Raw genomic sequence first — 72,089 nt, 5'->3', positions numbered from 1 at the left:
CACACACACACACACACACACACACACACACACACACACACACAGGCCTTGGCTTGACTCACTTGAGCCACTTAAACACTTCATAATTCATCCACCTCTGTCCCCCAGGGGCCAATACTGTCTGTCTCTCTCTGTTTCTCTCACACTATAGACAGCCAGGCAGGCAGGCAGGCAGGCAGGCAGGCAGGCAGGCAGGCAGACAGACAGACAGACAGACAGACAGACAGACAGACAGACAGACAGACAGACAGACAGACAGACAGACAGACAGACAGACAGACAGACAGACAGACAGTGTTGCCATGTCTGTTTACCATAAGTGACTCTGGGCTTGCTTACTCTGTCTGAAGTTGCTTGTAGAGCAGTTGTGTGCTTGCTTCCTAACGCTGTTTAAACCAGTGGTTCTCAAATGAATATGTATTTGGCCACATACTCCCATCTGAACATGTTTTGTGTCGGTTTTGTTAAAAAAAACTTTTGTGCTCATGTGACATACGTTTGGGCTTGTTTTCGTATACCTTGGCGCTTGTTTCTCTTGCCAGATCTGGCAACACTGGTCACAGAGGGCTTGAGGGCTGCAGGGTGAATCTCACCCATGGTTAGTGATAGAGGGTCAAACAAATCCCATACTCCCACAATGGTCAGCTGATGTAATTACACTGTAACTTCACTGGACGAGACTCATGTGTCTCAGGAATGGGTGGACCAAAGGAAACGTTCCCAGCTCTAAAGGAATATTTATTTTACGATATCCACATTTTTCACTGATTTTGCTGCTTTTTTTATAGGGTTCCCCCATGATATCTTTGTTTTGTGAAATGTCATGTTGAAATACAGTATCAAAGAGGAGTAGATCAATTTGCCATGTATTGTTGTACTTTAATATATTTTGATGAGAAATAGGTTTTATGGAGTTCATTATATCGGGTAAAATATAACCATGGTTAGTGTTAGTGTGACTATTTTCATGGTTAGTGTTCTAGGCTTAAGTATGCAAATTAGACATGCAGCCTGGTTAGAATGTCAACAAACAGCAGAGCTTTCTCACTGTACTCAAAGAGAGACTGTGTGTGTGTGTGTGTGTGTGTGTGTGTGTGTGTGTGTGTGTGTGTGTGTGTGTGTGTGTGTGTGTTGTTGTCTGACACAGTTTGTAGTGGGAGGCGGGCTGTATTCCCCCCCCCCCCCCATGTCCCTGTACGCATGCAGCTACTACTCACAGTACTGACTCTCTCTAAATCAGGGGTTACCAACCTTTTCAAGCCCAAGAGCACATTTTATTTCAACTGGTAAGCCATGATCTACCACTAAAATATGTTTAAAAAAAGAACACTAAAGACACATAGTAGTTTAAACAAGAATAAACACTGGTAGTTATATAATCAATGCCTAAATATTAAGAAAAACGATTAGAAATGTAAATATTAGGACAAAAATACAAATTTGTACAATTTTTTTTTTTTTATATAAAACAAAACACAAAGGACATGACAAAGGCATTTTAACTGACAGCTGTTCAATGTCAATACTGAGGAAAAGGTTTGATACAAAAGCAGCTACTTGGCTCATTCATGCCTTGTACCTCGAAAAATCTACGGTCAAATTCAGATTTCAGTTTGTTCAATTGGGCACAAAATGGTTTGGGATGAAAAGCAGTTTTGTCTGTGAGGTTTTGTGAGACCTTCTCAAGATTAGCTTTTTGAAGTCAATTTCCCATTCACTTGTCCGGGCACTAAAGTCAACTAAAGTTGTCCGTGTAAAAAATAGCTCATATGGATGAGATGGAATACATTTAATCATAGAACCATTAGTTTGATTGGTTGTTTAACATACAGCACAAAAAAGAAAATAAAAACACTATAATGTGGCTGTTAAGTGTTTCTTTTATATATATTTTCTTATTTAGAGAGTAGGGCCATTTAATAACATATTAAGAGCTGACCAAAGTAGTTTGGAGCTTCGAAGCTTTGTTCGATGTCACAGGATTAAAAAAAAAAAAAAGACTATTAGTGTTTTTTTCACTATGTTTCATTTTAATCAAAATAGCCGATCTACAAGCCCACAACGCTTTGCAGCATGACATGTTGAGAGCTTGTAGATCTGCTCATCTTCAAAGCCATATGATCAGTGTTGCCACATTTTGTGAGAGGAATACGCAACCCAAAAGAAGCGACTATACTTTTTTTGATTATTTTTTAAACATTTCTTTGTTCCATTGCTGTCATCATGGCTGTGCCTCTGTTTCAGAGCTACATGCTTACGGCAAAACGTATAATCACTATGGGTCCATATTGAGATCAGTTATTTAGAACAAATATTTATTTATTCTGTAGAATTATTTATTTACTATTGTGTAGTAATACAAGACAATATCTCTCAAAATATTAGCATGCCATACAGTTGAATTATTGTAAATTAAAGACATTAATTACAAAAGTTAAAACAAATATGGAATAGCCTAACAAAAGGCAATATAATATCTGCAGTTACATTATGGCACATAGCCAAAATACATTAATAATATTAGGCCTGCCAGCTGCCATTCCTTCCTTCCAAGTCACTCTCAGTTTCATTTTAGCAAGACATGTGTGCGTGCACACACACACACACACACACACACACACACACACACACACACACACACACACACACACACACACACACACACACACACACACACACACACACACAATCAAAGAAAGAAGCGTTTACAGCTGGTGTTAATTATCTTGCACTGCGCATATATGGCTCTTAACTAGCCTGGTTAACCTACTCATGTTACACCCTCTGACATGGATTTCTAGTTTGGTTAATTCAAGATGACAACAGCAAAGCTTGGTTAAAAAGTTAGTATTCCTTCCTTCCTTCCTATGTAGCCTACTTGTTTGAGTTGAGACGCGGACTGTGGGAGAGAGGGGGGGGGGGTGAGGGGAGGAATGTCAGCTGCGCTCTCTACTGAGAGAGAAGCTCTCTACTCCTCCATTCAAACAATGTGTTACGAGAGGGACGCGGCTGCTCTACGTCTCCCCACACGACGGTGTTTTACCGATTGGATTGTGCTGTTTGTGTACGTCTGCTAAACATTCAGTAATATTTCTGTGTATTCATTGTGGATGGCTGCCCGTCTGCCACCCGGCCCACCCTGTGATCGACTTAAAAGGCTTTGATGATCTGCCAGTAGATCGTAATAATCGACTGGTTGGTTACCCCTGCTCTAAATACATGTCAGTTACATCAACATTGATGCGTTTGTGGTTGGAACATTTACTATATTGTTCTAAACACGTTGTCTGTCAGTCAGTCAGTCAGTCAGTCAGTCAGGCGCACACGCACACGCACGCACGCACGCACGCACGCACACGCACGCACACACACACACACACACACACACACACACACACACAGAGTGCTAGCAGGCAGGCAGGAGACTTTTAAACTGATAATTTATACAGTTATTTAGTTGTGATTTTGATTTATTGGAAAACTTTAGTTACTTTGTAGATTTTATTATTATTATTACAAAACATACATCAACCACTTCAGCCTTTTTTAAAGTTTGCCCATTTAAAAATAGTCGACTGCACACGGTCATGTAGTAGCATAGCCCAACCCCCCCCCCCCCCCTGACTTGAGCCACTTAAACGCTTCATACTTCATTCAACTCTGTCCCCCAGGGGCCAATACTGTCTGTCTCTCTCTGTTTCTCTCACACTATAGACAGACAGGCAGACAGACACAGACAGACAGACAGGCAGGCAGGCAGGCAGGCAGGCAGGCAGACAGACAGACAGAGTAGGCGTTTCTATAAAATGTCCTATTTCTAGAGTTGATTAATGTTCATCATCATATATTTTTCCTAGATTTATTGTGTGTTATAAAGCACCTCTTAGAGGCACCAACATTAATTGAACAATCTTTTGTAACATTCTTTCATTTTCAATTGAGATATATATAGATATAGCTATCTTGGACGCCATCTTGAAAACCGCGCGTCTTACTGGGAGGCATGCGTTAATCCGACAGACCTTTTCTCCGACTATGTGGCATCCGCGTGCGGTTAGGGTTAGGGTGCGGGTTTGGTTCGGGTTTAGTATTGGAAACGTCGGAGCGCTGCGCTGTCGGAGGAATGCGCTGTCGGACTAACGTACTGCACCCCTTACTTGTCATATAGCTATCTTGGACGCCATCTTTAAAACTAAGCCATTCCATGTTTCATTCTGTGAAAACAGATGGTGGACTAAAATATGTCATCATTGTTCTAGTTAACTAAACTAACACTGGTGACAAGATTAGTGGAGAGAGGAGAGTTTAGCGCACGCACGCACGCACGCACGCACGCACGCACGCACGCACGCACGCACGCACGCACGCACGCACGCACACACACACACACACACACACACACACACACACACACACACACACACACACACACACACACACACACACACACACAGGGGGTGGAGAAAAAGGGGAACAAAAGAGAGGTAACTGTTTGTAGATGTTATTATTGATAGGGTTAAAAAAAGAACCCTGAAAATAGGGCTGACCCCGAGAAAGAGGAAGAGATGGTTTCGTTCTAAGACCCCAAGATTTCACACAAGGCAGTACAAGTTTACACAAATCACACTGATGTTAAAATAACAGGCATAGTATTCATACACAGTTGGACGTCCGGACATTAGACATAAGGTGTATCCTAATGATTGGCTATAGGACCCTCAGACGTCAGATGGAGTTTGATGAGGTGTACAGGCGTCTGGCTGTCATAATAATAAGTTGTTGATCATCTTATTGTGTCCTTGTGTAAACTCTCGGTTTCCATAAACAAGTCATTCCTTTGATATCATAGGAACATGTGCCAGGTTTATCTGTGATAGGATGACAGTTGATAAAGTGAACTAGTGACAAATAATGCATGACATATCCCGGTCATACAGAGATAGATAGCAGTAGCACGCAGCAGACAGACAATAGAGCACGCACACACACACACACACACACACACACACACACACACACACACACACACACACACACACACACACACACACACACACACACACACACACACACACACACACACACACACACACACACACACACACAGATAGATAGCACACAGCAGACAGACAATAGAGCAGGTACCCTGATATCAGCTCCAACAACACGGCCCTGACTTATGGATAAAACATGTCAGGTTGACAGTGAGATGACACATATGTAGTTAACGCGTACATTTTCCATGGAAGTCTAGCAGAAGTGTACTGTTTTTGTGTCTGCACTTTAACGTACATTTTCCATCAATAGTCAGTGCATGTCCTCCATAGTCTGTGAGCTTGCGTGTAACTGGTTTCAGCGCCACGTCTTTGAACAGTGTCTGGAAGATGCTGACTGGAATGGTGTTGGCCTGTGCGCCGGTGTCCACCTTGAATCTGACCTTTTTGGGGGGAGAGCCAAGCTCGACATCTGCATAAGCTTTCTCACTGCCTTTCCCTTCATTTTCAATAGTGATGCTGTCTATGTAGAGGCCTGACTCCTCTTCATCGTCCTCTTCATATGCATCTGTGTTCTCTCTGACAGTGTGTACTGTTTTACGGTGAAAACCAGACTGTGCTGGGGGCTTGGATTTGCATGCTCTGGCGAAATGATTACACTTTTTGCATTTCATGCACTGCTTTCCTTTAGCTGGACAGACATCCTTATTGCTGTGTTGCCCTGCACAGTAGCTACAGGTTTTCTGTGTAGAATCATATTCTTTTGGCCTTGCAGCTTTCTGCTGTCTCTCCTGCCTGCATGGCTTTCTGCTCACAGCATTTACAGTATCATGATCTCCTCTGGTGCTTCCCATAGCCTTCAGCTGCTGCTTAGGTAGCTCATGGGACCTTGTAATGTCTGTGGCTTTCTCCAGTGTGAGATCTGCTCCATGATTGAGTAGTTTCTCACGGCCATGTGGTGAATTAGTTGCAAATACAATGCGGTCTCTGACCATTTCATCAGCAGATTTAGCTCAGTCGCGAACTTTTCAATAGATTCATGCTCTCTGTCTCTCTCTGTCTCTCTGTCTCTCTGTCTGTCTGTCTGTCTGTCTGTCTGTCTGTCTGTCTGTCTGTCTGTCTGTCTGTCTGTCTGTCTGTCCGTCTGTCTGTTTCTCTGTTTCTCTCATACTGTAGACTGTCAGATAGACAGACAGACAGACAGACAGACAGTATAGGCGTTTCTATAAAATGTCCTATATTTCTATAGTTGATTAATGTTCATCATCAAATTCATCAAACCCTTCCAGAAGGTATATTTCCCAGATTTATTGTGTGTTACTAGTAGGCACCTCCGAGAGGTACCAGAATCAATTGATTTATTTATTTCCAATTGAGATACAGGTATAGTGTCTCACACACACACACACACACACACACACACACACACACACACACACACACACACGCGCGCGCACGCACGCACGCACGCGCGCACACGCACACGCACACGCACACGCACACGCACACGCACACACACACACACACACCCACCCACCCACCCACACAAACAGGTTATGTCTGTTCATGCATACCTGGTTGCTGTGGCCATTCTGGCCACACCTCACCGTTGTTAAAAGCCAGTCACAATCTCAACTGAGAATGGGTCTTGTTGTGTTTCATTGACAGACAAGTGCTGTGTCCAGTCCTGTGAGAGCCACAGCATAAAGACGTCAGGTTGTCTCGTGTGGATCATTCATTGTGGATCATACGGGACCATAGCTGAGACAGTTCCTCTTCAGACTGCACCCACACACAGCACAGGTAAGATGTGGAGACACCTAATGGCTCATTACTTTTTGGGATTCATTGCCAGTGGTGGAAAAAGCACTCAAATGTTTTTACTTAAAGGGCAAGACCACTTTGGTAGAGGTTTGGGTTGTGTAGTTACCTTGCCATGATGTAACCCCAAAGGTGGGCAAGAAATCAAAAATGATTGCTCCATTGATTAGAAATTGATAATTTAAAATATGCTCCTCATTGACTTACATTGTACGGTAAAACAGCTCTCAAAGTCACTCTTTTAGCACATAAATGAACCCAAACATAGCTGATTCAGACAATATAGAACATCACCAAACCCAGTACTGTTTGTTTTTTTAATAAAAATGTCAACTTCCTGTTGATTTTACTATTTGAAGATCTAGGTTTTCTACTTATTAAAAATGACAAAATCAACAGGAAGCTGACATTTTTATTAAAAAAAAAAAACAGTACTGGGTTTGGTGATGTTCTATATTGTCTGAATCAACGTTGTTTGCGTTCGTTTATGTGCTAAAAGAGTGACTTTGAGAGCTGTTTTACCGTACAATGTAAGACAATGAGGAGCATATTTTGATTTATCAAATTCTAATCAATGGAGCAATTATTTTTTATTTCTTGTCCACCTTTGGAGTTACATCATGGCAAGGTAACTACACAACCCAAACCTCTACCAAAGTGGTCTTGCCCTTTAAGTAAAAGTATCAATACTGCAATGTAGAAGTACTCTGTTACAAGGAATAACAAAATGTACTTGATTAAAAGTACAAAAGTATTGTTATCAAAATGTACTTAAAGTACTAAAAGTGAAAGTACAAAAATGTTTGAAAATAGCAGATCTACAAGCTCACAAGAGCTTGTAGATCGGCTATTTTCAAATAGCCCGTGTATAAAATAGGGCTGAAGTGGTTAATATATGTTTTATAATATAATAATTCATATCTGCAAAGTAACTAGTAACTAAAGTTTTCAAATAATTGTAGTGGATTAAAAGTACAATATTGTGGAGTAGAAGTAAAAGTGTAGACAATTAGAAATACTCCAGTAAAGTAAAGGTACCTCAAATTTGTACTTAAGTACAGCACTTGAGTAAATGTACTTTACACCACTGTTCATTGCTGCTTCATTGCAGCGTTCTAGCTGTCCAATACATACAGAGAGACACGTGTTTTAAAAAGCCAGAGGACTTCCACACATGCTGTATGTGTGTGATACATACAGTAGCCATTGTAATGATTTGTTTGTCCAAATCCTTGCTAGTAGTGGACTGTGGACAGTAGCTGTATGGACTATACATTGACACTAATAGAGGTGAATACAGATTGTCTATAGACGAATCCACAGACGCGCTGCCTGTAGCTGCCTGTAGCTGCCTGTAGCTGGCCATTGCTGCGGTGTCGCGTCAGCGGAGCGTTGACACCACAGCAATGGCTGTGCGCAGGGCAGCGCTCCGTGGATTCGTGTATAGTGTAGATTGTTTACTACATTATAGTGTGAGCGGCAATAACGGTCCAAATGCTGGGGAAAAGTCACAGAACTAAGGACGATGTTAGCTCACCCAAAAAAAAAGACTTATTTTCTATCAATTACATTATATTATCACCCCATGAAGCCTTGAATTCATGGAGATGTTTGTTTTTGTTTTTGACGCCGCATTCCCGAGACGATAATTTGATGAGCGGGTGTATTTCTCCTATAATGTATCCGGTGGGAGACTCAAAGAGGCTCTTTTGAGTCTCCTACCGGATACGTTTAGCATCTTTCTGCAGGTCATCAGATTATTGTCTTAGGAATGTGATGAAACCCCCCCAATAACTCCTTGAATTCAATGCTTCATGTTGTGTGTGTGTGTGTGTGTGTGTGTGTGTGTGTGTGTGTGTGTGTGTGTGTGTGTGTGTGTGTGTGTGTGTGTGTGTGTGTGTGTGTGTGTGTGTGTGTGTTTTTTATTGTTGTATTGTGCTATCTGCTTTGGCAATGTAAACGTATGTTTTCTCATGCCAATAAAGCCCATTGAATTGAATTGAAATTGAATTGTGTGTGTGTGTGTGTGTGTGTGTGTGTGTGTGTGTGTGTGTGTGTGTGGGGGGGGGGGGGGGGGGTGGGGGGTGGAGTGTGTTGTCTTGTGCTGCTGCTAGTTCTCGGTTGGTGTTGGAGGCGGGGCTGTCCGCTGTGTGTGTGTGTGTCTGTCTGTCTGTCTGTCTGTCTGTCTGTCTGTCTGTCTGTCTGTCTGTCTGTGTGTGTGTGTGTGTGTGTGTGTGTGTGTGTGTGTGTGTGTGTGTGTGTGTGTGTGTGTGTGTGTGTGTGTGTGTGTGTGTGTGTGTGTGTGTGTGTGTGTGTGTGTGTGTGTGTGTGTGTGTGTGGCGGGCTGGGGGGGGGGTTGTGGGGGGGGCGAGTGTAATGGAGTGGAGTCAGGTGATTGACTGTAAGTGTTTTAGTTTCTTATGTATTTGGCTTTGCTCTTAGTTGTTCTCTATTGGGGCAGAGAGTTTGGAGAGTTTGTCTCCATTTTGGATGGGTAGCTCATCCTGGGTTCTTCAACAGGGGGTCCGGGACCCCTAGGGGGTCCTCAGAGTTACTACAGGGGGGCCGCCAACTCTTTAAGTCATTGGATGAATTGTTTTAACCACTTGAACCCTATTATCCATATTCTGAAGAGAACAAATAGCAGATCTACAAGCTCACTGCTATGCGTTGTGAGCTTGTAGATCTGCTACATACTGTATAAAATTGTATTTTCATAGATTTCATGGACCAACACCAAACCTCTTTGCCAAAATTAGCAAATCTACAAGCTCACAACGCCTCGCAGCGCGAGGCGTTGTGAGCTTGTAGATCTGCTATTTGTGGCTTAAGTTCTCTTCAGAATATGGATAATAGGGTTCAAGTGGTTAAAAAAATTCATCCAATCACTCAAAGATTTGGCGGCCCCCCTGTAGTAACTCTGAGGACCCCCTAGGGGTCCCGGACCCCCTGTTGAAGAACCCTGGTCTAGTCCTTAGGTCTTTGAGAGTGTGTGTAACACTCTCTAAGACTCCCTGTCCATTTGTGGGATGTGATTAGACTGAATTGTGGGCGTGCACTTCTGTTCATATATATATATATATATATATATATATATATATATATATATATATATATATATATATATATATATATATATATATATATACATATACATATACATATACATATATATATATATATATATATATATATATATATATATATATGTATATATATATATATATATATACATATACATATATATATATATATATATATATATATATATATATATATATATATATATATATATAAATAAAGGGGGCGTGTTTGGTAAAAAAAAAAGGCTCTGCAACGCGTCATGATTGGTTGCCATGTCTGCTTATTGTAAGCGAAATTGCCCTTGTTTTCCTGTGAAGGTGCTTGTAAAGACTGGTGGTTGCAGTTTGTCCCTGTTTCTAAAACGTTGTTGATATTTGGTATGAGTTATTGGTTGATATATTGATATATTTCACAAACACATTCACGTTGGATATGTTATCCAATGAATTCTTGTTACAGTCATTATCGTACCAATTGTCAGGGTTATCTTTGTTCCTCGTTTTCCTCTGAGAGGGCTTTAGGTTTGCTAATTTGCTAAGGTCAAAGGTCAGATATGTTATTGAGGCTTTCCACTTCCCTCTTTACACCAAGGGCCCAGCATCCTGCTTTGACATTGAGTCTATATAGGAAGTGACAGTTCATATGAATGGCCTGTAGTTTTGCTGTTTTACCCCTGCTGGTGTCAGAAATAAATTATCTCCATTCAATTGGGTGGGTTTTTGATGAACTTTAGTCTTGACTTAACTAACCTTAATAAACATTGTCATAAATACTATATGCTTCCAGTCGCTAGTTTAAAGTCTCCTTTTAATCACCATGATATGCGTTTAGGTAAATTATTGTCCCATTTATTTTAAAATTGACGATGAAGTAGGTTATGCGCTAGGAGGGGCGGGATGATTTGATTGACAAGCTACACAATAGGATTAATTTCCTGCCCCTGCTCTTGATTGACAAGCTACCCAACCAATAGCATCCATTTAGCGATTGATTTGCGGTTGCTTTTTTGTATTTCAACTTAAGAGACTTCACACCATAAGATGAATGCAATGATATTTATTGATAAATACAGATGATGACATGAATGCAGTAGTATGCACGTGTTAACAGACTCATGACTATCCTCATGGTAGCCGCAGTTGTAACATTGGCCAGTTGAAGTAGCATATAGCTGTAATGTCTGGCAGTCATGGAGACATGCTGAGTAAAAGTAGCATTAGCTGTAATGATTAGCAGTCATGTTAGCAGTAGCTGGAGTAGAAGTAGCATTAGCTGCCATTATTAGCAGTCATGGTGGTAGCAGTTGAAGCATAGCATTAGCATAATAACGATCAATTACGATAGTAGCAATTAAAGTAGCTTTAGCTGTAGTTGCAAAGCAGCCGGCAGTATTAGCAGGCTTGTGACTAACCTCAAGTTTGCAGCAGTTTTAGCAATAGCTGAGGCTGCAGTAGCAATGCAGTCAACAGTGTTAGCATACTAGCCTCATGTTTACAGCAGTTGTAGCATTAGCTGAAACTGTAGTAGCAAGTCGACAGTGTTAGCATCCTCAATGCTGACCTCATGTTTACAGCAGTTGTAGCATTAGCTGAAACTGTATTAGCAAGTCGATGGTTTTAGCATACTCAAGGCTAACCTCTGTTTGCAGCAGTTGTACCATTAGCTCAAACTGTAGTAGCAAGCAGTCAGCATAAGCAGGCTCATGACTAACCTTGTGGTATCAGCAGTTGAAGTCAAGTAGAATAGTTGTAATGTTTAGTCATTAAACAGCAGACTGAGTAAAAGTAGCATTATCTGAAGCTGTAGTAGCTATGCAGTTATCATTTTCTTACTCATTATAATTAACCTCAGGAGCAGCATTTGAAATTAAGTAGCATAGATGTAATGATTACATTCATCGTAGCAGCAGACTGAGTGAAAGTAGCTAGCTGAAGCTGTAGTAGCAACACAGTAACGTCATGGTAGCAGCAGTTAACACGCATAGTTGTCAAGTTAGCAGCAGTAACATTAGCTCATAGTTACAATGGAAGTAGCATTAGCTGAAGCAGAAGTAACAACAAGAGCAGCCATCATTTTTAGCAGAATTAATAGCATTCATGATAACAGTGGCACTATAACTGAAGGAAACAAGCTGGGAATATGGCAGCCATTAAGCTGCAGAACCAGGCTGGTGTTTGCTGAAGTGGCCTAGTAATCAAGAAAGGAGTGGTGTAAAATCCTTATTTGACAGAAGCACCAGTTCTTAACTTAACTCACCCTAACAATTATTGAGAAAAGCTATCGAGCTGCTGTTTGCGGGCTCTGTGTGTATGCCACGGAGCAGAGAGCACACCTGCTTGTTGCTTACTGAAGAGAAAAGTGTACTCTGAACACATGTGTTGTGTCTTTTTCATACCAATGAAAAAAGTGCTGATGTAGTTTTGTCGAGCTACATGGAGAAGCAATAATCTGAGATGTAGTGAGGCTACCAACAAGCTACTGGGACACACAGTTAAGCTGGTGGCTAAACTGGGGTGCTCCTTCCATTCCGACATCTCGCCACTCCGACTAGTGGCTTCCGCGTGCGGTTATGGTTAGGTATAGGGTTCGATAACGTCGGAAAGGCGACATGTCGGAAAGGCGAAATGCACCCGGCTAAACTTACCATAGCCTAGCATAGCCTAGTAGCACCAGGAGAAACAGCACTCGTAGCAAATTGCCAAGCATGAATTGAAGCAGTAGCGTTTAACAATCATGGAATTAGATGTAGCAAGTAACATTATAGAAATCATGATCAGCTGTAGCTGCTTTCCTGCATCCTACAAAAAAATATATTATTGAAGCCACCTTCCTTTCTGTGTTAGACTATGGGGATATTATTTATAGGAATGCTGCCCCTTCAACTTTAAAACACCTCGACACAGTATACCACTCTGCCTTAAGGTGGGTAACTGGTGACAGTTATGGTACACATCACTGTACTCTTTATGAGAACGCAGGCTTATCCTCACTCTCTGTGAGACGTGATAAGCACTGGTATCTGTTTATTTTTAAAGCTATCTCAGGAATGCTCCCCCCATATATTTGTAATATGTTGGATCAGAAGCCTAGTACCCACCAGACCAGTTCGAGTGACTTCCTGACGCTCAAGGTTCCATTTGCAAATTCAGAGCTAGGCAAGGCAGCATTCTCTGTTAGTGCACCATCTGCCTGGAATGAGCTTCAGAAGTCCCTAAAAATCAGACTACTGCCCTCATTGGGTCAATATAGAGCAATGGTTTCCAGCACCTTTGTACCAGGCTGTAACTGTTTTCTTTAATGTTCCTGTTCTTTCGTTGAAATACTGAGTATTTCTATTCTCTGATTATTAATTAATTGATGTATGTAAATGTATTCATATTGTTTATGCTGATCAAGTTGTATCTCGGCTACATTGAAAATGAGGGCTTGCCCTCAACTGTATGTTGAAATAAAGGTTATGATGATGTAATATTCTGATTAGTAAAAGCAGTAACAAGCAGTAGCACTGTATCTGTTGAAAGCATGCAGGGCCAAAACGCAGGCAAGGCAGCCATCGGTGAATCCAGAAGAAGTGAAGCTGCTAGTTGAACAACTGCAGGACCAGGCTTGTGCTGGTTGAAGCCTGGTCATGAAAAGATTGACTTTGAGCTTCTTTGAAAAAGCTAGTGAAATAGTGAGCTGAGCTGTGTGTGTGCCTGAACAGAGAGCATGAGAATGAGTGAGACAAGGAAGGAGGAGGAGTCCTTTTAAAGGGACTATCAATCAGCTCAGCAGATCTGACTGGAGCAGGACTAATGAGGTGATGGTGATGAATTACATTTAGCTCCGTCTCTCTGTTGAACTGTCGTTAATAAAAAACTCCTATATATTAAAGATGGTGCATTTGAAATCGTTGAAACATAGGCTTCGTTTACGGTCTGTAGAGTCTGGGGGCGTCACTTTGTCCATCTCTTTTATACAGTCTATGGTTTACACACGTGTCTTGTGTCTAGTAGTGACTGCACTTGTTTTGTGCAATTACACACATCACAGCGTTTTGGAATGCTTCTGCACTTTGCTCCTTCCATTTGTAACGTTGTCTCATAATGTGTAGCTTGTTTGGTTTTGACATTTCGTGGTTGGGTGTTGATTTGATTTAATTTATTTGATTTACTTATTAGATTATGTTGTATACATATACAGGACATGTTAGTTCTTTCCAAGGGAAAGTTTACAATTCAGTTGTTGTGCCGGTGAGGCAAGAAACCGTAGGCGGGCTTATGTGAGGGGGGGGGTCGAGTGTAATGGAGTGGAGTCAGGCTATTGACTCTAAGTGTTTTAGTTTCTTATGTATTTGCCTTTGCTCTTAGTTGTTCTCTATTGGGCCAGAGAGTTTGGAGAAGTGGTTTAGCCCTGTTTCTCCATTTTGGATGGGTAGCTCATCCTGGGTTCTTCAACAGGGGGTCCGGGACCCCTAGGGGGTCCTCAGAGTTACTACAGGGGGTCCGCCAAATCTTTCATTGATTGGATGATTTATTTTAACGACTTGAACCCTATTATCCATATTCTGAAGACAACTTAAGCCACAAATAGCAGATCTACAAGCTCCCAACGCCACAAATAGCTTGTAGATCTGCTATTTGTGGCTTAAGTTCTCTTGGATAATAGGGTTCAAGTGGTTAAAACAATTCATCTAATCACTCAAAGATTTGCCGGCCCCCCTGTAGTAACTCTGAGGACCCCCTTGGGGTCCCGGACGCCCTGTTGAAGAACCCTGGTCTAGTCCTTAGGTTTTTGAGAGTGTGTGTAACACTCTCTAAGACTCCCTGTCCATTTGTGGGATGTGATTAGACTGAATTGTGGGCGTGCACTTCTGTTCATATATATATATATATATATATATATATATATATATATATATATATATATATATATATATATATATATATGCGTCATTGCCCTTGTTTTCCTGTGAAGGTGCTTGTAAAGACTGGTGGTTCCGGTTTTTCACTGTTTCTAAAACGTTGATATTTGGATATGTTATCCAATTAATTCTTGTTACAGTCATTATCGTACCATTTGTCAGGGTTATCTTTGTTCCTCATTTTACTCTGAGAGGGCTTTAGGTTTGCTAATTTGCTAAGGTCAAAGGTCAGATATGTCATTGAAGCTTTCTACTGCCCTGTTTACACCAAGGGCCCAGCATCCTGCTTTGACATTGAGTCTATGTAGGAAGTGACAGTTCATATGAATGGCCTGTAGTTTTGCTGTTTTACCCCTGCTGGTGTCAGAAATAAATTATCTCCATTCAACTGGGTGGGTTTTTGATGAACTTTAGTCTTGACTTTCTTACCTTAATAAACATCGTCATGAATACTATACAGTATGCTTCCAGTCACTAGTTTAAAGTCTCCTTTCAATCATCATGATATGCGTTTTGGTAAATTATGATCCCATTTATTTTAAAATTGACGATAAAGTAGGTTATGCGCTAGGAGGGGCGGGATGATTTGATTGACAAGCTACACAACCAATAGCATTCATTCCCCGCCCCTGCTCTTGATTGTCAAGCTACCCAACCAATAGCATCCATTTAGAGATTGATTTCCGGTTGCTTTTTTGTATATATTAAAGATGGCAGATTTGAAATCGTTGAAACATAGGCTTCGTTTACGGTCTGTAGAGTCTGGGGGTGTCACTTTGTCCATCTCTTTTATACAGTCTATATGGTTTACACACGTGTCTTGTTCTTGTGTCTAGTAGTGACTGCACTTGTTTTTGCCTAACAGCGTTTTGGAATGCTTCTGCACTTTGCTCCTTCCATTTGTAACGTTGTCTCATAATGTGTAGCTTGTTTGGTTTTGACATTTCATGGTTGGGTGTTGATTTGATTTGATTTGATTTATTTGATTTACTTATTAGATTTGTTTGTATACATATACAGGACATGTTAGTTCTTTCCAAGGGAAAGTTTACAATTCAGTTGTTGTGCCGGTGAGGCAAGAAGCCGTAGGGGGGCTTATGTGAGAACCTCACCGTTTACATCACATATGATTTGAGTTATTTATTATTAAAAAAAGATCTGTTCAGGTAAGCTGTGATTTATGTTCCATGATGGTGTTATATTCCAGCATTGGCCTGGACCAGTGGTGGAAAAAGTACTCAAATGTTTTACTTAAGTAAAAGTATCAATACTGCAATGTAGAAGTGCTCTGTTACAAGTAAAAGTCCGGAATTCAAAATGTACTTGAGTAAAGTACAAAGGTATTGGTATCAAAATGTACTTAAAGTATCAAAAGTAAAAGTACTAAAATGTTTGAAAATAGCTGATCTACAAGCTCACAACGCGCCACGATGCGACGCTTTGTGAGCTTGTTGATCTGCTATTTTCAAATAGCCTAGGTATGAAATAGGGCTAAAGTGGATAATGTATGTTAATGTAATCATTTATATCTGCAAAGTAACTAGTAACTAACGTTTTCAAATAATTGTTGTGGAGTAAAAGTACAATATGTGCCTCTGAGATGTAGTCGAGTAGAAGTGAAAGTATAGACAATTTGAAATACTCCGCTAAAGTAAAAAGTACCTCAAAATAAGTACAGTACTTGAGTACATGCACTTATTTACTTTACACCACTGGCCTGCACCATGTGTGTGTTCACCTCACTGTCAATCTGGTGCAGGGGGCGTGGCTCCATCTCAGAGGCGAATATTGTACTTTTACGCACTACAATTAAAACTTTAGTTACTAGTTACTTTGTAGATTATTATCACAAAACATATTACCCACTCCAGCCCTATATACATTTCAGCCATTTGAAAATAGCCGATCTACAAGCTCACGATGCGTCGCGATGCGATGCATCGTGAGCTTGTAGATTGGCTATTTTCAAAAGACGTCCCACATGCTCTCCTGGTCCAGGTCTGGCTGCGTTTTGCTTCATTGCACAGACTCTGGAGATGTGAGCGTTGATTGTTTGGATGACCTCAGGTCCATTCTGTGTAGCAGTCATAGACTGTAAAAAACAATGGACACAGCATTCTGTGTAGCAGTCATAGACTGTAAAAAAACTATGGACAAAGCATTCTGTGTAGCAGTCATAGACTGTAAAAAAAACAATGGACAAAGCATTCTGTGTAGCAGTCATAGACTGTAAAAAAGAATGGACAAAGCGACGCCATTGTTTTCTACATAGCGTAAAGTAAGCCGATTGTTCAGGAATTTCAAATCCGCCAACTTTCTATATCGCGTCATTGATAGAAGATTTTTTAAATAAATTATGTTACTATTGGGTATGCTAAATAACATACAAAAAAAATAGGAAAATCGAACTTCTGGAAAGGTATCATTTTCAAGAAAGCACATATTCCCTCCCAGCTCCCATTTTAAGCTCCTGGCATTTTAAGCTCCAGCCATCTTGAAAATGATGCCTTTACAGGAGTTAGATTTTCCAAATGCTTTAGTATGTTATTTAGCATACCCAATAGTAACAGAATCCATTAAAAATACCCTTCAATCAATTATTTGGGGCTTACACCATATACTAACCTATCTAATATTGGATTAATTGCAAACCTTAAGCCTAACAGCATGCCACAAATCTAAAACTTGTCACCAAGTGAACAATTGTTATGACTTTTTTTTACATATTCCCTCCCCGCTTATAAGCATGTTAAGCTCCCGCCAGCCATCGTGGACGCCAACTTGACAATTATGCATTTCTAGAAGTTCGATCTAATTATTTTGTATGTTATTTAGCATACCCAATAGTAACTGAATCCATTGAAAGATCTCTTCCATCAATTTGACCACTAGGGGGCGAGCCCAACTTGCTTGCGATGTTTTTTGAAAACCTTATTATATGCCCATACCTAACACCATGCCAACATCTAGGTGTTAACTGGTTACACTGACTTTGATGCTAAACTAATTTAGCTGGGCACCCTCTGGAACCCCCTCAAGGACCCCCTGGGGTCACCGGACCCCAGTCGCTCTGCCCAGTTCCTTTTATGAGGAGGGGGAGGGACTAGGACAGGTGGGTGGTCTTGTAGGAGGAGGTGGAGGGACTGGTTCAGGAGTAGAAAAGCAGGTATACTTAATGAACTGGTGGATGTGTCCACTTCAACACATCACTTTAACACTTTCTGTACACTTTATGGAAAAACATTCTTCCTCCTTGTAATAATAATAATCTCTCAAGAACAGATTCTGCTCTCCGCTTGAACCTGTCGGGTGTTCGTCATAACGTGTATACGCACTGGCCTACAAGTGGGCGTGCCTTCAGATCAGGAAGCAGGCCACGCTTTACCTAATCAAATGTAGTGGGTGGGATTTACTGTCTGCTCTCGCTTCCCACTGAAAACGAACCAAAACTCATTTAACAATTAAATAGCGTCCTCGGAGCAGACAAAACCACGGAAAGATATTCACATTTTAACTTGCTCTTTCATCATAGAAACAAGTGGGCTTATAACCAAAACCATCCATGTTCTCTGGGAGAAGTGGTGTTAGTGTTCCCTGTAGAAACATTGTTAGTGGGAATGAAAACATAAGCACCCCGGAAGTGGAGCGCTGAAGGCAGACTAAAAACCCTGGTTTCCTTGCACACAGGTGCTCCATTTGGCTCCCCCCCCCCCCCCCCCCCTGAGTGGCGCCCTAGGCAAATGCCTACTCTGCCTAATGGGCGTGCCGGCCCTGCATGCGTGTGGGTGTGCATGTTTGAGGACAGGTGCAGCCTGGAGAGAAGACTCACACAGTAACTCCTCCTGTTTGCTGAATTGACTTCATGTTAATGAAGTTGCTCCGTCACAATTCAAGAAACTTTCATAATGACAAAGAAAAGTACATTTTGTAAGCATAACATTTTAGATCCCTTTGTACTACATCGACCCAATGAATTCATTCAAGTGGTTAATATTAAGATTCAATCTCTCTCTCTCTCTCTCTCTCTCTCTCTCTCTCTCTCTCTCTCTCTCTCTCTCTCTCTCTCTCTCTCTCTCTCTCTCTCTCAGGATGTTGCTGTTGAGGGGTTTCAGAGCCATGCAGCATTTTCCACTCAGTAAGAATATAAAACTATCTTCTACATTGTTTTTACATGAAACGTTCCATTACTGTGATCATTTAACTCAATTATCATGATCACCTCTCTCTCTCTCTCTCTCTCTCTCTCTCTCTCTCTCTCTCTCTCTCTCTCTCTCTCTCTCTCTCTCTCTCTCTCTCCTTTAAAGGTTGTTTGGTGTGAGGAGATCTTTGCTGTCCGTTGATGAGGAGTTTACACACAACATTTTGACTTAGTGAGTTCTGCATGCAATCCATGCAACTTTGTTTTATGTGTTATTTTATAGAAGATACTCTGATCATCTCAATCTCTCATTTAACCATTTATAATGCATCTCTCTCAGTATAAAGTATACTTTATATAAACACAGTCAGCATAAATGTCACTGTTGTTAACTTTGTTGTCACTTGTCAACAGAAGAAGCAACAAGGAAGACATAAAGATGGGGATCTGCCATCCCGGGTGCGGAAAGAGAGTCACAGAGACACAAGACATGGTATGTTTACCACTCTTTACCTGGGAAATACCACGGCTGTGAGCCGGAGCTGTTCTGGCTTTCTGTATGTTGTCATTCTATACCTGAGATAGCAATAGGTCGACTGACCGACGACAGCTCATTTTAAAACCGGGGCACAAGTATATTTAGTACTTAAACAATGTACTGTATGTATGTATGTATGTTTTGTTGTATGATTTTGTGTTGTATAATTCAGTGTGAACACAGCTTTAGAGAACGAAGCTGATATGTTAAAGGGATTGTAGGGAACATTAAGCCTACATTTAAAAAATATGTATATATATATATATATTTTGCATTTTCTCCCCTCTATCAGCCACTATATAATGATGCTGGGGTGTTTTCCTGCATTGAAACACAGTCCTCTGTCTGAAATCCGTATTTTCCCTACTGTTTATGTTTATGTTACGTTTGTCCGGGTCGTAAATTAACGCACGCATGTGCGCGTCCGTGCGCGTCCGTGCGCGTCCGTGCCCGTGTGAACCTTTTTACTTTCGGTTTTAAAACGCTCTCAAACTTATTTTTTGAGGCACAGAATTTACTTTTAAAAAATCGTTTGGATAGAATTTAGTTGTTTAACTTGTCTAACATATATGTGGTCAATTTATCATGAAAGAGCCTATTTAAAAATAAAAATTCAGAGAACCGTAGGGGCGGGCAGTTCCGCGAATTGTATCCGCATAAGGCAACCTATTTTGGGCATGGCCCATTTAAAAAGTCCCCCCTGCGTCACCCCCTGGTGGTCGGGGAAAAGAACTGCTGGAGGGGCGGTGTTTGACAACAGTTTTTTTCTTTGATTATGTCTGAACTCGCCTACAATCCCTTTAACATCCTCTGTTTGTACCAGGAACCAACCGCAGAGTTACTTGAGGAAATCATCTTGAAAACTCTGAAGAAGCTGACAGCCAAGGAGTTCGAGAATTTCAAGGTTCATTTGCAACACCCTGATATCATCGGAGGCCTCGTTCCAATCCCACAATTCCTTCTGGAGAAGAGGGACCGGAAGACCGTCGCTGGTCTGATCGCGTGGACCTATCCCAGTCATGCACGTCACATCGTGGTGAATGTCCTGAAGAAGATCCACAGGAATGATCTACTGGACAGGTTTACAGACATATCAAAAGGTAGAATCAAATAGAAGGTTTTAATCAGGATTAAAACCAGCTTTCTGTAAACATTTGTACTTGTGTACTCGCATGACCAACACATGTACATTCTTCTTGTGTTTGAATAAACTGTATCTTCATTCCAATTGTTAGAAGAACACCAGACATTAATATAGTTGTTTGAGACTTTCTAGTCATTTGAGTGGCTGGTTATCGTTCCTGCTGCAATAACAGTTAATTACCTTACTAAACACTAATGTAATCAATGTGATGTCAGGTTAATTACTGCCAGGTAATAGCAGGTTTCTTATACAAGTCTGTTGTCTTTTCTGACTCAATAGTTGTGACATATGAGGAGGTGAAGGTTGAGGTTTAGTTCCAAGGACCTTAAGCCACTCTCACCCCTGCCTGATGTCTGTAGATACACACAAAACACATTGAACTACTTATATGTCAATATACGTTATGAGATGATGGTCATCACTCAAACTTTAAAGTAGCACTAGGCAGAAATACTGATACCAGGTTATAGCATTTAATAATGATGCATATCAACAGGTTAAAATGTTATGACAGTGGTTCAGAAATATAAATTGTACCTCTAGGGATGGGCGCTGAGGCGTACCAAGGGGAACGGGGAACTAGCTAACGCTTTTATTCTACAAAAATACCTTGCTTTGAAATGGAAAATCCCACAATAGTCGCAGCTTCAACTTGCTGATGTGCTCAGGTGTTTTATTTCCCAGAGTTACTTCATTTAAAAGGATCCCTGGCTAATAAGCCAAATAATTATAATTGACCACTATAACTAAATTAAAACATGTAAAACACCTTCAATATTTTAGTTATTTTAGAAATAGTGTATCTTTTACTCAAGTGGGACAATGCCCATCGAAATGTATTTATTTATGTTTTTGATCACCAATGCACATAAGAGGCCATATACAGGGAAAACCAAGACAGAAAATTAAAGGAAAAAATAATACACATACACACATCTAGCCATACAAAATGAGATAAAAAAAATAAAACAAATAAAAAACCCGGTCAGACAAACATAAACTCACAAATAGCTAAATAAGTGAGATAAGTTATATAATAAACATGCGTACATGCATTAAATAAATACGTACATGCAACATAATATAGACACCTACACGAACAAAAAGCACAGGCAAGTACAGGATAAGTACAGGATAAGTACAGGATAAGTACAGGACAAGTACAGGACAAGTACAGGACAAGTACAGGACAACCCAGTACAAATTAAAATGAATTAACTGACTGAACTACATCCAAAGCTTTGGACCAATTATCCACAGTGTCATCTCTGGCTCCGTTCATTCTGGCAGTAGAACGCTCCAGTAAACAAATATCAGAAAAACAATTTGGCCAGTTTATCTTCAAATGAATAGTCGGTTCAAACCAGTTTTTGATCATTCTTTTCTTAGCAGCAGTTGAGGCGGCTAATAGTATGCGTTTGATACTAAGAACTAACAATTATTAAGAAAATGTTTGGGTTATAACCAATAAGGAAACGGCAGGGCAGCTGGGAAGAGCTTTAATAATAGTTACAACGATCTCCTTAATCCAATCCCGTCGCAAGTTGATGATGTAATTCGTCCATGTGTGGTCTAGCCCTATGGAATGTATGGAATGCATGTGAAAATAAAAAACAACTTAATACTTCCTACGATTAATATGAAGCATCAAAACAATATCTAAAATATGTTTTATTTGGACGTTGGGCATTCCATAAATTCCATAGGGCTGGACCACACACAATCTTGTATTGTGTTTTTCAACAAAAATATTTTCTTCTGGGGGTCCCTGGCACAAAATATGTTCAGATGAGGGGGGTCTGCAGCCAATACACACACATGAACACAATATCCAGTTAAAGTGCAAAACAGGAACTGTGCTAAGTGCACATTTAATGGGGATCAATAGCCATATAAATCTGGAACAACCTGGCACTTAGAAGTGATCTAAGTGCCAGGTTAGATCACCATCATGTTAGATGGATGTATGTAAAAAGACATACATCCATCATAAATGTGTTTTTAAAATACATTTGTGTCTTTAAAAAAAAGAACTGGCCTGTAGACCTGTTTGCAATTTGGTGTCAAAAATCACAGAGGTGCTTGTCCGCCATAGTGCCACGAATGGCACAATGGCCAATATATGGCCTTGTAACATATATACTTATATGGCCGCCATCCGCTATGATGAAAATCCAATGTCTTTGTTTTTGAGTGCTGATTTTGACTAATTGTGGTGAGTGGAATTCATTTCTGATATTGTTGTGACCATTGTGGGTTGTGTGTCACTTGAAAGGTCATGGTCACGGTCATTTTGTTATTCCGAAGACCTTGGCCATAACCTGGCCATTGTTAGGAGTAAAAACAGGTGCAATCCAACTAATTGTGACATTTATAATTCATCTCTGATATTGCTTTCACCATTAAGGATCATCTTGTCATTGAAAAATCAATGTCAATGTCATTATTAGCTTAAAAACCAGAGCGGACGGTCCATGCCCTAGATTGCGTATTTTATTCGCTGGAAATGTTTTAGTTTTTTTTTTAAATATCTGACGTTCATATTGACAGAAAACCCTCCACAGTGTTTGTGTTAGACACGCCCCTCCCTCTGGAAGTCTCTCAAGACCAGATTTCCCCCGTGATTTCATCCAAGTCAGCGTGTAGACACTACGGTGGCCCATTTGAGACAAAAACACTGTGGCGAGGTTTCTGTCATTATGAACGTCAGATATCAACCAAAAAAATACATATTATTTTGGAAGTCCTTGACATGGAAACGTTGGAGCATTTTCAAAACACTGTTGGGATGTAGAAGACATTTGTAGAATATGTATTCAAAGATTTGCTCACATTTTGACGATTTTTCTAAAATAGCAGATCTACAAGCTCATAGCGTGGCACTCGGTGAGCTTGTAGATCTTTGAATAGCCAAAGAAATCTAAAGTGACACAGGTACGTTCCCGGATTGAACGGGTTAATAAAGTAAGTAATCATTCACTGAAAGTGAACCGCTGCATCCGCCTGACGGATGCTAAACTTGAATGTCCCGTCCGTCTGTCTCCTGGTCTTACAGATCACCAGGACTCACACAGCGACAGCTCCAGTTGCAGCTCCCCCGACTCGGAGCGGGAGGGCCGCTCGCGGTCCCGCGCCGACTCCTACAACAGCCGGGAGTTGGAACGGGAGAGGGACAGGAAGGACCGCCGCTCTCCACCGGGAGGACGAGAGCCCCCGCTGAAAAGGTACTTGCATGTTTTAGTAAAAGTATCAATAGTGCAATGTAGAAATACTCTGTTACAAGTAAAAGTCCGGAATTCAAAATGTACTTGAGTAAAAGTACAAAAGTTTTGTTATCAAAATGTACTTAAAGTACCAAAAGCAAAAGTACTCATTATGCAGAATGTCCCATTTCAAGTTTCAAATTAATAACTTTTTTCTTTTTTAAATAGCAGATATACAAGCTTGTAGATCGAATATTTTCAAATAGACGAAATGTATAGGGCTGAAGTGGTTGTAATAATCAAATCATCTATAAAGTAATTAGTCACTACATTTTTCAAATAATTGTAGTGGAGTAAAAGTACAATATTTGCCTCTGAGATGTAGTGGAGTAGAAGTAAAAGCATTGGAAATACTCAAGTAAAGTACAAATACATCAAAAGTGTACTTAAGTACAGTACTTGAGTAAATGTTACTTTCCGCTACTGCCTGTGTCAGTTATTACAAGGCCGCCGTGCATTGTTTATTTCGATAATTGGTACCGGTCATTGACGGTCGTTTCTTTGCGTATTTGAGTTATATGTAGTATCTGCCCTGTGTTATTTTGTTTTTACAAAGCCTAAAAGGCAAACAAAAGTCTAATTATGATTGTGTTGCTGTCGGGCGTAAACCCGACAGCAGTAAACCTCCATATTCTAACTTTGTGTTTTTGCGTAAATTGACGTCCTACTTGATCGTACTACAACGTCACACAAAAGTATAAAAAGTAGCGGTTCTACAAGCTCGAAACGCGTTGCTTTGTGCCGCGTTTTGAGCTTGTAGATCTACTACTTTTGCTGATTTTGATTCCTGAAAAATAACGTTTTGGACATGTGACGTTTCCACCCGACAGACGATTTATATATTCCAGTATTCAACGACACAAAAAAACAAACACAATTAGAGATGTAAGCAGTGATGAACGGGCTCTGTCCACGATGCAATTCTGTATGGCAATGAGCTGAAAAGTTAGGCTACTTAGCTTAAGTAATCACAGCCGGTCCCTATTAGCCGTCTAAGTGTGCCTAGCAAGTTTCAGAAGTTTAGCATGCTGGGAACTGGAGTTATGGCTATTTAAAGCCCAGCCAATAGTAACACAGAGGGGGTGAAGCAATTACAGCCTGCCCCTATTGGCCGTCTAAGTGCACCTACCAAGCTTCGTGGGTTAAACATAACTGGAGTTATTTTTCTTTGTTATGGTCTTTTGTGTACGCGAGCGAATTTGCGGCGGATTCGAACATCCGGCTAGGAGGAGTTTGTTAAAGTACAACCAGAGAAAATTGCTTGAAATGCATAAAAACGCCACTATAAAAATGGCCGACTTTTGGGTTTAGGTCATGGCTCCAAGAGACTTTTTTGTAAGTCGGGACATGATAGAGGTGTGTACCAATTTGCATGCATGTAGGTGAAACCGTATTGTCGGGCTTGCAGCACACATTTTGTAGGGGGTGCTATTGAGCCCTTAAGCCACTCCCCTTTTTGAGACGATTTAAATACGTCATTTTTCGCCACTGGTAATGTGTGTGCAAAGTTGCGTAACTTTTTGAGTACGTTTAGGCCCTCATTTATGCACTGTGCAGTGCCCGGGCCCTAATAATCCATGAAATATATACTACAGACATAAAGTATACTGTTTATAAATACAGTCCGCATAAATGTCACTGTGGTTGTTGTCACTTGTCAACAGAAGAGGCAACAAGGAAGAGATGGGGAACTGCCATTCACGCAGACGGAGAGTCAAAGGGACACAAGACATGGTATGTTTTAGTTTAGTTTCAGTTTACTAAACATCAGTGGATGAGATGAGGGAGAACCATTCTATCTTCACCACACCAGATATATATATAAAGGCTACATGTATCCATCAGTACCAGACGACCTGCCTTTGTTAGCAACTCTGTTTGTAGTGGAACATATTATGCACATACATGTTGTGCATACATATGCACTCACACAGGCACACTGTCTTGTCTGTCTGTCTGTCTGTCTGTCTGTCTGTCTGTCTGTCTGTCTGTCTGTCTGTCTGTCTGTCTGTCTGTCTAAAGTATCTATCTATCTAACATACATCATATTTGGTATTACCACTAAGACATTGAGAGAAGCCAGACTTCATGGGGTGAGAGACAGTGCGAGTGCGTGTGCACGTTTATGCACGTTTATGTTTTCCGTTCGTCCGTCTGCTAGCCGGGCGGTTGGACAGGTGGCCGGCCACACACGCACGCACGCACGCACGCACAGAGTCGTCCCAGGATGGAAGAAAAACATGTTTTTCCTTTTTTATTTGGCGATGGGTTCCCAGATTGAGTACACATGAACTCTTTTATCCCATCACAACACCCAGCCACCAAAGTTAAGCCATTCAAGCGACTAGAAAGATAATTATTGTATATTCGGTGTGAACACAACTTCAGAGAATGAAGCTGAGATTTTAACATCCTCTGTTTGTACCAGGAACCAACCACGGATTTACTTCAGGAACACATCTTGAAAACTCTGAAGAACCTGAAAGCCAAGGAGTTCGAGAATGTGAAGGTTCATTTGCAACACCCTGAAAACCTTGAAGGCCTCGTTCCAATCCCACAGGTCTTTCTGGAGAAGAATAACAAGAGGACCATCGCTGGTCTGATCGTGTTGAGCTATCCCAGTCATGCACCTCTCATCATGGTGAATGTCCTGAAAAAGATCCACAGGAATGATCTACTGGACAGGTTTACGGACATATCAAAAGGTAGAATCAAATAGAAGGTTTTAATCAGGATCAAAACCAGCTTTCTGGAAACATGTGTTGTGTACTCGCATGACCAACACAAGTACATTCTTCTTGTGTTTGAATAAACTGTATTGTCATTCCAATTGTTAGAAGAACACAAGACATTATTATAGTTGTTTGAGACTTTGTAGTCATTTGAGTGGCTGGTTTTCTATCCTGCTGCAATAACAGTTAATTACCTTACTAAACACTAATGTAATCAATGTGATGTCAGGTTAATTACTGCCAGGTAATAGCAGGTTTCTTATACAAGTCTGTTGTCTTTTCTGACTCAATAGTTGTAACATCAGACCAGCATGGAGCTACAGACGCTGAACCACCAAGTTCAAGTTCAACATCAACAAGTAGAACTAAAACTGAAGGTGAGCTGACACAATGAATAGAGGTCTTCAATAAGCTGATTCAACTGTATGGTCTGTTCACACTATTAACCTGCACTCTGTGGAAACACACACAACACATGTAATTGCTTTAATATCATACACATTACATCATGAGATGTTGGTCAAACTTTGAGAAATGAAAGACTGTTTATTGATTTAGTAATCTGAAACATCTAATGTTTTTATTTAGGTTGTTGCACTTTGAAATAACAGTTGGGTAAAGAAAAAGGCCAAAAAACTGCTATAAAACATCTAAGTATGTACAGGAGGGTATTATATTATTATCATTGTTTAATAATGAATTAGACAGAGGTGAGGCTACATGAATATTTCTGTGATGCTACTTGAACTCTCATAATGTAATACATGTGAAGAGGCATAACAGTAACTAAGGTTTTGGATCTAAAGAACAATGTAAGTACATTTTTAGACTAAACAATGACTATGTGTAGGCCTATATACATAAATTTGACCTTTAAAGCCAGGAATGTAATACTGTAGACCGACGGTTTCCAAACTTCTTAGCTCAAAGCCCACAGTTTTTAGATCTGTTATTTTCACTTCTTAAAATATTTTTATTAGGGCCCGAGCACTGCACAGTAGTGCGAAGCCCTATTGAAACTGCAATAATAATAATAATAATTATTATTATAACCCGTATTATTATTACTCTTATTATTATTACCCTTATTATTATTACCATTATTATTATAAGTCTGTGCACAAATGAATCATGGTTTTGAGGGGCAATAGTTCCCAACTATTGTCACCAGTTTGAATCGATTTTAATCGATTTAAGATAAATCGTTACATGCCTAATATTCATATAATGTATGTATACATACTCTGCTCAAAAAAATAAAGGGAACACTTAAATCCCTTGATTCTTTTGAGCAGTTTTTGTTAGCAGTATGTACACAGTTCATGAAAACTCAAAATAATAAAGGGATCAAAGTGTTCCCTTTACTTTTTTTGAGCAGTGTATATGCAGTATACATACGTAGATACAATATACACATATCTATGCATTAAAAAAGGGGGGAAATGGATGAGTTTCCATATCTCTGTGAAAGTTTAATAGTAGATCAGTTGAATTCAAAGCAGCTCCTAATCTCATCCACCTTCAGGCGCCCAGGCGGAGGTGGCCGGTGGTCCCAGTACTCCAGATTGCCAGGTGGTGTGGGAGAAGAAGGCCTCCCCAGAGCAGGAGGAGCAGGCCTCCCCAGAGGAGGAGAAGAAGGCCTCCCCAGAGCAGGAGGAGCAGGCCTCCCCAGAGGAGGAGAAGAAGGCCTCCCCAGAGGAGGAGGAGAAGAAGGCCACCCCAGAGGAGGAGAAGAAGGCCACCCCAGAGGATGAGAAGAAGGCCAAGAGCGTGCAGCTGCCCTCCACATTCTTCTGTGGCCTGGGCACCAGTGAGAGCGACAGAGACAGAGACAAACCAGACGACTTTCAGAGAGAGGTCTGCAAGACCCAGGAGGCCCCGGTACGCAGCATCACTAATTTATCACACTTTAGTAAGAAATAATAACTGTATTGTATGTAGCACTTTTCAAAACTGTTACAAAGTGCCGCACACAGTAAGTGACATGAATGACCAGGTACAATAAAACTATAAAAAAAAGTCCAATCAAATTTGTTGCTGAAAGAAAACACATGCAAAGGAAATGCAACACATGCTGATAAGCCATTGAATTGGATCTTAAACTGTTTCAGGAGGCCGAGCTACAAACAGAAGCTGCTGCATCTTCCAGCAGCACAGCCGAAGCTCCTCAAGACCACGAGCAGTCCACTGAGGCCCAGAGTGTGGCCGCTCCCATAGACCTGTCAAAGATAAAGACCTCGGAACCAGACTCCACTACCGCTGCTACTGAAGGTAATATAGTACACTACTACTGCTGCTTGTCATGGTTATATATGTAGTACACTAGCCTACCCTCCGTCTGTCTCTTAAGAATCTGTGGTTTCAATTCTGCCATAATTTATGTCAGAAGTGAAACCACAGATTCTTTAGAGACAGACAGGAAAGCGAGGGGGTGTGATATATGGTTACCTTGTCATGATGTTAGGGCCCGAGCACTGCACCGTGCAAAGCCCTATTGAAACTGTGATGATTAATATTATTTTTCCGATAATGAATCGCGTTTTTGAGGAGCAATACGTACTTAAAAAGTTCACCTACATGTATGTCCCGACTTACAAAAAAAGTCTATTTTTTTCCCACTAGGCAGAGGAAGAAATGCCAGTTGATTTTTTTTTCAAATCAGCCTTATGGTGGCGCTATAACAGGCCGATTCGTGTTTTTACTGCACCGATCTGTGTAAAACTGTGTATGCGCACTCCCTAAAGACCAAGGAAAAACCTTTGCCCTGCATTTTTCCACATCTGCCTTTTATAGCGCCAGCAGGAGGCCGACTTATGTAAAAAAAGAAACAATGATACAGTATAACTCCTTCAGATTGTATCCAAATATCACACAAATTGGTACACATGATCTCTGTAGTCATGTGTTAGATTTTTGGGTTTGGGTGAGTTTTGGACACTGACCAATCCTGCACCGTGATTGGCCAATAGTCTACAACGCATTGTATACCCCCTAACCCTTCCATTGTTAATGCAAATCGATATTTTTGCAAAGTCAGCCAATCACATTACAGCTAGTGTCATCACCACTAACTGTAATGTGATTGGCTGACTTTGCAAATTCAGGACTGTGCTTGGCTAGAGAAACACATGACACATGTGAAGCCCTATGAATAGCAGTATGGACTTTAAAAAAAGTCAGTAATCCTTTTTTTAAAGTGAGTCATGTTGTAATGACCACACACCGCCCACTTCACACTGGGTGTGATTTTTTATATTCCATCCTGATTGGCTAAGATTGACATCTAAAGTTTGCAGGAGTGGAGTATTTTGAACAAAAGATAGAGTGTAGAGTGACGTCAGAGGTCCGCTCACATGCTCATGATGAGTCAGATATATCCATATTAGGAGATCGCTGATGTCATTAGTTCAACGTTCAAACCTGTGCTTTATTGTTGTGCAATCTCTCTCTCTCTCTCTCTCTCTCTCTCTCTCTCTCTCTCTCTCTCTCTCTCTCTCTCTCTCTCTCTCTCTCTCTCTCTCTCTCTCTCTCTCTGTCTCTCAGTGTGTAACATTTAACAAGTTCAGCTTATTAAAGTGATGATTTCATTGTGCAGATTCTTCAGAGCCCCGTGGTTCAGCCCAGGCCATTAATGAAGCACATGATGGAGGCATAGTGGTGGCTCCGGTCATCACTGGAGCTAACATTGGTGGTTCAGTCAACATCACTGTCAACACTATACACCAAGGTACACACTGTAACAAACATCACTGTCAACACTATACACCAAGGTACACACTGTAACAAACACCACTGTCACCACTACACACCAAGGTACACACTGTAACAAACATCACTGTCACCACTACACACCAAGGTACACACTGTAACAAACATCACTGTCACCACTACACACCAAGGTACACACTGTAACAAACATCACTGTCACCACTACACACCAAGGTACACACTGTAACAAACAGCACTGTCACCACTACACACCAAGGTACACACTGTAACAAACACCACTGTCACCACTACACACCAAGGTACACACTGTAACAAACATCACTGTCACCACTACACACCAAGGTACACACTGTAACAAACATCACTGTCACCACTACACACCAAGGTACACACTGTAACAAACATCACTGTCACCACTACACACCAAGGTACACACTGTCACAAACATCACTGTCACCACTACACACCAAGGTACACACTGTAACAAACACCACTGTCACCACTACACACCAAGGTACACACTGTAACAAACATCACTGTCACCACTACACACCAAGGTACACACTGTAACAAACATCGTCACCACTACACACCAAGGTACACATTGTATACACTACTGTATTGTTTACCAGGCTGATGTTTCAGTCATACTGGCAAAAATATATCGTCTCCAAACTTGGTTTGTGGAAATAGACCACCAATAGGGACAGGCTGTAATTGATTAAGCCCCGCCCCCTCTGTCACAGCCATTACATCAGTTTGCAGCATGCTACCGATTCCAAACTTGTTTTGTGGACCTAATAATAATAATAATAATAATAAGGGTAATAATAATGGTAATAATAATAAGGGTAATAATAATAATAATAATAATAATAATAATAATGATAATAAGGAATCCAACGGTATAGACTTGAACTCAATCCCACTACCAGAAGTGGGTCAAATTGCAATTTTGCCCCCACTATAATCATTTATTTGACCCTACCTCCCGAACACAAGGTCGCACAGACTTATTTCGTTTTTTAGTTAGCATCCTACTTACCATAAGGAGCCACCCCACCCATCCCCATATAAGGGCATGACTGCAAGGCCCTTTCAGGATGGAAGTTGTTGCCTTTATGTGCCATAAAGCCACAAGCTCCACTCTGACCAATCACTGTCTCACATCTCAGCTTTGACAGGAGAAGAGAAAACAAGACAAGACAAAGACTCCAAACTGAAAGGTAAGGTGTGTGTGTGTGTGTGTGTGTGTGTGTGTGTGTGTGTGTGTGTGTGTGTGTGTGTGTGTGTGTGTGTGTGTGTGTGTGTGTGTGTGTGTGTGTGTGTGTGTGTGTGTGTGTGTGTGTGTGTGAGCGTGAAAATAACAGGTAATATTAATGTAAAACATAATTTATCTTACTTGTTCTAAGGTACAGAAACATTACACAGCCAGACAAAGTTATTCTAAAAGAAGTGTAGCCTAAGACTGTAGTTCTAGAATGACACTCATCTCATCACAACACTGGTCTCTTTTACTCTCATTTTCAAAGGAAACATAATGCTTAACATAACATGTTATAACATAACATCATAATCTCAAACACTAATACTTAGAGCTGGGGATTCCTCAACTGTTTTAGAGAAGGATATGGGCAAACAGTCATGATTAATTGACCTCAAACATAGACAGAGCCTCTGAGAAAGAAATCCAGCACTCTAGACTACTTATAGCCTCCATTTACTACTTCTAATACTGTTACATCATACCATACCATACCATACCATACCATACCATACCATACCATACCATATCATACCATATTCTATATTAGTACAGTACTTTATGGACCTCACTTCTTGTAGCTTGTGAGTAGTGACACATAAACCTCTTGATTGATTGTTGACGCCAGGGACTCAGAGTCCAGTGAGTTGTCATCAAAAGGAAAAAACAGCGTCCTCTGCTTTCTTTTCCTCCCAATAGAATGTGGATAACAGGAGGTTGGCTGTTAGGTCCGCCCTCAGCCGTCCACTTCCCCTCCATGTGTCTTTGTTTACATTCCTAACATTCCTAACTATACACGTTGTAACAGGAGCTCCTAACTATACATGTTGGAACAGGAGCTCCCAACATATTCAGCTGCTGAGCTCTGAATCTGTCTTAAGAGATTAAAATTGTACTGACGTAAAAGTAAAAAAAAAGATATTGGAATTTCAATAAACTTAGGCCTACAGTACATACCGTGGCTAAAAGTACTTGACTTTTAAAAAGAAAACAGATCTACAAGCTCACGTGTTGCATTGTGATGTGTTGTCAGCTTGTAGATCTCCTATTTGTTCAAGTATAACATAACCTTAAGTGGTTAATTTATGTTTTGTATTAATAATCTAAATCTACAGTTTTGCCTCTGAGATATAGTGGAGTAGAAGTAAGGTGTTGAAACATTTACATACTCAAGTAAAGTAAAGTAAAGGTACATCAACATCGTTCTTAATTACAGTGAGTAAATGTACTTAGTTACTTTCCCCACCACTGGTGGTAAACTCTGGTGGGAGGGTTCTACTGTTAAACATGCAATTGCTTTGTTCACTACAGCTCTGTTGGAGAAAACATCAGGATATCTTCATATTACTGACTATGAAGCCCAGCTTCAAGACAACATGAAGGATACAGATCTGTTTGACACAGTGTCTGAGATCTACACCCCACTCTACAATGTAGACATCAATGACACAGACATCCACAGCCATCATGAGGTCAGACAGATGGAGATGAAGAAGGCACGAGAGGAAAAAGAAATCCAACTCAGTGAAATCTTCAAAGGCCATGATGGAAGAAACAAAAGAACAGTGCTGACCGTTGGCTGTGCAGGAATTGGCAAAACGTTCCTCGTAGGCAAATTTTTGTTAGACTGGGCCAAGAAATGTTTTCCCCAAGATCCATTCCACCTCATTTTCCCGCTCAAGTTCCGACAGTTAAATCTGCTCAAGGGACAAAAGTTTAGTTTGGCAAAGCTAATTCACCACTGCATCACGGAAACCAGATTTATTGAGGAAGACATTCTCAATCACATCTTCATCACATTGCAGAATTCAGGAGACTACAACAAGAGCCCCTTCAAAGTCATGTTTGTTATGGATGGATATGATGAAAATGTTTTCAAGTTCGATTTCAAAAAAGATTTCGGACTCATGAATGTCACAGAATCCTACGAAGTGGAGCTTCTGCTTTTAAACCTCATCAAAGGGGCGCTGCTTCCCTCTGCTCACATCTGGATAACCTCACGACCTGCAGCAGCCAAACAGATTCCTAAGCAGTTTGTTAAGAGGATGACAGAAGTACGAGGGTTCATCAGAGATGACCAGAAGAAGGAGTTCTTCAAGAAGACGTTCAATGATGACAACCAGGCCAGCTCAATCTACTCACACATCAAGAAATCAAAGATCCTCCACATCATGTGTGAAATCCCAGTCTTCTGTTGGATCCTTGCTACCGTTGTGCAGAACATGGGGACGACAGTCAAGCTGCCCAAAACCCTGGTTGAGATGTACTGCTACTTCCTGATGGGTGAGACTCAGCGGGAGAAGATGAAGAATCATAATCTAGATGAGGCAGACAGAGAGAAGCTCATAAAGGATGCAGGAGAAGTTCTTCTGAAGCTGGGCAGGCTGGCGTTTGACCAACTGGACAAAGGCAACATCATGTTCTACCAGAAAGACCTGGAAGAGAGTGGTCTTGATGTAAACGACATTTCACTGTACTCAGGCCTGTGCACAACGTTCTTCAGAAAAGACGGTGTGTTCTTCCTCCAAACGGTCTACTGCTTTGTTCATCTGAGCATCCAGGAGTTTCTGGCTGCAGTCTACTTGTTCCACTGTTTCACACAGAAGAACATGGAGGTCCTGGAGCCATTCCTGAAAGATGATGATGATGATGATGATGATGATGATGATGATGATGATGAAGATGATGATGATGATGATGATGATGATGATTACATCAGTGACATTTCCCTCTCTGACTTCCTGAATGCTGCTATGAAAAAAGCCCTGCAGAGTGAGAGTGGTCACCTGGACCTCTTTGTCCGCTTCCTTCATGGTCTCTCACTGGAGTCCAACCAGAGTCTGTTAGGAGGCCTGCTGGGTCAGACAGAGAACAGTCCAGAGGAGATCCAGAGAGCCATCAACAACCTGAAGGACATGGATGATGACGACTTCTCTCCAGACAGATGTATAAACATCTTCCACTGTCTGATGGAGATGAACGACCCCTCACTAAGTAAGGGGATCGAACAGTACCTGGAGTCAGAGAGCAGATCAGGGAAGAAACTCTCTGAGACCCAGTGTTCAGCTCTCGCCACCATGCTGCAGATGTCAGAGAAGGTTCTGGAGGTGTTGGACCTGGACAAATACAACACAGACTGGAGGGGGCGACAGAGACTGATCCCAGCTGTGAGGAACTGCACAACAGCCAGGTTAGTAGTCATATGAATATCAACATGTTAGATCACCTTTCACTTACATACAGTACTACATGCATTCATTCACGATCAATACAAATACTGAACATGCACACGCACACGCACGCACGCACGCACGCACGCACGCACGCACGCACGCACGCACACACACACACACACACACACACACACACACACACAGGCTTAGAAACACAATCCAGGGGGATAGGCTACGCCCCCAGCTCGAAAACCACGCCCACAAGCTATATGATATACGAGCTTGTAGATCTGCTGTTTTTGAGGCCCAAAGTGTTAAAACACGCCCCCAAGCTGAGAGGCCATGCCCACAGCAAAGAAAGTCCGGAATTCCTAATTTACTTGAGTAAAAGTACAAAAGTATTGGCATAAAAATGTACTTAAAGTACCAAAAGTAGAAAGTACTCATTATGCAGAATGTCCCATTTCACGTTTTGAGCTTGTAGATCTGCTATTCTTTGAAAAAACGTGCCAATGTGTGCAAATCTTTGGAAAAAAAATAGTATTTTTTAAGGCGAACATTACTTAAAACAGTTTTTTGAAAAAACGTATATGTTGCAATAATATCAGTGGTTCTCAAACCTTTTTCATGTCAAGGACCCCCAAAATGATGTATTTGGCCGCTGACCCCATCTCAAAATGTGTTGTTCCAGGGACCCCCCAAGAAGCAAAGATTTGAGTTACAAATGTTTGCTTTAAAAAATATATATATTCAGGATCAGATTTGCCCAAATTGTCACGATTTTTCTAAAATAGCAGATCTACAAGCTCATAGCGCGGCACTCGGTACTATTTTTGAATAGCCTATGTATAAAATAATGGTTTAAGTGGTTACACAGATGTGTTCCCGGTCTTAATGGGTTAACTTCCTTGACAGTGAACTTGGCTGATCTGTTTTGATCATTTCTGATTTTACATTAATCTGTCATTACAGACTTGTTGGCTGTGAGCTCCAGAAGAAACACATTGAAGTTGTGGCTTCAGCTCTCAGTTCTAATCCATCTCATCTAAGACACCTGGAGATAAGTTCTAACGGCGAGGGCGAGCTGAACCTGGATCCGCTGCGTGATGCACTGAAGAATCCTCATTGTAGACTGGAGACTCTACGGTCTGATTCATTTATATTATTATTTTCATCATTTATTTATTCTGTGATTTTACTATGAATATTGTGGTGATGCTTTATTTGTAGATTGTGAATAAGGTTGATATCATAGTGACACACTTTGACTAGAATAATGACAAGGTACAGTGACTACAGTATGTGTTACAATTACATTCTTTCTTTCTTTCTTTCTTTCTTTCTTTCTTTCTTTCTTTCTTTCTTTCTTTCTTTCTTTCTATTATGGAGAACTGGGAGAACGTCTTTAGATTTCTTTGGCTATTCAAAAATAGCAGATCTACAAGCTCATAGCGCGGCACCGAGTGCCGCGCTATGAGCTTGTAGATCTGCTATTTTTTTTTTAAATCGTGAAAATGTGTGCACATTTTTGAAAATATACAGTATTTTTTAAAGGTAACATTTGTAACTCAAATCTTTGCTTCTGGGGGATTCTACAAATGTCTTCTAAATCCTAACAGTTTTTTGAAAAAACTTATATGTTGCTATAATATTAGTGGTGCTCAAACCTACCTTGTAGAGATATTATAACTCTATGGTGGATACTGCTGTCAAAACTTACCTCTTGTGGAAGTAAAAGTCTGGTAATCAAATTTTACTTGAGTAAAAGTGCAAAAGTATTGGCATCATCTGATAATGGTTTAAGTGGTTACACAGATGTGTTCCCGGTCTTAATGGGTTAACTTCATTGACAGTGAACTTGGCTGATCTGTTTTGATCATTTCTGATTTTACATTAATCTGTCATTACAGACTTGTTGGCTGTGAGCTCCAGAAGGAACACATTGAAGTTGTGGCTTCAGCTCTCAGTTCTGATCCATCCCATCTAAGACACCTGGACTTAAGTGTTAACTGGCTGGACCTGGAGGTCCTGGCTCTGCTCTGTGATGCACTGAAGAATCCTCATTGTAAACTGGAGACTCTACGGTCTGATTAATTTACAATACTTATTTTCATCATTTATTTTTGGATTTTACTATGAATATTGTGCTGATGCTTTATTTGTAGAGTGTGAATAAGGTTGATATCATATAGTGACACACTTTGACTAGAATAATGATACGTTACAGTGACTGCAGTATGTGTTACAATTGAGATACATTCACCCTTTCTGTCTATCTTTCTTTCTTTCTTTCTTTCTTTCTTTCTTTCTTTCTTTCTTTCTTTCTTTCTTTCTTTCTTTCTTTCTTTCTTTCTTTCTTTCTTTCTGTCTTTTACTTTCTTTCTGTTACTTTAAGTACATAACTGAGTAAATGTAATTAGTTACTTTACACCACTGTATTATATTTTGCTCCAGCAGATGTCCTATCAGCTTCACTTGTCTTAAATTGTCCATCAATTGTCCTTTATCCTGTTAGGTCTCATGTATACAATACTGTATATAAACTCTGTCCTCTCTCTTTGCTTGATCATCTGTTGTCAACCTGTTGCTGTCTGTTACCTGCATGTTGGAAGATTAAGTAAATATTATTGTGTTTGTTACTCCTGTCTGCCTGCTCTTTACAGCTCTTGGTTTTCTACTTTAAAACCCAGACAGTCCATCCAGACCAGGTGTTTAATATGTGGCTGTAAGCAGGTTTTATTTATAGCAGACATTCAAACTTCTGGTGTTTTATGTTTCATTTAGACTGATGAACAGCTGGTTGTCAGAGAGAAGCTGTGAAGCTCTGGCCTCAGCTATCCGCTCTAATCCTTCTCATTTGAGAGAATTAGACTTGACCTTCACCGTTCTGCCGGAATCTGAACTGATGAACTTCTCTGGATTGGAAACTCTCAAGTGAGTAGACTTGGACTGTGTTCATGTTGGTTAGTGCAGCCATTCCCTTGTTTCATGTTCCAATGACTGGTAGGCTAGCAGGGGGTCTGTCTGTCTGTCTGTCTCTGTGTCCCTTTCATGTCCATATATGGAGTTCCGTGCAGTGGTGGAAAAAGTACTCACATTTTTTACTACACGCACGCACGCAAACGCACACAAATTCCTCTCGTTTATAGATATATTTACATTTTAATCCAACCCACAACAACACATCTCTTGTGCTGAATGAAGTAATCAGTCAGATAGTGGATGACACTAAAGTCACAGAACTCTCACCTCCTGTCAATAATGATGGAAGCAGACAGACATTTCAATGACAAAGAGACACATCATGGGTGCGTTCGAAAATACAGCACTGAGCGCACTGGCCAATACAAACTAATAGGCAATAACCCCCACCTGAAAATATGTGGTGCAGGGACCCCCACCTGAAAATATGTGGTGCAGGGACCCCCAGAATTAAAGATTTGTGTTAAAAAAAAGATTTAAAGATGTGCACACATTTTCATGATGTTTCAAAGATAGCAGATCTACAAGCTCATAGCACGGCACTCGGTGCCGCGCTATGAGCTTGTAGATCTGCTATTTTTTTAATAGCCAAAGTATAACATATTTATAAAGGGGTTAAAATGATAGGCTTTATTAACACATTTTGCTGGGGACCCCCTGGTATCCCCCACTTTGAGAACCAATGCCCTAATATATTCTTCACTTTATGACTGTCCTGTACAAGCAGTGAAAATGCCTGATGTACAAGACAAGCTCACAACGCGTTCCATCACCTATTTGCAAACTTAAAATAATAACTACATTGGATCCATTGGAACACAGGTTATTCTTTCCATTTCCTGAAAAGTCACAGTTTTGTGTTAAATCCATCATATTTACTCATACATATTTACTATAATCATGTTAAGAGATCATTAACCCATTAAGACCGGGAACGCATCTGTCATTTGTTGATTTCTTTGGCTATTAAAACATAGCAGATCTACAAGCTCATAGTGCGGCACCGAGTGCCGCGCTATGAGCTTCTCTGCTTCTGGGGGGTCCCTGGAACAACATATTTTGAGATGGGGGTCCGCGGCCAAATACATAGTTTCATTTTGGGGGTCCTTGACATGTAAAACGTTTGAGAAACACTGATATAGAAACATATGTTTTTTCAAAAAACTGTTAGGATTTAGAAGACATTTGTAGAATCCCCAGAAGCAAAGATTTAAGTTGAAATGTTCCCTTTAAAAAAAAAATATATATACATATATATTCAAAGATGTGCACACATTTTCACGATTTTTCAAAAATAGCAGATCTACAAGCTCGTAGCGCGGCACTCGGTATCCGCTCTACGAGCTTGTATATCTGCTATTTTTGAATAGCCAAAATAAATCTAAAAATGACACAGATGGGTTCCCAGATTGAATGGATTAATGAGCACTGTCTGTGCCAAATAAGAGCATGAAGTTTAAACTTAATCATTCTCAGCTCAAAATATATGGTTTGGAAAGTAATTCATTTCAATTGATATATGTAGTTAATATTTACACTACCGATTAATAATGGTAGATTTATGGCAGATACTTTGAATTGAACCGTACAATTTTATTTAAGGTATATTCTAGCATAATACATGTAAGCTGTAGTTTGGCATCAATTTAAGCTATTTAGAGGAGCCAGTACCCTAGTATCCCTCTTCTAGGCATGTCATGATATGTGAACGCTCTGAGAACATTGACAACCATTCAGTGAGAATAGCAGATCTACAAGATCAAATAGTAGATCTACAAGTGTAAATAGCAGACCTACAAGCTCAAATAGCAGATCTAACTGAAGAAGACATAGAAAATCCCCTCTCACTCATTTCATGACAGTTGCTCATCCAGCACATACTGCTGCAGTTCCATTTGTATGACCACAGCCTGCTGGCCAGTACCATGGGAAGAAATAACATTACTCTTTACTATATAAATCTAAAAACAAGAAGTGTTTCTAACTCCTCTCCTCCAAGCCAGGTGGCAGTGAGTTTGTCCAGACGGGCTGCCTGGTGAAGATAATGGTAGCAGAAACACTGTAGTGTCAGGTAGTGGAGACGTTGTGTTAGACAGTCAGACATTGACGCATTGTTGTTCTACTTCCTACAGAGTGAAACATGGAGGACATGAACACTGGACCAATCCTCAACTCCTTAAAAGATGTGAGTATATGTCTGTCTGTCTGTCTGTCTGTCTGTCTGTCTGTCTGTCTGTCTGCCTGTCTGCCTGTCTGTCTGTCTGTCTGTCTGTCTGTGTCAGTATCCCATATTGAAATGTTCTACACTGTTTTATACTCTGTTGGCCCCTCCCTCCCTGGATGCTGTCCTGAAAACTCTTCAGTAGAGCTTCCATTGAATTCAGGTGGTTTCTCTGCTCTTGGTCTGGTCCTTAACACCAGCTGATGCTTGTTTACAAAACACTCCTAGGTCTCCCTACCTGACACACATTGTTGGGTGTTTTTAATGCATTTATTGATAGTACAGTAGGTAGACAGGAAACGGGGAGATGGGAGATGGGAAGTGACACGCAGCATAGGCTGTCGGGATCGGGACTCGAACCAGCGACGCGCTGTCAGGTTAGATTAGAGCCAAGTTTCCCGGACCGCTAGGCCAACGGTCCAGTCCGGTGCAGTATGTATGTTTTACATTAACCACTTGAACCCTAGCATCTCTATTCTGTGGAGAACCGTAGCCAAAAATAGCCTGTAGATCGGCTATTTTCGGGAAAGATGTTTGGTCTAGAGGGGAAAAAGAGCAGATCAAGTGTGTGCGTGTGCGTGCGTGTGCATGTGTGTGTGTGTGTGTGTGTGTGTGTGTGTGTGTGTGTGTGTGTGTGTGTGTGTGTGTGTGTGTGTGTGTGTGCGTGTGTGTGCGTGTGCGTGTGCGCGTGTGTGCGTGCGTGCGTGTGTGTTTATAGCAATGGTGGAAAAAGTACTCGCATTTTTTACTTCAGTGAAAGTATCAATACTGCAGTGTAGAAATACTCTGTTGCAAGTAAAAGTCTGGTAATCAAAATTTACTTGAGTAAAAGTACAAAAGTATTGGCATCAAAATACACAAAGTACCAAAAGTAAAAGTACTCATTGTGCAGAATGTCAAGTTCATAATCTTTTGAAAATAGCAGATCTACAGTACAAGCTCACAATTAACCCATTAAGACCGGGAACACATCTGTGTAATTTTAAAATGTCTTTGGCTATTCAAAAATAGCAGATCTACAAGCTCATAGCGCGGCACCGAGTGCTGCGTGCCTTGTAGATCTGCTATTTTTGCTAATCTTTTCTTCTGGAGGTCCCTGGAACAACATATTTTGCGATGCGGACCACGGCCAAATACCTATCATTTTGGGGGTCCTTGACATGAACATGTTTTGTTCCAGGGACCCCCCAGAAGCAAAGATTTGAGTTAAAAAATTAGTTTAAAAAGATCTATATACAGTATATTCAAAGATTTGCACACATTTTCATGATAAAAAAAGAAATGCAGATCTACAATCTACAAGCAATAATATGATGACGAGCAGTGGGTTCCGGTAGGAGACACCAAGAGTCTCCTTTGTGTCTCCTACCGGGTGACTAATCTATAGACAAAAAGTAATTTTGGGGGTGAACTATCCCTTTAATGGAGGCATGTATTGTTTATGTTGGTTTGTTGTCTCATATTGTCAGGAAGAAACCTCCTTTCTCCTTATTTATACTATACTACTACAAAAGTAGCAGATCTACAAGCTCACAAGGTGCCGCGTTGCAGAGCGTTGTGAGCTTGTAGATCCGCTATTTTTATTTTATGTGTGTGGGTTTTATGAATATTAAACCAATGAAAAACTCTCTATTTCTCTCTCTCTCTCTCTCTCTCTCTCTCTCTCTCTCTCTCTCTCTCTCTCTCTCTCTCTCTCTCTCTCTCTCTCTCTCATATCAGATCTCCATCCTCTCACACTGGACCCAAACACAGCAAACAGAAAACTCTGTCTGTCTGAGGACAACAGGAAGGTGACAGAGGGGGAGGAGCTTCAGTCGTACCCTGATCATCCAGACAGATTTGATGATGAGCATCCACAGGTTTTGTGTACAGAGGGTCTGACTGGACGCTGTTACTGGGAGGTAGAGTGGAGTGGAAGGGTTCATATAGGAGTGACTTACAGAGGGATCAGGAGGAGAGGAGGTGGTAGTGTGCTTGGACGCAATGACAAGTCCTGGGGTCTGTACTGTGGGGACAGTTACGTTGTCTATCACAATAGTAGGGAGACTATCCTTCCTGGCCGTCCTTCTGGCTCTAACAGAGTATCAGTGTATCTAGACCACTCTGCAGGGACTGTGTCATTCTATGAAAGGTCCTCTGACTCACTGACACACCTTTACACCATCCAGTCCTCATTCACTGAACCTCTCTACCCTGGGTTTAGGCTTCACCCCTACTCCTCCTCCTCGGTGTCTTTGTGAGGACAGATAATGTCTCTGATGAGTTGACCCAACCAATAGGGTTAAGATGTGTGTGTGTGTGTGTGTGTGTGTGTGTGTGTGTGTGTGTGTGTGTGTGTGTGTGTGTGTGTGTGTGTGTGTGTGTGTGTGTGTGTGTGCGTGTGCGTGCGCACACAAACAATTAAGGAACATATGAGGTTTCCACCTGACAGAGACCACCTGCTGCATGCAGTGGTGGAAAGTAACTAAGTACATTAACTCAAGGACCGTACTTAAGTACAATGTTGAGGTATTTTTTACTTTACTGGAGTATTTCCAATGTTCAGTACTTTTACTTCTACTCCACAACATCTCAGAGGCAAATATTATACGTTTTACTCCACTACAAGTATTTGAAAACTTTAGTTACTAGTTACTTTGTAGATTTTGATCATTATTACAAAACATACATTAACCACTTCAGTCCTATATACATTTCGGCCATTTGAAAATATCAGATCTACAAGCTCACAATGCGTCTCATTGTGAGCTTGTAGATCTGCTATTTTCAAATGATTTTTATACATTTTAAAATCTTGAAATGGGACATTCTGCATAATGACTACTTTTGGTACTTTAAGTACATTTTGATACCAATACTTTTGTATTTGTACTCAAGATCATTTTGAATCCTGGACTTTTACCTGTAACGGAGTATTCATACATACTTAAATACAGAGTATTCATACATACTTAAATACGGAGTATTCATACATACTTAAATACAGAGTATTCATACATACTTAAATACGGAGTATTCATACATACTTAAATACAGAGTATTCATACATACTTAAATACGGAGTATTCATACATACTTAAATACGGAGTATTCATACATACTTAAATACGGAGTATTCATACATACTTAAATACGGAGTATTCATACATACTTAAATACAGAGTATTCATACATACTTAAATACAGAGTATTCATACATACTTAAATACAGAGTATTCATACATTCTTAAATACGGAGTATTCATACATACTTAAATACAGAGTATTCATACATACGTAAGTAAAACATTTTTTTCCACCACTGGCTGTGGTAAGGAATGTAAGGAATGCGTGTGTGTGTGTGTGTGTGTGTGTGTGTGTGTGTGTGTGTGTGTGTGTGTGTGTGTGTGTGTGTGTGTGTGTGCGTGTGCGCGCGTGCGTGCGTGCGTGTGTGCGTGCGTGCGTGCGTGCGTGCGTGCGTGCGTGCGTGCGTGCGTGCGTGCGTGCGTGCGTGCGTGTGTGTGTGTGTGCGTGTGCGCGCGTGTGTGTGTGTGTGTGTGCGTGCGTGCGTGCGTGTGTGCGTAAGAACACCCATCCAGAGTCAGAGACAGTGTAATGTGAGTGTACAGTATCACAGTGATACTACTATCCAACATGAGGCTAGTCAGTCTAATGAGACCAGAGGACATATTCACAGGGTTCAGGAGGAGAGCGCACAGCGCTACCCCCTACTGGGGGCACTGGGGTAATGCACAGTGCTACCCCAGTAGAGAAAGGAAAGCTCCAGGATATTTAAAAGAGTTTCATTACAAAGCTAAATGTGAGGAAGAAAATGAGGATGTAGATTATTTCTACAGGGTTGCTCATGGTGTACCAAGAACCCACACAGAGGCTATGGGCTCCAAACAGTCACAAACGTTGGACTGAGACAATGCAGGAGGAGATAAACTCGACTCGCTCAGTGAGGTCAAAGAGATGTTGAAAGGGAAATTCTAAAAGAAAGTTCTAGGAAAACTAAAACACTTTCTTGGAATTGACTTGAGTGAAGGAGAGGTCAAAATGAATCAAAAGAGACACGTTGAAAAAGTGCTCCAAAGGTTTGGTACGTCTGAGTGCAAACCAAGCTCAACCCCATGTGAGCAAAAGCTACACTTTGACACTGAAGGTGAAGTGATGAATGCAACAGGGTGAGGAGAAGTCATAGACAGTCTGATACACATTATGACAAGCACCAGGCCTGACTTAGGTTGGGTTGTAAGCAAGCTGTCACAGCATTTATCAGAGCCTATAAGCAACAGCACTGGGTAACAGCAACACAAGTGTTAGGATGTTTGAAAGGCACTAGTGATCACGAGTTGTGCTTTAAGAAGAGAGAGGAAAACGTAAAACTTGAAGGATACAACGACGCTGACTGGGCAGCAGACCAACAAGACAGGCGAAGCACAACAGGTTATTGCTTTAGCTTAAGTAAGAGTGGTCCTGCTATATCCTGGAAAAGTAAGAAGCAGCACACAATGACGCCATCTACTGGTGAAGCTGAGTATATGGCATTGGCAGCTACCACACAAGAGAGCATGTTCCTTGTACAACTATTAAAAGAAATGGATAGAGGTAGCCATTATACACCAGTTAAGATATGAGGACAACCAGGGAGCTATCGCTCTTTACAAAGACTCAGTTTGCCCACAAAGAAGCAAGCATGTAGACATCAAGTACCATGGTGTTATATCTGCACAAGCCCATGGTAAGATAGAAATAGATTACTGCCCTACGACAGACATGGTGGCTTGATGTCTTAACCAAGCCTCTGACAAAAGGCTAAGTTTGAAAAATTTACAAATTATTTGTTTGGAGAGTGATTTGATTTGCCAGGTCAAATTAAAATGCCAGAGGGGAAAAGTGATTATTATTTTTTGTTGTAAGATGTGTTGTTCTAGGGAGCTATGAACATGTGTTTGAGTGGAGGGTGTTGAGTATTGAACATAATGATGTGTTCTAGGGAGATATGAACATGTGTTTGAGTGGAGGGTGTTGAGTATTGAACATAATGATGTGTTGTTCTAGGAGCTATGAACATGTGTTTGAGTGGAGGGTGTTGAGTATTGAACATAATGATGTGTTGTTCTAGGGAGCTATGAACATGTGTTTGAGTGGAGGGTGTTGAGTATTGAACATAATGATGTGTTGTTCTAGTGAGCTATGAACATGTGTGTGAGTGGAGGGTGTTGAGTATTGAACATAATGATGTGTTGTTCTAGGAGCTATGAACATGTGTTTGAGTGGAGGGTGTTGAGTATTGAACATAATGATGCATAAAGCCATGTTATTGTTGTGACGTCATGACGTGCCTGCGTGCCACACTCTGTCTGCTAATGCACTCTGAGCATGTGCAGAATAAATATGCCTTTCATTCCTGGCTAAACTCCATCAGTGACGTGTTTTATTATGGACCCACGACCACCATTGGTCACACACTACACTGTGATAATGACTAACTTAACATGTTCAGTAACAGGAGTCTCCATTGTCTCTCTTTAGTAAACCCAAAATCAGTGGCGTAGACAGACTTTATTTGCGGTGGGTTTTTATATCAAAAAGGCCCTGATATGGATCTATCATATGCAGCAATTTCACTGGTTTAAACAACATTTACAGTAACCGACTAAGATTAAGGAAACACTCCAGAAAACAGACATAAGTGTTCACATTATCATTGTGATCTATGTAAGGCCATTAAGACATTTAAAGGCTTAATATAATAACACATTTTATTTTAAATGCACCTGAGAAACTTTGGTCAACTTCATGATGTACTTGCATAATACATGGTCTTTTGGTCTCAACTAAATGACCTAGTCTACTTTGGAGCTAATCTCTCAAGAACAGATTCTGCTCTCCGCTTGAATCTGTCGGGGGGGTTCGTCATATCGCGTACGCACTGGCCTACAAGTGGGCGTGCCTTCAGATCAGGAAGCAAGCCAGCCGCGCTTTACACAATCAAATGTAGTGGGCGGGATTTACGTGTCGGCCGATCCTTCCCCAAACAAACCGAAACTCATTTAACAATAGCGTCCTCGGAGCAGACAAAACCACGGAAAGATATTCACATTTTAACTTATAAGCAAAACCATCCATGTTCTCTGGGAGAAGTGGTGTTAGTGTTCCGTGTAGAAATATTGTTAGTGGGAATGAAAACATAGTCGCACCACCGGAAGTGGATGGCTGAGAGCAGACCAAAACCCCGGTTTCCTTGCGTACGTGTGCTACGTCAACTTCCTCCCAGAGCCAACTGAGATAGTAAAAAACAGCAGAGGGCGCTGTTTTTCCTTTTCATTTGGCGATGGGTTCCCAGATTGCTTTGGAGCTGATGGATAGGGTTGCATAATACATGCTCTTTTGGTCTCAACTAAATGACCTAGTCTACTTTGGAGCTGATGGATAGGTGTTGCAGTCCAATTGTAACACTTGGACCGTAGACCTGTGGTCGTGGTGTTGCCTGGTCCAGTAACGCCCAAACCATCAGAGCCGCCGCCGGGCACAAGAAGGCAAACGTTGTGAAAATAGCCGATCTACAAGCTCACAATGCCACTGACCGTTCATTTATTTGTTTGAATGAGACAGCCCTAGGCATAGCCTACACCAGTGGCTCTCAAACTTTTTCATGTCAAGGACCCCCAAAATGATGTGTTTGGCCACGGACCCCCGTCTCAAAATATTGTGTTCCAGAGACCCCCCAGAAGCAAAGATTTGAGTTACAAATGTTGACTTTAAAAATATAAATATATTCAAAGATTTGTTTTTGTTTTTCAAGATTTTTCTAAAAAATAGCAGATCTACAAGCTCATAGCGCGGCACCAAGTGCCGCGCTATGAGCTTGTTGATATGCTATTTTTGAATAGCCAAAGTATACTTTAATTATGGTTAAAGTGGTTAGAATGATTGTGACGATATATTAACTTGTTTAGCTGGGGACCCCCCTAAATAATCATATTTGATCTGGTGACCCCCCTAAATAATCATATTTGATCTGGGGACCCCCCTAAATAATCATATTTGAACTGGGGACCCCCCTAAATAATCATATTTGATCTGGGGACCCCCCTAAATAATCACATTTGAACTGGGGACCCCCCTAAATAATCATATTTGATCTGGGGACCCCCCTAAATAATCATATTTGAACAGGGGACCCCCGAAATATGTAAATGTGTTTTATGTGGGACTGAAAGGACATATCTTGGTCAAACGTAACTCCCAGATTCTTTACAGTGGCCCTGGAGGTCAAGGTAATACCATGTAGGGTAAAAATCTCATGGGCTAATTTATCTCTAAGGTGCTTAGGGCCAATTACAATGCAGCACTAAGGTCCAACAAAACCAGTACAGAGAGAAGGTTGTTATCTGATGCAATCAGGAGGTCATTTGGTGGTCCTTCCCAATCTGAAGTATTATTACTGGGCTGCTAATATCTCTAAAATGACTTGCTGGGCCCACAACCCTGGTCTGGACTGGTGTAAAATTTAAGCAAATTCCTGTCCCAACACATCTCTAATGGCCAAATTACCCATCTCTCCTAATCAACATTCTTCCAACCCTATTGTTCTGAGCACCCTGCAGATATGGTCCCAAATCAGAACATGCTTTGGCTTTCGTGAACTATCCTTTTATAGTCCTATAAACAACAACCACCTATTTGCCCCGGCAAGGACAGATCCAACCTACTCTATGTGGCAGAGGCTGGGTCTCTCTAAACTACATGATCTATACATTGATGGAAATTTTGCTAACTTTGGGGAATTGGCAATTAAATATGAACTCCCAAACTCTCACCTGTTTAGATACTTCCAAATTCGCAATTTTGTTAGAACATATAATCCCTCATTCCCTAATTTACTGCCCAGATCAGGAGTGGAGTCTATCTTGGATGCTCCCAAGTAGGTAAAGGGGCTCATGTCCTCTATTTATAACATTATATCATCTTTAAGGGTCACCTCTCTGGATGGAATTAAAGCAGGTTGGGAGGGGGAACTATAGCAAAGCCAAACTGTCTAGACTATACCCTACTGTGGATGATAGTTGCGACAGATGTCACACATCCCCGGCAAATTTAACCCATATGTTTTGGTCTTGTCCTCGACTGGAGAGTTATTGGGTTACCATATTTAGACACTTATCACAAATGTTCAACATTAGCTTACAGCCCAGCCCTGTAACTGCTATCTTTGGGGCGCTACCCAAAGAAATGACTCGTAATAAATCAACTCAGAATGGTATTGCCTTTCTTACATTGTTGGCACGAAGGAAAATCCTCCCTAGGGTGGAAATCTCCTCGTGCCCCCAAACCAGATCTTTGGCTGAAGGATCTAATGTTATTCCTGAAAATTAGAGAAAATTAAATTTGACTTACGAGGGTCACCAGGTGGATTTATGTCCGCCTGGGGCGCCATAATAACCTATTTTACTAATCTGACAAGACTCCCTGATGGCGCATAGGGCTGCCCATGATAGAGTCTCTCCAGTGATATGGAGACCCCCCCCACCCCCCCCCCCCCCCCCCACCTGTCCTGCATGCCGTCATTCTGTTTTCCTATCTTCATCCATTGTGTTCTCTATTGGGGGAGGAGGGGAGAGGGAGAGGGAGAGGGAAAGGGAACATTCTTATGTCTTTTTTCTTTTCTTTTTCTTTTTTTCCCCCTTACAACTCGATGTGGAGCTTGCTGATTTAATGTAATGTTTTTCTCTTCAGGGTTTATTTTGATGTATTTATTTTTTGTGGTGAATTGAACGGTGACTATAGGGACCCATGAGGGAGGGAGGGTATGAGGAGAATTGTGTGCTGTTTAAAACTGTACCAATCTTGTACCTTGTGTGTTAAATGTTATGTTGGGCGTGCATTGTTTCGTGTTGTGCTGTTTTTCCTTATGTGTAAGAAAAGGAAAAAAAGGCATGAGTCTTACTGCATCTGTATTTGTCAAAACTACCCTATGCTGAATAAAAACCATACATATGAGGAGGTCATTTGTAACTTTCACCAATGGCGTCTCAGTGCTATATGTGTGCTCTGAATCCTGACTGAAAAGCTTCAAATAGCTTGTTGTTGTGTAAAAAGTCACATAACTGCTTGGCGACCGCTTTCTCAAGGATTTTAGAGAGAAATGGAAGGTTGGATATAGGTCTATAGTTAAAGCCTAAATGCCTGAGTCCAGAGTAGGCTTCTTGACTTCCAATACAGGAAGTGACGTAACACGCTTACCGTCGGAGCTACGTCAGGGTTGCCAGATCAGCGTGTACAACAAGCTGCCTTCAGGACTCCGCCTCCGGATTTCTCCTCTGGGTTTACTCCCGAAGGTGAATTGTAACTAAGTACATTTACTTAAGTACTGTACTTAAGTAAAATGTTGAGGTATTTGTACTTTACTTGAGTATTTCCAATTTTCAATACTTTTACTTCTACTCCACTACATCTCAGAGGCAAATATTGTACTTTTACTCCACTACAATTATTTGAAACCTTTAGTTACTACTTACTTTTCAGATATAAAGTAGGGGAGAGCCTGCACGATTGTAACGTTTTTCACGTTTCACTCTTTTAATCAGCAATCTTTTTACCTATATATGTAATATTTTCAAGCAAAGGACCTACACATGTCTGCTATCACAAACATTAAAGTTTTTCAATTGATAAAACAGGTTGTGAGTTATTAAACCTAAAGTGGACACTGTTCCGTTGTTACATTTTAAGCGCATATGAGACTAATTGTAACAGTATGAGTTACTAATGTAACACTGCTAAAAAACTGCATTAAACAAATTGTTTTCATGTATTTCTAAATTTTTTGACAGTACTCCTACAGATTACAGTACTCCTACAGATTACAGTATTCCTACAGATTGTGTCCAAACGTCACACACATCAGTACACAGTATCTCTATAGTCATTACACCAAACGGGTCTTTCAGATTGTTCATATTCCATCCTCATTGGAAAGTCCAAATTCCAAAGTTTGCAGGGATACTCAGTTTTGAACAAAATGCCTCAAATCATGACTACAGCGTGCAATTTCCGTGAAATTTCAAATCAGCCTCATGGTGGCGCTATAACAAACGCTGCACCCATCGCGGCCGGGTGCGGTGTCGGCAGTGGCGTGTGGCGCCGGGCTCCTCGGGGGGAGCGGCGGCTGAGCGACGCGGGCGAGACCGGGCCCCGAGGAGCCCAGCGCCACGGGGAGCTCCCCGAGGAGCCCAGCGCCCGGCCGCGGACCGCGGCGAGGGTTTCTTCGTGCCTCCAGACCCCTGCGCTTGGGTGCCGGACAGAACGGTAATGATCCTTCCGCAGGTTCACCTACGGAAACCTTGTTACGACTTTTACTTCCTCTAGATAGTCAAGTTCGGGCGACTTCCGAGCGCTCCACCGGGGCTGTGACCGACTCCGGCGGCGCCCGTCCGAGGACCATTCTTTCAAATGTGTCTCTCTGTCTGTCTGTCTGTCTGTCTGCCTGTCTGTCTGCCTGCCTGCCTGCCTTTTTTATCTCAAGTTCAGTGTTCTATGTTTCTATGGCTTATTATTACTTATCATTGCTTCTTCCTTTTTTCTTTCTGCATTCACTGGCCCCGTATTATTTCTGCTTGCAGCTATATTTTTTATTTTATTTGTTAACATTTTATTTGGTGTGAATTATTTTGTGACATTTTTGTGGAATTCTTTGTGACATATTATGTCACATTTGGCATGTCTTTATTTGTTTATTTTTGTGTGAATTGTTGTGCCATTTTTGTGAAATTTGTGTCATTCTTTCAAATTTGTATTTTTTTTAGATCATTTTTTGAGATTATTTTTGATTTTGTGTGAATTTCTTTTGTGGCATTTTTGTGAAATGTCTTTGTAGCGTTTTGTGTGGCATTTATGGATGTTTTTGTGAGTTATTTTGTGGCCATTGTCATTTTTGGGGGGAATTTGTTGTGACATTTTGTGGATCTTTTGTGAATTTATTGTGGCATTTTTGTGCCACTTTTTGTGATTTGTTTTGTGAACGATGTGTTTTCACTTGGACCCCCCTCCCCCCTCCTCACCATGATTGGTGGGGGGGCGGGGTCCCCATTCTCGGCCTGCACCTTGTCGTGGTGAGTGGGCTTTAAACCAAGACAGGCCATTTAACCAATTAAAACCGGGACAGCGTCTGTCTGTCTGTCTGGTATGTATAAAGTGTTTTAAGTGTTTCAGAAAACTCGTAGGGTTTAGAATATTGGTTCTAAAAAATAGCAGATATACAAGCTCGCACACATCTGTTATTTTTTAAGATTTTGGAAAAAAAAGTGTTTGAAATATTGTGAATAGCCTAAGGTTTGGTCTTGATCAAAAAATAATTGAAAACCTCAAAGGTTTATTAAATATAGTATATAATAATACAAAAAAAAATAGCAGATCTACAAGCTCGCGGCACAAAGTGACGCGCTGCAAGCTTGTAGATCTGCTATTTTTGAAAATCATTGAAAAATATCAAATGCTTGGAAAATGTTGAATCATTTTGAGTTTTTAGTTTTTTACATAATTCGGTAGCACTTTACAATAATGACCCGTTATAAAGCATTTATAAACGTTTATAAGTAGTTTGTAGACTATTAACAAATCATTAACAACCTGTTTGTTGACATTCGTAAATGATTACTAAAACCTTTATAACTACTGTTACAAATCATTTGTAAAGTATTAGTAAGTAGTGAACTATTCATGAATAAGCCATTTATATACATCTGTAAAAGATTATTAAATCATTTGTAACGACCCATTCTAAAGCATTTATAAACGTTTATAAGCAGTTTGTAGTCTATCAACAAATCATTAACAACCTGTTTATTGACATTCGTAAATGATTACCAAAACCTTTATAACTACGGTTACAAGTCATCTATAAAGGTATTAGTAACTATTCATGAATAAGCCATGTATAATACATCGGTAAATGATTATTAAATCATTTGTAACTGATGTTACATAATATATACAAGCTATTGGTAGCTTGTTCATGTTTAACATATGCTTTGTTAAACATTCCTAAAGTATCTATAAATCCTTAGTACATGTTATTATGTGCCCTATAGTAAAGTGAAGACAGTTCATCATTTACAACTGTCTGTTAATGTGTTTGTTCATGTTTAACATGCTTTGTAAAACATTCCTAAAATATCTATAAATCCTTTGTACATGTTATTATGTGCCCTACAGTAAAGTGAAGACAGTTCATCATTTATGACTGACTGTTAATGTGGACTTTCTCCGTACCTGTTGCAAACTACCTGGCTTTCATGAATGCAGACACCAAAAAATTACTAGAATTATCATTCATGTTAAGCAAATGATGCGTAAGACATTCGTAAAGAGTATGTAAACCATTTGTGGTGTTAGGGACCAAAAAAGTCACTACAAAGTACTACCAATCAACTCTAAATTGCCTGAAACGTACTCCTAACAGGTTTTTGAGGGGACGATTTTGGCCTCCACACTTAGTGATTATTTCGGATTTAACTTTCGTTTCGGTGGTGACCAACTTTCGTTTCGGTAGTTTGATTACAAAATGTAAGTTGTGTAAAAAATAATCTGACTATACTAAGTTGTTATTTGTTTGTTTAAGTCAGGCTATACTCTACTCAGAGTCATAAGTTTACAAAATGTACTAAAGTACAGTGAACGTCTGTGCGGTTTGTCTTCATCACTGAAAATAACGTACATGTAAACTGATGTCATGTGCAGTTGGGGTGAAGAAACACAACCATTTCACTCCTAATAATACCTATTTGATTTGACATCCTGACTTGCTGCTGTAGCTGAGGCTTGAACCTGTTACCTGCGGCTCACTAGTCAGTGACTCTATCCATTCACCTACAGCTGTTTCCTTGGAATCTGCGGTTCTGAAACGTTTTGTTGTCACCCCTCAAATTGACATGTATTTGGGCAGTGGACCCCAATGTGAAAAGATGTAGTGTCAGGGCCCCCCATGAAAAAGATTTATATTTATGCTGTAACACATTTTTTTTTAAAGTTATTTGTCTTGTTTGTTGTTCAAGTCAAAGCACCAGGACGGCTGTACTTGTGAGCCATCTGTTAGCTCAATGGGTTGAGACGCAGTATTCATGATCCAGAGGCCATGAGTTCAAATCCCATTGATGTCTTTCCTATGATTCTTTCCTTTGCAGACTAGCTTCCAGAAGATCAACTGAAAACTACCAGGGAGGCTATATTTGTCATCCAACTGTTAGCTCAATGGGTTGAGACGCAGTATACATGATCCAGAGGCCATGAGTTCAAATCCAATTGATGTCTTTCCTATGATTCTTTCCTTTGCAGACTGGCTTCCAGAAGATCAACTGAAAACTACCAGGAAGGCTGAACTTGTCAGCCATCTGTTAGCTCAATGGGTTGAGACGCAGTATTCATGATCCAGAGGCCATGAGTTCAAATCCCATTGATGTCTTTCCTATGATTCTTTCCTTTGCAGACTGGCTTCCAGAAGATCAACTGAAAACTACCACGAAGGCTGTACTTGTCAGCCATCTGTTAGCTCAATGGGTTGAGACGCAGTATTCATGATCAAGAGACCATGAGTTCAAATCCCATTGATGTCTTTCCTATGATTCTTTCCTTTGCAGACTGGCTTCCAGAAGATCAACTGAAAACTACCAGGAAGGCTGTACTTGTCAGCCATCTGTTAACTCAATGGGTTGAGACGCAGTATACATGATCCAGAGGCCATGAGTTCAAATCCCACTGGTGTCTTTACTGTGATGCTTCCCTTTGCAGACTAACTTCTAGAAAAACAAGTTAAAACCACCAGAAAACCTGTAACTCTCAGCCAACAGCATAGCTCAACTGGTAGAGCGTCTGTCCAATAACATGACTTGACTTGACTTGAGTGGGTTCGACTCCCACTCGAGTCAAGTGTCCCCGGTAACTTGGGGCAACGGATACATTGACTGATATCCTTAGTGATGCTTCCCTTTGCAGACTAACTTATAGAAAAACAAGTTAAAACCACCAGAAAACCTGTAACTCTCAGCCAACATTATAGCTCAACTGGTAGAGCGTCTGTCCAATAACATGACTTGACTTGACTTGAGTGGGTTCGACTCCCACTCGAGTCAAGTGTCCCCGGTAACTTGGGGCAACGGATACATTGACTGATATCCTTAGTGATGTTTCCCTTTGCAGACTAACTTCTAGAAAAACAAGTTAAAACCACCAGAAAACCTGTAACTCTCAGCCAACATTATAGCTCAACTGGTAGAGCGTCTGTCCAATAACTTGACTTGACTTGACTTGAGTGGAACTTGACTTGACTTGACTTGAGTGGGTTCCACTCAAGTCAAGTAAAGTCAAGTTATTGGTCAAGTCAAGTCAAGTCAAGTTATTGGACAGACGCTCTACCAGTTGAGCTATAATGTTGGCTGAGAGTTACAGGTTTTCTGGTGGTTTTAACTTGTTTTTCTAGAAGTTAGTCTGCAAAGGGAAGCATCACAGTAAAGACACCAGTGGGATTTGAACTCATGGCCTCTGGATCATGTATACTGCGTCTCAACCCATTGAGTTATCAGATGGCTGACAAGTACAGCCTTGCTGGTAGTTTTCAGTTGATCTTCTGGAAGCCAGTCTGCAAAGGAAAGACATCAATGGGATTTGAACTCATGGCCTCTGGATCATGAATACTGCGTCTCAACCCATTGAGCTAACAGATGGCTGACAAGTTCAGCCTTCCTGGTAGTTTTCAGTTGATCTTCTGGAAGCCAGTCTGCAAAGGAAAGAATCATAGGAAAGACATCAATGGGATTTGAACTCATGGCCTCTGGATCATTTATACTGCGTCTCAACCCATTGAGCTAACAGTTGGATGACAAATATAGCCTTCCTGGTAGTTTTCAGTTGATCTTCTGGAAGCCAGTCTGCAAAGGAAAGAATCATAGGAAAGACATCAATGGGATTTGAACTCATGGCCTCTGGATCATGAATACTGCGTCTCAACCCATTGAGCTAACAGATGGCTGACAAGTACAGCCTTCGTGGTAGTTTTCAGTTGATCTTCTGGAAGCCAGTCTGCAAAGGAAAGAATCATAGGAAAGACATCAATGGGATTTGAACTCATGGCCTCTGGATCATGAATACTGCGTCTCAACCAATTGAGCTAACAGATGGCTGACAAGTTCAGCCTTCCTGGTAGTTTTCAGTTGATCTTCTGGAAGCCAGTCTGCAAAGGAAAGAACCATAGGAAAGACATCAATGGGATTTGAACTCATGGCCTCTGGATCATGTATACTGCGTCTCAACCCATTGAGCTAACAGTTGGATGACAAATATAGCCTTCCTGGTAGTTTTCAGTTGATCTTCTGGAAGCCAGTCTGCAAAGGAAAGAATCATAGGAAAGACATCAATGGGATTTGAACTCATGGCCTCTGGATCATGAATACTGCGTCTCAACCCATTGAGCTAACAGATGGCTCACAAGTACAGCCGTCCTGGTGCTTTGACTTGAACAACAAACAAGACAAATAACTTTAAAAAAAAATGTGTTACAGCATAAATATAAATCTTTTTCATGGGGGGCCCTGACACTACATCTTTTCACATTGGGGTCCACTGCCCAAATACATGTCAATTTGAGGGGTTGACAACAAAACGTTTCAGAACCGCAGATTCCAAGGAAACAGCTGTAGGTGAATGGATAGAGTCACTGACTAGTGAGCCGCAGGTAACAGGTTCAAGCCTCAGCTACAGCAGCAAGTCAGGATGTCAAATCAAACAGGTATTATTAGGAGTGAAATGGTTGTGTTTCTTCACCCCAACTGCACATGACATCAGTTTACATGTACGTTATTTTCAGTGATGAAGACAAACCGCACAGACGTTCACTGTACTTTAGTACATTTTGTAAACATATGACTCTGAGTAGAGTATAGCCTGACTTAAACAAACAAATAACAACTTAGTATAGTCCGATTATTTTTTACACAACTTACATTTTGTAATCAAACTACCGAAACGAAAGTTGGTCACCACCGAAACGAAAGTTAAATCCGAAATAATCACTAAGTGTGGAGGCCAAAATCGTCCCCCCAAAAACCTGTTAGGAGTACGTTTCAGGCAATTTAGAGTTGATTGGTAGTACTTTGTAGTGACTTTTTTGGTCCCTAACACCACAAATGGTTTACATACTCTTTACGAATGTCTTACGCATCATTTGCTTAACATGAATGATGATTCTAGTAATTGTTTGGTGTCTGCATTCATGAAAGCCAGGTAGTTTGCAACAGGTAAGGAGAAAGTCCACATTAACAGACAGTCATAAATGATGAACTGTCTTCACTTTACTGTAGGGCACATAATAACATGTACAAAGGATTTATAGATATTTTAGGAATGTTTTACAAAGCATGTTAAACATGAACAAACACATTAACAGACAGTTGTAAATGATGAACTGTCTTCACTTTACTATAGGGCACATAATAACATGTACTAAGGATTTATAGATACTTTAGGAATGTTTAACAAAGCATATGTTAAACATGAACAAGCTACCAATAGCTTGTATATATTATGTAACATCAGGTACAAATGATTTAATAATCATTTACCGATGTATTATACATGGCTTATTCATGAATAGTTACTAATACCTTTATAGATGATTTGTAACCGTAGTTATAAAGGTTTTAGTAATCATTTACGAATGTCAATAAACAGGTTGTTAATGATTTGTTAATAGTCTACAAACTGCTTATAAACGTTTATAAATGCTTTAGAATGGGTCGTTACAAATGATTTAATAATCTTTTACAGATGTATATAAATGGCTTATTCATGAATAGTTCACTACTTACTAATACTTTACAAATGATTTGTAACTGTAGTTATAAAGGTTTTAGTAATCATTTACGAATGTCAACAAACAGGTTGTTAATGATTTGTTAATAGTCTACAAACTACTTATAAACGTTTATAAATGCTTTATAACGGGTCATTATTGTAAAGTGCTACCCTTAATTCTTCTCTTCTGGGGGTCCCCGACACAAAACATGTTACTTGTGAAGCAACACATAACCGATCTACAAGCTATAGGGCATCGCAGTTGCGGCCACGTCCTGGTGCCACTGCAAAATACCCAATGCATTTTTCCCATTGACTTTTCCAAAAATATTTATATCAATTAATTTAAGCGTAGAATCAAGCCATCCAGGCTCCTGGTGAATCATGACCATAAAACCGTTTTTTCTGTGATTTTTTTAATTTTATATTTAATGATGTGATGTACTATATTTAATAAATACCCTTTGTTTTGCCGTTTTCATTTTTTTTTTTACACAGAATGTTTTTTTTCTCCTAGTAGTCATTGTGGAGTCTCAAGAGACCCTAACAGGCGGTGAAAGTCCAGACGAGCTAACCGCTAATGCACAACGAGCTAATGCTAGTTGCTTATTTCCCTGCCTGGCAACACGAGTTGCCAGGTACTGGGAGAGAAATAAGCATTTGTTAAAATAGGCGAATTTCTGCTATTCTCGCGCCTCCATTATGCCGACGGAGGCGGTCGTTAGACGGGACGGAACGGACTCAATGGGATTAACGCAACGACCCTTTCAATGTTGGTGAGTGCTAAGCGACACATCAAAGATAACATTGAAAATGCCCAGATGTCTCCTTTAAATCCGAAAAAATCACTAGGTGTGGAGGCCAAAATCGTCCCCCCGAAAACCTGTTCGGAGTACGTTTCAGGCAATTTAGAGTTGATTGGTAGTACTTTGTAGTGACATTTTTTTTGGTCCCTAACATTCATCGAGCTCTGGACTTAGTAAATTCAAAAGTAGGTTTCAGGCAATTTAGAGTTGATTGGTAGTACTTTGTAGTGACATTTGTTTTGGTCCCTAACATTCATCGAGCTCTGGACTTAGTAAATTCACCATTGGGTCACTACCGAAACGAAATTTGGTGACTACCGAAACGAAAGTTAAATCCGAAAAAATCATTAAGTGTAACCACTTAGTAAATTAATTTTTTCACCATTGGGTCACTACCGAAACGAAAGTTTGTCACTACCGAAACGAAAGTTAAATCCGAAAAATACACTAAGTGTAACCACTTAGTAAATTTATTTTTTCACCATTGGGTCACTACCGAAACGAAAGTTTTTCACTACCGAAAGGAAAGTTAAATCCGAAAAAAACACTAAGTGTGGAGGCCAAAATCGTCCCCCCAAAAAAAGTGTTAGGAGTAGGTTTCAGGCAATTTAGAGTTGATTGGTACTACTTTGTAGTGACTTTTTTTGGTCCCTAACATTCATCGAGCTCTGGACTTAGTACATTTATTTTTTCACCAGTGGGTCATTACCGAAACGAAAGATTGTCACTACCGAAACGAAAGTTAAATCCGAAAAAAACACTAAGTGTAACCACTTAGTAAATTTATTTTTTCACCATTGTGTCACTACCGAAACGAAAGTTGGTCACTACCGAAACGAAAGTTAAATCCGTAAAAATCACTAAGTGTGGAGGCCAAAATCGTCCCCCCGAAAACCTGTTAGGAGTAAGTTTCAGGCAATTTAGAGTTGATTGGTAGTACTTTGTATTGACATTTTTTTTGGTCCCTTACATTCATCGAGCTCTGGAATTGGTAAATTCACCATTGGGTCACTACCGAAACGAAAGTTGGTCACTACCGAAACTAAAGTTAAATCCGAAAAAATCACTATTAAGTGTGGAGGCCAAAATCGTCCCCCCGAAAACCTGTTAGGAGTACGTTTCAAGCAATTTAGAGTTGATTAGTAGTACTTTGTAGTGACATTTTTTTTGGTCACTAACATTCATCGAGCTCTGGACTTAGTAAATTCACCATTGGGTCACTACCGAAACGAAAGTTGGTGACTACCGAAACGAAAGTTAAATCCGAAAAAATCATTGAGTGTAACCACTTAGTAAATTTATTTTTTCACCATTGGGTCACTACCGAAACGAAAGTTTGTCACTACCGAAACGAAAGTTAAATCCGAAAAAAACACTAAGTGTAACCACTTAGTAAATTTATTTTTTCACCATTGGGTCACTACCGAAACGAAAGTTTTTCACTACCGAAACGAAAGTTAAATCCGAAAAAAACACTAAGTGTGGAGGCCAAAATCGTCCCCCCAAAAAACGTGTTAGGAGTAGGTTTCAAGCAATTTAGAGTTGATTGGTACTACTTTGTAGTGACTTTTTTTTTAACGGGGAAAAAAAATACGAAGTCCAGAGCTCGATGAATGTTAGGGACCAAAAAAAAAAGTCACTACCAATCAGCTTTAAATTGCCTGAAACGTACTCCTAACAGGTTTTTGGGGGAACAATTTTTTTTCTGTTTTCGTCACTCGTCACTAGTCGTCACTACCGAAACGGAAAAAAAAAATCACTACCAATCAGCTTTAAATTGCCTGAAACGTGCTCCTAACAGGTTTTTGGGGGAACATTTTTTTTTCTGTTTTCGTCACTCGTCACTTTTCGTCACTACCGAAACGGAAAAAGAAATTCACAAAAAAATCACTACCAATCAGCTTTAAATTGCCTGAAACGTGCTCCTAACAGGTTTTTGGGGGAACAATTTTTTTTCTGTTTTCGTCACTCGTCACTAGTCGTCACTACCGAAACGAAAAAAAAAAATCACAAAAAAATCACTACCAATCAGCTTTAAATTGCCTGAAACGTGCTCCTAACAGGTTTTTGGGGGAACAATTTTTTTTCTGTTTTCGTCACTCGTCACTTTTCGTCACTACCGAAACGGGGAAAAAAAATCACAAAAAAATCACTACCAATCAGCTTTAAATTGCCTGAAACGTGCTCCTAACAGGTTTTTGGGGGAACATTTTTTTTTCTGTTTTCGTCACTCGTCACTTTTCGTCACTACCGAAACAGGAAAAAAATTTCACAAAAAAATCACTACCAATCAGCTTTAAATTGCCTGAAACGTGCTCCCAACAGGTTTTTGGGGGAACATTTTTTTTTCTGTTTTCGTCACTCGTAACTAGTCGTCACTACCGAAACGGAAAAAAAAAATCACAAAAAAATCACTACCAATCAGCTTTAAATTGCCTGAAACGTGCTCCTAACAGGTTTTTGGGGGAACAATTTGTTTTCTGTTTTCGTCACTCGTCACTTTTCGTCACTACCGAAACGGAAAAAAAAAATCACAAAAAAATCACTACCAATCAGCTTTAAATTGCCTGAAACGTGCTCCTACCAGGTTTTTGGGGAACAATTTTTTGTCTGTTTTCGTCACTCGTCACTTTTCGTCACTACCGAGACGGAAAAAGAAATTCACAAAAAAATCACTACCAATCAGCTTTAAATTGCCTGAAACGTGCTCCTAACAGGTTTTTGGGGGAACAATTGTTTTTCTGTTTTCGTCACTCGTCCCTTTTCGTCACTACCGAAACGGAAAAAAAAAATCACAAAAAAATCACTACCAATCAGCTTTAAATTGCCTGAAACGTGCTCCTAACAGGTTTTTGGGGGATTTTTTTTTTTTTCTGTTTTCGTCACTCGTCACTTTTCGTCACTACCGAAACGGGAAAAAAAAATCACAAAAAAATCACTACCAATCAGCTTTAAATTGCCTGAAACGTGCTCCCAACAGGTTTTTGGGGGAACAATTTTTTTTCTGTTTTCGTCACTCGTAACTAGTCGTCACTACCGAAACGGAAAAACAAAAACACAAAAAAATCACTACCAATCAGCTTTAAATTGCCTGAAACGTGCTCCTAACAGGTTTATGGGGGATTTTTTTTTTTTCTGTTTTCGTCACTCGTCACTTTTCGTCACTACCGAAACGGGAAAAAAAATTCACAAAAAAATCACTACCAATCAGCTTTAAATTGCCTGAAACGTGCTCCCAACAGGTTTTTGGGGGAACAATTTTTTTTCTGTTTTCGTCACTCGTAACTAGTCGTCACTACCGAAACGGAAAAAAAAAAATCACAAAAAAATCACTACCAATCAGCTTTAAATTGCCTGAAACGTGCTCCTAACAGGTTTTTGGGGGAACAATATTTTTTCTGTTTTCGTCACTCGTCACTTTTCGTCACTACCGAAACGGGAAAAAAAAAATCACAAAAAAATCACTACCAATCAGCTTTAAATTGCCTGAAACGTGCTCCCAACAGGTTTTTGGGGGAACAATTTTTTTTCTGTTTTCGTCACTCGTAACTAGTCGTCACTACCGAAACGGAAAAAAAAAAATCACAAAAAAATCACTACCAATCAGCTTTAAATTGCCTGAAACGTGCTCCTAACAGGTTTTTGGGGGAACAATATTTTTTCTGTTTTCGTCACTCGTCACTTTTCGTCACTACCGAAACGGGAAAAAAAAAATCACAAAAAAATCACTACCAATCAGCTTTAAATTGCCTGAAACGTGCTCCCAACAGGTTTTTGGGGGAACAAATTTTTTTCTGTTTTCGTCACTCGTCACTTTTCGTCACTACCGAAACGGGAAAAAAAATCACAAAAAAATCACTACCAATCAGCTTTAAATTGCCTGAAACGTGCTCCTAACAGGTTTTTGGGGGAACATTTTTTTTTCTGTTTTCGTCACTCGTCACTTTTCGTCACTACCGAAACGGAAAAAAAAATTCACAAAAAAATCACTACCAATCAGCTTTAAATTGCCTGAAACGTGCTCCTAACAGGTTTTTGGGGGAACAATTGTTTTTCTGTTTTCGTCACTCGTCACTAGTCGTCACTACCGAAACGGGAAAAAAAATTCACAAAAAAATCACTACCAATCAGCTTTAAATTGCCTGAAACGTGCTCCCAACAGGTTTTTGGGGGAACATTTTTTTTTCTGTTTTCGTCACTCGTAACTAGTCGTCACTACCGAAACGGAAAAAAAAAATCACAAAAAAATCACTACCAATCAGCTTTAAATTGCCTGAAACGTGCTCCTAACAGGTTTTTGGGGGAACAATTTGTTTTCTGTTTTCGTCACTCGTCACTTTTCGTCACTACCGAAACGGAAAAAAAAAATCACAAAAAAATCAATACCAATCAGCTTTAAATTGCCTGAAACGTGCTCCTACCAGGTTTTTGGGGGAACAATTTTTTGTCTGTTTTCGTCACTCGTCACTTTTCGTCACTACCGAGACGGAAAAAGAAATTCACAAAAAAATCACTACCAATCAGCTTTAAATTGCCTGAAACGTGCTCCTAACAGGTTTTTGGGGGAACAATTGTTTTTCTGTTTTCGTCACTCGTCCCTTTTCGTCACTACCGAAACGGAAAAAAAAATTCACAAAAAAATCACTACCAATCAGCTTTAAATTGCCTGAAACGTGCTCCTAACAGGTTTTTGGGGGATTTTTTTTTTTTCTGTTTTCGTCACTCGTCACTTTTCGTCACTACCGAAACGGGAAAAAAAAATCACAAAAAAATCACTACCAATCAGCTTTAAATTGCCTGAAACGTGCTCCCAACAGGTTTTTGGGGGAACAATTCTTTTTCTGTTTTCGTCACTCGTAACTAGTCGTCACTACCGAAACGGAAAAAAAGAAATCACAAAAAAATCACTACCAATCAGCTTTAAATTGCCTGAAACGTGCTCCTAACAGGTTTTTGGGGGAACAATTGTTTTTCTGTTTTCGTCACTCGTCACTTTTCGTCACTACAGAAACGGGAAAAAAAAATCACAAAAAAATCACTACCAATCAGCTTTAAATTGCATGAAACGTGCTCCTAACAGGTTTTTGGGGGAATTTTTTTTTTTCTGTTTTCGTCACTCGTCACTTTTCGTCACTACCGATACGGAAAAAAAAAATCACAAAAAAATCACTACCAATCAGCTTTAAATTGCCTGAAACGTGCTCCCAACAGGTTTTTGGGGGAACAATTTTTTTTCTGTTTTCGTCACTCGTAACTAGTCGTCACTACCGAAACGGAAAAACAAAAACACAAAAAAATCACTACCAATCAGCTTTAAATTGCCTGAAACGTGCTCCTAACAGGTTTATGGGGGATTTTTTTTTTTTCTGTTTTCGTCACTCGTCACTTTTCGTCACTACAGAAACGGGAAAAAAAATTCACAAAAAAATCACTACCAATCAGCTTTAAATTGCCTGAAACGTGCTCCCAACAGGTTTTTGGGGGAACAATTTTTTTTCTGTTTTCGTCACTCGTAACTAGTCGTCACTACCGAAACGGAAAAAAAAAAATCACAAAAAAATCACTACCAATCAGCTTTAAATTGCCTGAAACGTGCTTCTAACAGGTTTTTGGGGGAACAATATTTTTTCTGTTTTCGTCACTCGTCACTTTTCGTCACTACCGAAACGGGAAAAAAAATTCACAAAAAAATCACTACCAATCAGCTTTAAATTGCCTGAAACGTGCTCCCAACAGGTTTTTGGGGGAACACATTTTTTTCTGTTTTCGTCACTCGTCACTTTTCGTCACTACCGAAACGGAAAAAAAAAATCACAAAAAAATCACTACCAATCAGCTTTAAATTGCCTGAAACGTGCTCCTAACAGGTTTTTGGGGGAACATTTTTTTTTCTGTTTTCGTCACTCGTCACTTTTCGTCACTACCGAAACGGAAAAAAAAATTCACAAAAAAATCACTACCAATCAGCTTTAAATTGCCTGAAACGTGCTCCTAACAGGTTTTTGGGGGAACAATTGTTTTTCTGTTTTCGTCACTCGTCACTAGTCGTCACTACCGAAACGGGAAAAAAAATTCACAAAAAAATCACTACCAATCAGCTTTAAATTGCCTGAAACGTGCTCCCAACAGGTTTTTGGGGGAACAATTTTTTTTCTGTTTTCGTCACTCGTAACTAGTCGTCACTACCGAAACGGGAAAAAAAAATCACTACCAATCAGCTTTAAATTGCCTGAAACGTGCTCTTAACAGGTTTTTGGGGGAACAATTGTTTTTCTGTTTTCGTCACTCGTCACTAGTCGTCACTACCGAAACGGAAAAAAAAAATCACAAAAAAATCACTACCAATCAGCTTTAAATTGCCTGAAACGTGCTCCTAACAGGTTTTTGGGGGAACATTTTTTTTCTGTTTTCGTCACTCGTCACTTTTCGTCACTACCGAAACGGAATAAAAAAATTCACAAAAAAATCACTACCAATCAGCTTTAAATTGCCTGAAACGTGCTCCTAACAGGTTTTTGGTGGAACAATTGTTTTTCTGTTTTCGTCACTCGTCACTTTTCGTCACTACCGAAACGGGAAAAAGAATTCACAAAAAAATCACTACCAATCAGCTTTAAATTGCCTGAAACGTGCTCCTAACAGGTTTTTGGGGGAACAATTTTTTATCTGTTTTCGTCACTCGTCACTTTTCGTCACTACCAAAACGGAATAAAAAAAATCACAAAAAAATCACTACCAATCAGCTTTAAATTGCCTGAAACGTGCTCCTAACAGGTTTTTGGGGGAACAATTGTTTTTCTGTTTTCGTCACTCGTCACTTTTCGTCACTACCGAAACGGGAAAAAAAAATCACAAAAAAATCACTACCAATCAGCTTTAAATTGCCTGAAACGTGCTCCTAACAGGTTTTTGGGGGAACAATTTTTTTTTCTGTTTTCGTCACTCGTCACTTTTCGTCACTACCAAAACGGAATAAAAAAATTCACAAAAAAATCACTACCAATCAGCTTTAAATTGCCTGAAACGTGCTCCTAACAGGTTTTTGGGGGAACAATTGTTTTTCTGTTTTCGTCACTCGTCACTAGTCGTCACTACCGAAACGGAAAAAAAAAATCACAAAAAAATCACTACCAATCAGCTTTAAATTGCCTGAAACGTGCTCCTAACAGGTTTTTGGGGGAACATTTTTTTTTCTGTTTTCGTCACTCGTCACTTTTCGTCACTACCGAAACGGAAAAAAAAATTCACAAAAAAATCACTACCAATCAGCTTTAAATTGCCTGAAACGTGCTCCTAACAGGTTTTTGGGGGAACAATTGTTTTTCTGTTTTCGTCACTCGTCACTAGTCGTCACTACCGAAACGGGAAAAAAAATTCACAAAAAAATCACTACCAATCAGCTTTAAATTGCCTGAAACGTGCTCCCAACAGGTTTTTGGGGGAACATTTTTTTTTCTGTTTTCGTCACTCGTAACTAGTCGTCACTACCGAAACGGAAAAAAAAAATCACAAAAAAATCACTACCAATCAGCTTTAAATTGCCTGAAACGTGCTCCTAACAGGTTTTTGGGGGAACAATTTGTTTTCTGTTTTCGTCACTCGTCACTTTTCGTCACTACCGAAACGGAAAAAAAAAATCACAAAAAAATCAATACCAATCAGCTTTAAATTGCCTGAAACGTGCTCCTACCAGGTTTTTGGGGGAACAATTTTTTGTCTGTTTTCGTCACTCGTCACTTTTCGTCACTACCGAGACGGAAAAAGAAATTCACAAAAAAATCACTACCAATCAGCTTTAAATTGCCTGAAACGTGCTCCTAACAGGTTTTTGGGGGAACAATTGTTTTTCTGTTTTCGTCACTCGTCCCTTTTCGTCACTACCGAAACGGAAAAAAAAATTCACAAAAAAATCACTACCAATCAGCTTTAAATTGCCTGAAACGTGCTCCTAACAGGTTTTTGGGGGATTTTTTTTTTTTCTGTTTTCGTCACTCGTCACTTTTCGTCACTACCGAAACGGGAAAAAAAAATCACAAAAAAATCACTACCAATCAGCTTTAAATTGCCTGAAACGTGCTCCCAACAGGTTTTTGGGGGAACAATTCTTTTTCTGTTTTCGTCACTCGTAACTAGTCGTCACTACCGAAACGGAAAAAAAGAAATCACAAAAAAATCACTACCAATCAGCTTTAAATTGCCTGAAACGTGCTCCTAACAGGTTTTTGGGGGAACAATTGTTTTTCTGTTTTCGTCACTCGTCACTTTTCGTCACTACAGAAACGGGAAAAAAAAATCACAAAAAAATCACTACCAATCAGCTTTAAATTGCATGAAACGTGCTCCTAACAGGTTTTTGGGGGAATTTTTTTTTTTCTGTTTTCGTCACTCGTCACTTTTCGTCACTACCGATACGGAAAAAAAAAATCACAAAAAAATCACTACCAATCAGCTTTAAATTGCCTGAAACGTGCTCCCAACAGGTTTTTGGGGGAACAATTTTTTTTCTGTTTTCGTCACTCGTAACTAGTCGTCACTACCGAAACGGAAAAACAAAAACACAAAAAAATCACTACCAATCAGCTTTAAATTGCCTGAAACGTGCTCCTAACAGGTTTATGGGGGATTTTTTTTTTTTCTGTTTTCGTCACTCGTCACTTTTCGTCACTACAGAAACGGGAAAAAAAATTCACAAAAAAATCACTACCAATCAGCTTTAAATTGCCTGAAACGTGCTCCCAACAGGTTTTTGGGGGAACAATTTTTTTTCTGTTTTCGTCACTCGTAACTAGTCGTCACTACCGAAACGGAAAAAAAAAAATCACAAAAAAATCACTACCAATCAGCTTTAAATTGCCTGAAACGTGCTTCTAACAGGTTTTTGGGGGAACAATATTTTTTCTGTTTTCGTCACTCGTCACTTTTCGTCACTACCGAAACGGGAAAAAAAATTCACAAAAAAATCACTACCAATCAGCTTTAAATTGCCTGAAACGTGCTCCCAACAGGTTTTTGGGGGAACACATTTTTTTCTGTTTTCGTCACTCGTCACTTTTCGTCACTACCGAAACGGAAAAAAAAAATCACAAAAAAATCACTACCAATCAGCTTTAAATTGCCTGAAACGTGCTCCTAACAGGTTTTTGGGGGAACATTTTTTTTTCTGTTTTCGTCACTCGTCACTTTTCGTCACTACCGAAACGGAAAAAAAAATTCACAAAAAAATCACTACCAATCAGCTTTAAATTGCCTGAAACGTGCTCCTAACAGGTTTTTGGGGGAACAATTGTTTTTCTGTTTTCGTCACTCGTCACTAGTCGTCACTACCGAAACGGGAAAAAAAATTCACAAAAAAATCACTACCAATCAGCTTTAAATTGCCTGAAACGTGCTCCCAACAGGTTTTTGGGGGAACAATTTTTTTTCTGTTTTCGTCACTCGTAACTAGTCGTCACTACCGAAACGGGAAAAAAAAATCACTACCAATCAGCTTTAAATTGCCTGAAACGTGCTCTTAACAGGTTTTTGGGGGAACAATTGTTTTTCTGTTTTCGTCACTCGTCACTAGTCGTCACTACCGAAACGGAAAAAAAAAATCACAAAAAAATCACTACCAATCAGCTTTAAATTGCCTGAAACGTGCTCCTAACAGGTTTTTGGGGGAACATTTTTTTTCTGTTTTCGTCACTCGTCACTTTTCGTCACTACCGAAACGGAATAAAAAAATTCACAAAAAAATCACTACCAATCAGCTTTAAATTGCCTGAAACGTGCTCCTAACAGGTTTTTGGTGGAACAATTGTTTTTCTGTTTTCGTCACTCGTCACTTTTCGTCACTACCGAAACGGGAAAAAGAATTCACAAAAAAATCACTACCAATCAGCTTTAAATTGCCTGAAACGTGCTCCTAACAGGTTTTTGGGGGAACAATTTTTTATCTGTTTTCGTCACTCGTCACTTTTCGTCACTACCAAAACGGAATAAAAAAAATCACAAAAAAATCACTACCAATCAGCTTTAAATTGCCTGAAACGTGCTCCTAACAGGTTTTTGGGGGAACAATTGTTTTTCTGTTTTCGTCACTCGTCACTTTTCGTCACTACCGAAACGGGAAAAAAAAATCACAAAAAAATCACTACCAATCAGCTTTAAATTGCCTGAAACGTGCTCCTAACAGGTTTTTGGGGGAACAATTTTTTTTTCTGTTTTCGTCACTCGTCACTTTTCGTCACTACCAAAACGGAATAAAAAAATTCACAAAAAAATCACTACCAATCAGCTTTAAATTGCCTGAAACGTGCTCCTAACAGGTTTTTGGGGGAACAATTGTTTTTCTGTTTTCGTCACTCGTCACTAGTCGTCACTACCGAAACGGAAAAAAAAAATCACAAAAAAATCACTACCAATCAGCTTTAAATTGCCTGAAACGTGCTCCTAACAGGTTTTTGGGGGAACATTTTTTTTTCTGTTTTCGTCACTCGTCACTTTTCGTCACTACCGAAACGGAATAAAAAAAATCACAAAAAAATCACTACCAATCAGCTTTAAATTGCCTGAAACGTGCTCCTAACAGGTTTATGGGGGATTTTTTTTTTTCTGTTTTCGTCACTCGTCACTTTTCGTCACTACCGAAACGGGAAAAAAAATTCACAAAAAAATCACTACCAATCAGCTTTAAATTGCCTGAAACGTGCTCCCAACAGGTTTTTGGGGGAACAATTTTTTTTCTGTTTTCGTCACTCGTAACTAGTCGTCACTACCGAAACGAAAAAAAAAAATCACAAAAAAATCACTACCAATCAGCTTTAAATTGCCTGAAACGTGCTCCTAACAGGTTTTTGGGGGAACAATATTTTTTCTGTTTTCGTCACTCGTCACTTTTCGTCACTACCGAAACGGGAAAAAAAAATCACAAAAAAATCACTACCAATCAGCTTTAAATTGCCTGAAACGTGCTCCCAACAGGTTTTTGGGGGAACAATTTTTTTTCTGTTTTCGTCACTCGTCACTTTTCGTCACTACCGAAACGGAAAAAAAAAATCACAAAAAAATCACTACCAATCAGCTTTAAATTGCCTGAAACGTGCTCCCAACAGGTTTTTGGGGGAACAATTTTTTTTCTGTTTTAGTCACTCGTCACTTTTCGTCACTACCGAAACGGAAAAAAAAATTCACAAAAAAATCACTACCAATCAGCTTTAAATTTCCTGAAACGTGCTCCTAACAAGTTTTTGGGGGAACATTTTTTTTTCTGTTTTCGTCACTCGTCACTTTTCGTCACTACCGAAACGGAAAAAAAAAATCACAAAAAAATCACTACCAATCAGCTTTAAATTGCCTGAAACGTGCTCCTAACAGGTTTTTGGGGGAACAATTGTTTTTCTGTTTTCGTCACTCGTCACTAGTCGTCACTACCGAAACGGAAAAAAAAAATCACAAAAAAATCACTACCAATCAGCTTTAATTGCCTGAAACGTGCTCCTAACAGGTTTTTGGGGGAACATTTTTTTTTCTGTTTTCGTCACTCGTCACTTTTCGTCACTACCGAAACGGAATAAAAAAAATCACAAAAAAATCACTACCAATCAGCTTTAAATTGCCTGAAACGTGCTCCTAACAGGTTTTTGGTGGAACATTTTTTTTTCTGTTTTCGTCACTCGTCACTTTTCGTCACTACCGAAACGGAATAAAAAAAATCACAAAAAAATCACTACCAATCAGCTTTAAATTGCCTGAAACGTGCTCCTAACAGGTTTTTGGTGGAACAATTGTTTTTCTGTTTTCGTCACTCGTCACTTTTCGTCACTACCGAAAGGGGAAAAAAAATTCACAAAAAAATCACTACCAATCAGCTTTAAATTGCCTGAAACGTGCTCCCAACAGGTTTTTGGGGGAACAATTGTTTTTCTGTTTTCGTCACTCGTCACTTTTCGTCACTACCGAAACGGAAAAACAAATTCACAAAAAAATCACTACCAATCAGCTTTAAATTGCCTGAAACGTGCTCCTAACAGGTTTTTGGGGGAACAATTGTTTTTCTGTTTTCGTCACTCGTCACTAGTCGTCACTACCGAAACGGGAAAAAAAAATCACAAAAAAATCACTACCAATCAGCTTTAAATTGCCTGAAACGTGCTCCTAACAGGTTTTTGGGGGAACATTTTTTTTTCTGTTTTCGTCACTCGTCACTTTTCGTCACTACCGAAACGGAATAAAAAAATTCACAAAAAAATCACTACCAATCAGCTTTAGATTGCCTGAAACGTGCTCCTAACAGGTTTTTGGTGGAACAATTGTTTTTCTGTTTTCGTCACTCGTCACTTTTCGTCACTACCGAAACGGGAAAAAAAATTCACAAAAAAATCACTACCAATCAGCTTTAAATTGCCTGAAACGTGCTCCTAACAGGTTTTTGGGGGAACAATTTTTTTTCTGTTTTCGTCACTCGTCACTTTTCGTCACTAACAAAACGGAATAAAAAAATTCACAAAAAAATCACTACCAATCAGCTGTAAATTGCCTGAAACGTGCTCCTAACAGGTTTTTGGGGGAACAATTGTTTTTCTGTTTTCGTCACTCGTCACTTTTCGTCACTACCGAAACGGAAAAAAAAATTCACAAAAAAATCACTACCAATCAGCTTTAAATTGCCTGAAACGTGCTCCTAACAGGTTTTTGGGTGAACAATTTTTTTTCTGTTTTCGTCACTCGTCACTTTTCGTCACTACCGAAAGGGGAAAAAAAATTCACAAAAAAATCACTACCAATCAGCTTTAAATTGCCTGAAACGTGCTCCCAACAGGTTTTTGGGGGAACCATTTTTTTTCTGTTTTCGTCACTCGTAACTAGTCGTCACTACCGAAACGGAAAAAAAAAATCACTACCAATCAGCTTTAAATTGCCTGAAACGTGCTCCTAACAGGTTTTTGGGGGAACATTTTTTTTTCTGTTTTCGTCACTCGTCACTTTTCGTCACTACCGAAACGGAAAAAAAAAATCACAAAAAAATCACTACCAATCAGCTTTAAATTGCCTGAAACGTGCTCCTAACAGGTTTTTGGGGGAACAATTGTTTTTCTGTTTTCGTCACTCGTCACTAGTCGTCACTACCGAAACGGAAAAAAAAAATCACAAAAAAATCACTACCAATCAGCTTTAATTGCCTGAAACGTGCTCCTAACAGGTTTTTGGGGGAACATTTTTTTTTCTGTTTTCGTCACTCGTCACTTTTCGTCACTACCGAAACGGAATAAAAAAAATCACAAAAAAATCACTACCAATCAGCTTTAAATTGCCTGAAACGTGCTCCTAACAGGTTTTTGGTGGAACATTTTTTTTTCTGTTTTCGTCACTCGTCACTTTTCGTCACTACCGAAACGGAATAAAAAAAATCACAAAAAAATCACTACCAATCAGCTTTAAATTGCCTGAAACGTGCTCCTAACAGGTTTTTGGTGGAACAATTGTTTTTCTGTTTTCGTCACTCGTCACTTTTCGTCACTACCGAAAGGGGAAAAAAAATTCACAAAAAAATCACTACCAATCAGCTTTAAATTGCCTGAAACGTGCTCCCAACAGGTTTTTGGGGGAACAATTGTTTTTCTGTTTTCGTCACTCGTCACTTTTCGTCACTACCGAAACGGAAAAACAAATTCACAAAAAAATCACTACCAATCAGCTTTAAATTGCCTGAAACGTGCTCCTAACAGGTTTTTGGGGGAACAATTGTTTTTCTGTTTTCGTCACTCGTCACTAGTCGTCACTACCGAAACGGGAAAAAAAAATCACAAAAAAATCACTACCAATCAGCTTTAAATTGCCTGAAACGTGCTCCTAACAGGTTTTTGGGGGAACATTTTTTTTTCTGTTTTCGTCACTCGTCACTTTTCGTCACTACCGAAACGGAATAAAAAAATTCACAAAAAAATCACTACCAATCAGCTTTAGATTGCCTGAAACGTGCTCCTAACAGGTTTTTGGTGGAACAATTGTTTTTCTGTTTTCGTCACTCGTCACTTTTCGTCACTACCGAAACGGGAAAAAAAATTCACAAAAAAATCACTACCAATCAGCTTTAAATTGCCTGAAACGTGCTCCTAACAGGTTTTTGGGGGAACAATTTTTTTTCTGTTTTCGTCACTCGTCACTTTTCGTCACTAACAAAACGGAATAAAAAAATTCACAAAAAAATCACTACCAATCAGCTGTAAATTGCCTGAAACGTGCTCCTAACAGGTTTTTGGGGGAACAATTGTTTTTCTGTTTTCGTCACTCGTCACTTTTCGTCACTACCGAAACGGAAAAAAAAATTCACAAAAAAATCACTACCAATCAGCTTTAAATTGCCTGAAACGTGCTCCTAACAGGTTTTTGGGTGAACAATTTTTTTTCTGTTTTCGTCACTCGTCACTTTTCGTCACTACCGAAAGGGGAAAAAAAATTCACAAAAAAATCACTACCAATCAGCTTT

General features: G+C 40.0%; 1 protein-coding gene across 1 annotated transcript; it reads left to right on the top strand.

Annotated features, from left to right (window-relative positions):
• Positions 1-19,379: 19,379 nt before the first annotated feature.
• LOC311050068 (uncharacterized protein) lies at positions 19,380-42,434 on the top strand (the record flags this gene model as incomplete). The annotated part of the gene is made up of 16 exons (XM_084064034.1): positions 19,380-19,433; positions 20,302-20,578; positions 23,678-23,846; positions 25,550-25,619; positions 26,314-26,590; positions 26,911-26,994; positions 28,143-28,498; positions 28,729-28,888; positions 30,213-30,344; positions 31,522-31,572; positions 32,922-34,800; positions 35,756-35,929; positions 36,694-36,867; positions 37,568-37,717; positions 39,898-39,950; positions 41,706-42,434. The coding sequence occupies 16 exons, from the start codon at positions 19,380-19,382 to the stop codon at positions 42,224-42,226; spliced, it is 4,581 nt and encodes a 1,526-aa protein (XP_083920160.1). The 3' UTR covers positions 42,227-42,434.
• Between the last annotated feature and the right edge of the window lie 29,655 nt (positions 42,435-72,089).

Source organism: Gymnoscopelus microlampas, assembly GCF_963454915.1.
Source record: "Gymnoscopelus microlampas genome assembly, chromosome: 8".
NCBI lineage: Eukaryota > Metazoa > Chordata > Actinopteri > Myctophiformes > Myctophidae > Gymnoscopelus > Gymnoscopelus microlampas.
The sequence above is the reverse complement of the archived record's forward strand: the minus strand, read 5'-3'. Positions and strand labels throughout refer to the sequence as shown.